We start from the raw sequence: 60,948 nt of genomic DNA, 5'->3' as shown, positions 1-60,948 counted from the left end.
ATGGGAGATATAATTTATGAGGAATTAAGTTTAGGAATCATATTAAATTGTTGAAGAATTATTCAAGGAATATAATTGTGTACAGGACGACGTACCGAGCTATTGCTCGATGACGGAACTCGAATGCGTGACTGTCGGAATAGTACTGTGAGTGGACTTTTGTTTTTAAATAAATGATGCATGCATTTATTTCTTGATTATGCTCTATTTATTTATCAATTTACTTTTTCGAGCATATGGTTATTTTCGAAAATGGATTTGGATTTACGATTATTTGAAGATTTTATGGCGTGCGGGGTCACGTCATTGGAATGCTTATTTCCCTCCTATTTATTTTATTAATGAGATTTTTAGAAAGATTTTCGAAATGGGATTTCGATGAAGTTAATGCTTATTTATTTATCGACTTCGGTTTTGGCATTGGGAATGCCTTGTTGATGATTTTGGAAATAGATTTTGTTCCGGTTTACGAGTAACATTATTTCTTCCTATTTACTTTAAATTTGAGATGATCCGGGCGTGTGGGACACGTCATTGGAAATTCATTTACGAGTGATGGGGAAGTTTTATATACTTATGGATTTACTTGGTTTTCGGGTTTCTTTTGCCATACTTTGGGTGACTTATCATTGCTAGCATTGATTTTCCGCCTTTGTGGCGTGGTGATGGGATCACCGTAGCCCTCTGCCTTTGTGGCACAGGTTACTGTCTGTGTGACAGTAATTCTGTAGCCCGGTATCCTATCGCTACACTTAGTGGCGTAAGGGTATATTACGGGAGTTATGGGAGTATTTTAGCCTGGGAGGCTATCACCCAGGCCTGGGAGGCTCACTCGTATGGCTATCGCCTTCCCTTACTCACTTTACTACTTAAGCTAGCGGGGCTAGCTCGATTTTCGTTTAACCAGCGGGGCTGGTCTTATTTTCCTTGAGATCAGAGTTCCAACTCTTTCTTTTAAATCGTATGTGACTAGCGGGGCTAGTCGGTTTTCATGAGTGGAACTCCTATTGTTTTATTTTCGTTAATCCTTGCATGCATCGGGAATTTTTAAAGAAATAAATGTGGGAAAGTATAAAATCCTTTTTGTTTGAAATTGTTTATTTTTGTCCACTCACGCTAACGTTTTCATGTACTTTCCCCTGGGCCCTTTGGTTTCAAATGCCCAGTTTGCAGGCGAATTGGTTGAGGTCGGGCGTACACGGAGTTGAGGCATAGTCAACAGCATAGCTTCCGCATTTGTCTTTGAATTAGGTTTCCTCTTATACCTTTCTGTTAGAATTGCTCTGATTACCTATGGGATTTATGCTATCCGAGTTGAGATGTGTGTTTTGTGAATTGGAGACTGATGTTGATTTGGGGAGCAGGGTGGCTCCAGGAGCATAAGGATGAATTGATTGAGAAGTGTAAATGTTTTCTACAGGTTTGGGTAGCCCATTTTAGGGGAAGTTCCGCCAAATTTTTGGTAGAATTTCTTCTAAGGTGGGCCCCGCAGGGTCACTTCGGATTTCAGGGTGAAATCCGGGGCGGGTCCTGTCAGTTGGTATCAGAGCATTAGGTTGTCAGATTCTGTAGACTCGTTTCTATTCTGTTACCTTATATGCTAGGTGTTGCCCAGTACCTCCCGAGTGATGGCCCGACTGCAGCGGTTCCCCATCATGTACTCTTCGGTGCTGTGGTATTCATCAAGTGTGTAAGGTACATGTCTAGTGGGTATTTCCTTCAAGTACTATGCCTCGTGTACGCCGACCTCATAAGAACTTCACGGTGTATCGGATTGTCTACATGTCTTATACTTGTCTGGTTGTGGTAGGGTAAGAGCACTCTACCTGGTTGTGTTGTGCTATGAAATGTGATTCGAGGAAATGTTGCGAGTAACTTTTCCTCGATGTCAACAGGTTATTGGAACATGGTTTAGGGTACGAGACCGGAGTGTGATAGTGTGTTTCATTTCTGGAAATGAGCAACTACAGTTTTGATCTATCTTTAGAGACTGTAATTGATTCAAAATCATGATTGATTGTAGAGCAGTATATAAAATATTATGGGAAGTTGATGGGAGGTCCCTTGAGAATCTTAGTGCAAGAAACCGATTGTAGGGAATCTGGACTGGAATTTCTTCAATTAGACCATTTATGTGGGAATTATAAACATATTACCTTTTGGTAGACAACGGAGGAAAATTGAATAAATATTCTGAGTTGTATAGCTAGATGCCATGTTTTCTAGTGACTGTGGTCACTGATGATGGTAAATAAGGAGTGGGGGTGATAACAGTAGATAGGAGATTATAAGTGGAACGAGTCATTTTGGGTTGTTGACCTGACTGAAATAATTGATAGCTTTGTTTGGAATAAAAGAAGGTGAATTCTAGATACTTTGATTTATAATTGGTCAAATGTATGGGAAAACGGATAAAGAGCGGGTTTTTGAAGTTAAAGAATTGACCAGTATGTTTAATTATATTGAATGAAGCATATTGAGGTTTGCCTTTTAAATGAAATAATTCAGCATATTGGATGATTAATTTGAGAAATTGGATTGTCATGCTGTAAGATCACTTTTAGATTCAAGTGTTGTCTTAATTGATACAACGGTTGGACGAGCGTCCTTCGTTTCTCTCCAGCAACTTGTTCGAGAAAGACTTGGTGAATGATGGTTAGTTGTGTTGGAAAAACTGTTTGTTGTTTGTGTTGAGTACTAGTATTAAATGTTTTGATTTGGGGAAAAATTGAATGAGTTCTTACTACACTGGTGTTAGTATATGTGGAAATAGGTAAGTCTGTTGAATTGTGATTCTTACCTTGATTAACATTTCTGTCCTGTGGTGACCCTTAATCGAGAATTTAGGAAGGGGATTTGTGTAATTGACATATGGTCACCAAAGCACGAGTATTAGCATAATTGGGTGGATGGAAAATTTGAGGTTGGCATAAAAGTGTTTGCATATATCAAGATCGAACTATGAGCATAAATTGAGGGGGACTAAATCTTAAGTGCCAAAACATTCCTCGAGATTATGTTCCACCTTGAGCTAAGCAGTTTTATATTAGAAATATCAACTGAATTTGAAGACCTCTGTTTTTTTTACTCACGAGAGCCTAAGTTTTTAAATTTAGTGGGATTGCGTTTCGTCTAGTGTTCTCTTGAAAAGGGTTTTTCCTTGTAGAATTATGAAATTTCTGAATATTGATTGGACCATTGGAAGGTCAAAGCAAAGTTTGATTATTAGAAAGGTGAATTTGCAGACTTCTAGCTTTCTATTCGAATGTAATGGGAATATAAAAAGTTTATGCAAAAAGGGGAAAAAGTGGTTCGTTCCTGTTCCATAAGGTTTTATCCTTTCTGATCTTTTGGATTTGAAAAATTGGCAGTTTGAGAAATTATAGGTCCGCAGTAGTTGCATAACAATTGATTGAATTTGATAACCTGCGGTCTACATCTAATTTGAAAAAGGAATAATCTATGCGGAAGATTTTCAATCTTATTGTTTCTTATGAGATTATTTTAAAGGAACTAAGATGAGGCTTGAGATATTTTGATGTAATAATTGTTCGCGTAGTATGGTCATTCAGAATATTGTTGAAGCTAAAGTTTTTTTTTTGAATAAGTACTGTTTTGAGAGTGGATCTCTAGCTACTTTATCCTCAGCCAGTGAAGACAATGACGCTTTGGAATATCGACTTTGAGCCATGCAAGGAGAGTTGGCTATACTTAAGTACTGGCAAGTTTGACGTTGATTCTCTAAATATTATGCTAGGAAAATGCAAAGGAGAAAGAATTGACTACTGTGTTGGTAGTCTTGTACGGAAATTTAAACATGATCGGGTGTGTGGTACCCAAAGAGTAACGCCTTGTGGCAGCCAAAGAAGCTATTTGAATAGGAACTTATCAGTTTAATCGAGGTTATCCTATGTTACTTTTGGCAACCGTGGGATATTTACGTAAACGACATTTGACCAGAAATCTAGGCACAAACAGACAAAAAGAAAGTGTGGTTTTGTGGTGGCTAAGGAAATTGGTTGTTTTAGACTTGTGGGGTTTCTACGAATATCTTATGGTGTTTTATTAGCGGTTGGACTTTCCCACAAACCCCTATACGAATTGAGAACATATTAAATGTGGGTCAATGTATTTTCACGACGTTGTTAGTGAACGGGTTAGATCTTCCCTGTTCGAGTTATATGAGAATTCTATGAATGCTACTGTTCCAACCGAATGGTTTGTGATGTCGATACCTTACGTCATTTGGGCTATTAGCGGACACGAATTTCTTGACGCTGAAATTCATTTACTTGTGAGATTATGTTGCTACGTTATTAGGCAAGACAAGTGCTTCGACTTGAGTGTTGTTAATTTGGGGTTATAAGCATGTTTTATTCTTGTTTGTGTTGTTGGGTTTGCCGGAGATTCTATTGGTTGTTAAAGTAGTTGATTTGAGGTTGTAAAAGAAAACTTAACTAAAGGAAGAGTCGACAAGTTTTGAGATTCCCGCAGCATCGAATGGGGTCTTCCTTCGATAAGTCTTTTGGGATTATGAAAGAAATTGCTCTTGCTTGTGCTTTATGTTGTTGCATCAATATCTCATTCTCCTTGACGCATTAGTCAATTTTCCATTATGCAGTACTCAAAGTATGATTCATTCCAGTCACCGACATCGATCTAACCATGAGTCTTGATTCTCAAAATTCTACCATGTGTTTCTGCACACATATTCGAACCATTTACAGGTTTCTTTGAACATAAGTTTTTTTTCAATCCCGAATAGAGGTAAACCTTTCTTGTGGGATGGTTAAGTTCAGCGGAGTTGCTTTGGAATCGATTGAATTATTGCGACCGACAAGGTTTCAGCTTGCGAATTGTTCATTTCAAGTATTGAAATTCTTTTCTAGTTGATTAATTCTTGAACCGGATTTGGAGTATTAACTAGTGTTGGAAACATTGTAGTCCATTAAAGAATCTGGTATATACAGAGTTGGGAACTTTCAACAATGTTGTATCTGTAATGATGTGGTTGTGAGGTTTTGTCATACAATTGGGTGGAAATATTCTATGTAGGGCTAGTGGAGATCAATAGAGTTTTTGTTGATTGCCGATTTGAAGTTACGAAAAGGAAAGCTTAATTTAAGGGAAGAGTGATAAGTTTCGAGATTGTGGTATTTTTGGCATTAAATGATGTGCCTTTTCTGTTCTAACTGGCATGAAATTTCGAGGGCGAAATTTTTATAAGGAGGGGAGAATGTAACATCCCGTATCTTCACTTACCCGTTTATTAGTCATTTGGACGGTAAACGACAACTACTTTCACTTTTTACCCTAATTCGGTATTTTAGTGGCCCTAAAAGTTGACTTTTGATCGGGCCAAAATTTGAGAAAACTTCCTTCATGAAAGTTGTAGAGGACGTTAAATCGAGCGCGTGCATATGTGGTGCGCTAAAATCGGAGTCCGTATACGAAAGTTATAAGGGAAAGATTAAAGTTACTGTTTACGGTAACTTTCTATAAATAGCTGAGTTACTGTGGTAGATTTCCATTTCCGGAAATCTACCGAATTTTCTCTCTCCTCTTCCTCAATTTTCCTTCCGCTTCTGCCGTTTTCTTCCACCGGCGAATTCTTCCGTTTCCGGCCACCCCATGATGGAATCCGGGCATTGGAAAGCTCGCCTCCTCCTTCTTGTCATGCCTGGGGTGGTGTTTTGCGGTGGCTCGGCCGGAGGAGCTCGGATTTGAGCCAAGAAGTCCACTGTAGCCAAACTGAGGTTTCGTCGATTTCCGGCGATTCCGGCCCTTTCCGGCCACCAACCCATTGTCGAAGGCGCGGTTTTTGCCAAGGATTGTTTTGCCCCTAGCCTTGAGCCACGATTTGCAGTGTAGAAGGAGAATCAAGGAGAACCTGATTCTAGGGTTTTTGGGTTTTCTGGGCTTGTGTTCAACGGCTAAATTGGAGCTCTTCGAGGTAAAATTGGGATGTGTTGTAGTTGAGAAAAATGATCAGTGTGTTGAGTAGGTGCTGTAGTCAAAATTTGGTGACCATTGGAGGTGGTGGCCACCGGCGCGTGAGCCCCACGCGCCGCCATTGTGGGTGGCGCGTGGAGGCGTGTAGGGCAGTGCTTTGATTCCGGTTTTTAGCCCATTAAATCCTATAAATTGTGTGGAGCTTGTATGTGACGTTTGGTAATTTTTGGAGAAGCTTGGAATTAATTATGATTTTTTGAAGTTTAGGGTTTCGATTATCGAATTACGAGAATCTGACCGTCGGATATCTCCCGGTTCTGCCTTGGAACCTTTAAATTAACGAATTAGTAGCCTCTGTATAATTTGGGCTGAATCCGAGGAGAATGGGAGATATAATTTATGAGGAATTAAGTTTAGGAATCATATTAAATTGTTGAAGAATTATTCAAGGAATATAATTGTGTACAGGACGACGTACCGAGCTATTACTCGATGACGGAACTCGAATGCGTGACCGTCGGAATAGTACTGTGAGTGGACTTTTGTTTTTAAATAAATGATGCATGCATTTATTTCTTGATTATGCTCTATTTATTTATCAATTTACTTTTTCGAGCATATGGTTATTTTCGAAAATGGATTTGGATTTACGATTATTTGAAGATTTTATGGCGTGCGGGGTCACGTCATTGGAATGCTTATTTCCCTCCTATTTATTTTATTAATGAGATTTTTAGAAAGATTTTCGAAATGGGATTTCGATGAAGTTAATGCTTATTTATTTATCGACTTCGGTTTTGGCATTGGGAATGCCTTGTTGATGATTTTGGAAATAGATTTTGTTCCCGTTTACGAGTAACATTATTTCTTCCTATTTACTTTAAATTTGAGATGATCCGGGCGTGTGGGACACGTCGTTGGAAATTCATTTACGAGTGATGGGGAAGTTTTATATACTTATGGATTTACTTGGTTTTCGGGTTTCTTTTGCCATACTTTGGGTGACTTATCATTGCTAGCATTGATTTTCCGCCTTTGTGGCGTGGTGATGGGATCACCGTAGCCCTCTGCCTTTGTGGCGCAGGTTACTGTCTGTGTGACAGTAATTCTGTAGCCCGGTATCCTATCGCTACACTTAGTGGCGTAAGGGTATATTACGGGAGTTATGGGAGTATTTTAGCCTGGGAGGCTATCACCCAGGCCTGGGAGGCTCACTCGTATGGCTATCGCCTTCCCCTTCTCACTTTACTACTTAAGCTAGCGGGGCTAGCTCGATTTTCGTTTAACCAGCGGGGCTGGTCTTATTTTCCTTGAGATCAGAGTTCCAACTCTTTCTTTTAAATCGTATGTGACTAGCGGGGCTAGTCGGTTTTCATGAGTGGAACTCCTATTGTTTTATTTTCGTTAATCCTTGCATGCATCGGGAATTTTTAAAGAAATAAATGTGGGAAAGTATAAAATCCTTTTTGTTTGAAATTGTTTATTTTTGTCCACTCACGCTAACGTTTTCATGTACTTTCCCCTGGGCCCTTCGGTTTCAAATGCCCAGTTTGCAGGCGAATTGGTTGAGGTCGGGCGTACACGGAGTTGAGGCATAGTCAACAGCATGGCTTCCGCATTTGTCTTTGAATTAGGTTTCCTCTTATACCTTTCTGTTAGAATTGCTCTGATTACCTATGGGATTTATGCTATCCTAGTTGAGATGTGTGTTTTGTGAATTGGAGACTGATGTTGATTTGGGGAGCAGGGTGGCTCCAGGAGCATAAGGATGAATTGATTGAGAAGTGTAAATGTTTTCTACAGGTTTGGGTAGCCCATTTTAGGGGAAGTTCCGCCAAATTTTTGGTAGAATTTCTTCTAAGGTGGGCCCTGCAGGGTCACTTCAGATTTCAGGGTGAAATCCGGGGCGGGTCCTGTCATTGATAGTCTACAGTAGGTGCTTGCAGAGGTGAAGAAGCTGCTTGAGGACAGTGACCAGCAGCTGTCAAATGCGGAGGTGCAGTTGGTTGATGCTTGGGGTAAACTAGACGTCACCGTTGCTCGAGATGTGGAGCATAACACTAAGGTGCTAGAGCTAGAGGTGGAGATTGCTTGCTTGGGTGAACAGTTGTCGGCCAAGGTTAAGCGGCTCGACATAGTTCAGCGTGAAGCCACCTCCAGAGCTGAAGAGGTTATGCGGCTGCAACATTAGGCCAAGGGGCTAGAGACGAAGAAGCAGAAGGTTGGCGCCAGGGCTGTGGAGGCCTTTAAGCAATCCTAAGAATACAAGGATGCGCTTACGACATCTGGAAAAGTTGGTGCCGCAGCTAACTTCCTTAAGTTGGATGAAAGGGCGTTATCAACTGGGACAAAGCAGCCCAACTACAGGCGCCTCCTAGTCAGCCCCAAATCTCTCAAGGCAGGCCCGACGCTAATCAGCTCGAAGGTGTGTAGTCCGGCAGCGGTGAGACTGGCCAGTGTAAGGGTGACTGTTCTCAGCAAATGCCGATGTCGACAGCCTCAAACATGTCCCGTGCTCAATACATGCACTACTAAAAACAATTGCTTTTGTGATGCCTATTTTGCGATGGTAAATTGAGTTTTTGCGACGGAAAAAACTTTTGGCGACGGAAAATTGTGACTTTTGTGATGGAAATGTTGGCGTTGCAATAGGTGGCGTCACAAGATCCATTTGCGACAGTAAAATGTCGTCGCAAAAGGTAATTGCAACGGTTTTCTCTTGTCGTCGCATCAATTATTGTTTTGCGACATCGATTTGCCACGCAAGTTTCCGTCGCAAAGTTTCCATCAGGGTAACCCATATAGAGGTATTTGCTACAACTATGATGCCGTCGCAATGTGTATATTTTCAAAATAACCGCCAAATCTTGCCGCCAAAATTGTTGGTACGGTTAGTTTGCCATCACAAATATATTTATAAATTTTTATTAAAATATTTTGATAAATAGATAAAACTATATAATTTTATACCAATTGCAACGCTGAAATGGCCGTCGCAAACCCTTATTTTGTTTTTTTTTTATTTGTATTGCCAATTTCCACAAAATTAAACAAATAAATAATAATAATATTCAAGCAATTAAATATCTGCATCTTTTAAATCAAATAGGAAATCAACATTAATTCATAAAAAATATAATTAAACATATCCATTGAGTCATCGTACCATATTCAAATACAAACACTAAAATGAAAATAAATATGTTGTCATTTCCAGGTATTGAATATTATAACCACACTTGAAATAAAACAACAATCACAAGTGCACCATTTTACTCTCATTTTGTGAGCTTTGCACTTGCTTTCATTTGCTTTGCTCTTTTTGCCATGAGAACCTGTAATATAAACATAGAAAAACCAATGTTAGCTTAATGTCCAGTAAGCTAGATAGACAACAAAATGTACATATTCTTTCGTGATGGTGTCTATACAAACAAAACAAAAAAGATTTAAGTCATTGATGGACCTCAATCAATAGTAACAGTTATTGTAATGCACAAGGGTGTGGTTGTGTGTGCTACAGCCACTCCCCAATATATATCTGAATAACAGAAAGATGGGAAAAGCTGACAAACATCATGACCAAAAACATAGCAGATTACTCATAGAAGCAACTAATGATTACGACATATAAGTTCATTTACAAGAAGCTGAGGAAAACAAAAACAAAAAAAACGTTCAAGATGCCTGAACACATAATTGAAACAACATGGCCAGAAGCATAGCAGATTACTCATAGAAGCAACTAATGATTAGGTCCAAGTTAGACAAATTGCATCTCAAGTAAAGCAATTAACTTACCATGTTGAGCATTGGTAATGGTGTTAGACTATTAACAACCAGGCCAAAGACCTGGTAGGGATATCAACTTAAGACCAGATTGACTTACATGACCAATCATGTTTTCCTGCATTCTTGTTAGTTTTGCCAGTACTTGTGACTCAGACGCCCTTAAGTTGAGTTCACATCTTGTAATTCATGTGCAAACCTCCGTCAACAACTTTTTGAAGCTATATTCAGTGTATCCTCTGTTAGGTATGATCTTCAATTCAGAACAGAGTGCCAGAACTTCAAAAGGACCCAAGTACTTGAAAATATTGGGGTCTCGATCATAATCCTGATGGCATCAAAGTTGAATCAGAAGATGAAACATTATAGCCACAACAATCCATAACTTCAACACTTTATTGCCCTATATTGATTGAGATAAGGACAACTCTCATATATCTGCACTGCATATGATTTCATTATAGAAATATAATGATATCATCAGCACTCCTTGTACCTTAAGCTTACAACAAAAAGAATAATGTGCTTAAGCCAACTATGAACATTAGGTTCATTATCTCCTCACCTTTTCTGTTACTATAACAACTGGCTTGGAACTAAACCTGTCCTCCAGTACTCGTAGCCTCCTTTTGATCATCTCAATATCCTATGTTCACAACAACAAGAGAAATGAGAAGCTTGACATGCCACATTTAGCATCTAAAGCAAATTTTGACCAAGCATTTCTTTTACCGGCAGATTCAAATTATACTATGTTGATGACGTTGGAGCGCAATAACAAAGGACATTTACATTTTACATGTTTTTTGCAGTAAGCATACAACATATACGGAATAAAAGGTCTCTGTGCAATGATTTGATTTAACACAGTACAGACTGCACATGACAAGAATCTCATGTCAAAGAACAAGCAAAAATTAACTCTACCTTCGCCAGAAATTTGTGGTGGTCACTGAATTCAAGCCGATAAACAAAAAATGCTCCAATCTGCAGATAATCATTACCATTTGGACATGAGATACTCAGCAGAAAAGCACATATATAAAGCTTCATGGAAAACTCCAAAAAGTACATTTAAAACTTAATCAAACAACTAAACTAATGAACACAAAACAGATTAACTAACTCCGACCAGAAACCAAAACAGAAATGAAAACCTAACCTAAACTACTCCGATTTCAATGAAATTTCATAGACACTAAGCTAACACACTAAACTGGATACTTGTAAATTCTTAGGGATTTTAGAGATCATTTTCTATGCTAATTAATTAAAAGAAAACAGAGGACAGGAAACTGCAAAAACAGAAACTAAAGAAATAAACAAGAAAAACTCTAATTGCACTATAACACTGGACCCTATCATATTCTATTGAGACGCAGGACCAGGGGTCACAATTAGATAGAGAGCAAAGTCTGATACTTCATTATCTTATCATATGAAGAATAATGACTAAAAAATGCACTGCATATAAAGAGGAAGGTGAAATTGAGTAGTGAAATGCATAACAATGTCCAGCAATTTGTTCTAAAAGCAACCAGGGCCTTTGGTCACAGGAAGTGAGTCACGGGTAAGTGCAGACTGCAAAGACCAAATGCAAAAAATTAGACTAAAATCCAAATAGCTCCATTCAATCATATAATCTTGCGAAAATGTGATTGTTAAATCACCCGACCAATTTTCAGTGGATCACCGTCGAGGAGACGAGCATCTGCTGGAATAATATCCCCAAGCTTAATGCTGATTATATCACCAGAAATAAGAACGGAAGCATCCTCCTCAATCCACCTCCCAAGATACACGCACAAAATCAGCAAACCCAAGCCACCCAAGAACTGGGATTTATCAGAATTACGGATTTCATTAGCTTTAACAATTTCAATTTGGGTTTTATCAATTTGGAGATGAATTGGGTTTTACTATAATACCTCTTTCGGTAGAGTGACTGGAGTGAATAACCCAGCAATTTAGAACACTGACCAAGGTCCAAACCGCGAGCCGCCGAAGAACTGAAAAAGTGAAGATTAGAATTCAGAAATCAGAAACTTCAAAAAAAAAAAATGGAAAATCCGAATATAAAGGAGAAGAAGAAGAGGAGAAGAAGACAGAAAGGGAGAGAGAGATACTTGGAGGCTGGAGCTTGGAGACGGAGAGGAGGAGGAGAAGTGAAGAAACGACGCTATTGTAATTTGCAAAGGTTCCAGTTCGAGCTGCACGCAAAGCATACACAATCAAAAACCAAGATCGACAACCCAACCAGCTACCTCCTAAAGCTATTGTAATTTGCAATCAAAAAGAAAACCTTAAGGTTTAGTTTTTGTCATATCGTAATCAACAGACTAGATCTTCTTCCCAATCGCATCCCATACATACCCAAAATCAGACAAGAGCAAATTACACAGAAAGCTGAAAGTTACCTGTAAGCTGACCGCGAGAAGAAGATTCGGTTATTGAATTCTTCAGAACGGCGGGAACGGTGAGCTTCTGGGCTGAGAAATTTCCAGTTTGGGGGAGAGAAAGCGGGGTGATGTTTGGGACTTTGGGAAAAAGAGGGAAAAAATTTTGGGCCACTGCAAAGAGTACGGTTGTCTAATTCGATCGGATTTGAAAATATGGTGAAATTAGCTGAATATTTTACCACACTCATAATTTATTGTAATAATCTCATCCAACGGTCAGTTTCTCCATTTTCTGTGAATTGATAGAGTTGCCATTTGGAGTGTATGATATATAAATATAGGTTTATAAAAGTAACTAAGTTTGACCTAGTTAATCGAGTTCGAAACGAGAACCAAATTGGCTAGATTTTTTACAATCATCATAAAACATTACAATCTCTCCATCGAGCGGTAGGTTTTTCCAAATTCACTTTTCACTTCATGGTTGCTTTAGAATGAACATCAACAATTTAAATGCAATGTATAAGTCATACAATTTTAGGAGGCAAATTGGTATAGGGCAACATCTTTGTAATTAAAATTGAAACTTTTATCTTATGTCCACACACATCTATCGATGGAATATTTACAACCGTGATGTGAAAAAATAAGCACGTTTCACGATCATCACGTCATCGGTCAACCAAGAAGACATGCAAGTGACTACGGTTGACCAATTCGATCATATTCGAAAATATGGTAAAATTGGCTAAATTTTTTACCACATTCATAATTTATTGTAATAATCTCAACCAACGGTCGATTTTCTCATTTTCTGTGAATTGATAGAGGTTGCCCTTTGGAGTGTATGATATATAAATATAGGTTTATAAAAGTAACTAAGTTTGACCTAGTTGATCAAGTTCGAAATTGGCTGGATTTTTTACAACCACTATAAAGCATTACAATCTCTCCATCGAGCGGTTGGTTTCTCCAAATTCATTTTCCACTTCATGGTTGCTTTAGAATGAACATCAACAATTTAAATGTAATGTATAAGTCATACAACTTTAGGAGGCAAATTGGTAATTTGGTATAGGCCAATGTCTTTGTAATTAAAATTGAAACTTTTATCTTATGTCCACACACACCCATACCAGTATTACAAAAGAGTAATACAGTGACATTTATGTGTTGCCACAGCTTCTCTCCGTCATATGGTTTTTTTTTTTTTTTTGTAAAGTACATATACATATAAGTTTTGCGATGGCAAGAGGTAAAAGTGTCGCAATTGAGCACAAAATTACTACGGCAGAGATTTTCCGTCGCAAATTATAAGGCTTAATCGCGACGGAATATTTTCCGTAGCAATAGGGTGTCAATTGCGATTGCAACTGTTGTCGAAGTAAAAAGGCGAAGTAATTGCAATTTTTTTAGTAGTGATGGCGGCTCACACGCGGGAGGATGGTACTATCATTACGTCGAGCCCCATTGCTCCTGGGTCCGACCCATTGCTCCTGGGTCCGACCAGACTAGCCTCTCGGTAGCTCAGACTGCGCAAACTAACGGTAATGGCGCCGCTGCCCATGCAGCAAGCCGCGAAGACCTTTCTTGTTTTTGTTTTGTGGTTGTTGTTGCCGTTGAGGCGTTTGTACTTGTAATCGGACAACCTCATGGTTGGGGAGTCCCAACCTAAGTTTAAAATGAAATTATGCTTTTGTTTTGCATATGTGAATTTTTCTAAGAGTTGGGTTGCTGCTGGCAAACACTTGTTACTTTTCTTAATTTTGTTGGTATACCGCTAGAGCTCTTGCTTGATTCTTTTGTCTCTCAATGAAACAATAAGGGAATTAAAATTGTTCTAAGTGCACGAAGTAGCGGGTGTGGTCCGTTGAACTTTGCTGGCGTTGCTAGTTGATTGTTTGTGCTGTGGAGAACAATGGTTTGAATAATTCCTCATTTCATTGATAGCTGACAAGTCAACGTTTACAAAGGAGTGAGAGTACCCGCTGGGTAGCTTATCTTAGCTAAATATTGTACAAAAATTTAGCTAAGTCAAGATACTCGTGGGTTATCGGCAGAATGACCTATAATAATACCGGAGGTGTTTGGAATTCTAAGGGTGGGTGGATGTGACACCATCCTTGTCCTTTAAGTAGAAAGTTTCAGGGCTGACGACTTCCACTATTTGATATGGTCCTTCCCAGGTGGGACAGAGGGCTGTTGGAGGTGGAATGGCCTCCTTCATGACCCAGTCTCCAAGTTGGAGGTTTCTAGCCTTGACTTTGGCGTTGTAGAAACACGATACCCACTGTTTGTTTTGCAAGTTGTGCAAGTGAGCTTTGTGGCGCTTTTCTTCGAGGAGATCCAAGGCTGATGCCTTCGCCGTTAGTTTTAGCGTCGTAGCCCTCAACTCTAGCTGTTGGTTGTGTGACCTCGATGGGAAGGACTGCTTCTGTGCCGAACATCATGCAGAACGATATCTCTCCGTTAGCAGATGTTGGGGTTGTTCTAATAGTCCAAAGGACCTCTGGGTGCTTTTTGGCCCATAAGCCCTTGGCGTCATCGAGCTTCTTCTTGAGCAATTTCTTGATGATCTTGTTTGCCGCTTCAACCTGTCCTCAGTTTGGGGGTGCGCCACAGATACGTAGCGCATCTTAGTGCATGCCTAGATTAGCTGTAAAGGTAATGATTTCCTCATTGTTGAACTGTGCCCCGTTGTATGTGATGATGGTGTGGGGTACACCATAGCAGCAGTAAATATTTTTTCAGAGGAAATGGGTTACCTTGGTCATTGTGATTGCTGTTAGCGGTTCAGCCTCTATCCACTTGCTGTTGTAGTTGATGGTGACGATGATGTACTTGAATTGCCCCTTAGTGGTTGGTAATTTGCCAATAAGGTCAAGGCCCCAAGTGGAGTGAATCCATGGGCCGATGATGATCGAAAGGGGCTCTACTGGCGCGAGGTCAGCGCATTGTTGACATTTGTAGCAGGACTTGGAGACTTCTTTGGTGTCATCACCGAGCGTGGGCCAAAAGTACCCTTGCTGCATGGTTCGATTTGCCAAAGATCTGGTGCCTGAATGATTTCCACACTTCCCTGCGTGTATCATTGCCAGTACCACTTTTCCTTCTTCTGGTGTTAAGCATTTAAGATTTGGGTGAGTAAAGCCCTGGCGGTAAAGTTTACCGTTTTGGATGTTGTAGCGGGTTGCCCTTCACTTGAGTTGCCGTGCCTCAACCTTGTCGGTTGGTAGTGTTCCATTGTGCTTGTACTCGATTATCTCATCCATCCAGCTAGGATTGATTTCGATGTTGAATATTTCCACCAGGGTCTTGGTGATGCTTGGCCTGTCAAGGCATGCCACCCTTATGTCCGTCGGACTTTGATGAGGTTGAGCGGTTGCTAGCCTTGCTAGAGAGTCTGCCTTGGTGTTCCTCTCTTTAGGGATTTGTGTGATGGAGTGAAACTTGAATTTTCTAAGTAGGGTTTTTACGTACCCTAAGTTAGCCATTAAATGCTTGGCCTGAAAGCTGTCGTTAACTTGGTTGACAACAAGTTGAGAGTCGTTGAATATGTTGATATTATCAGCGCCTGAGTTTATGTTGAGGAGTAGGCCTGCGATGAGCCCTTCATATTCCGCCATGTTGTTCGAAGCTTTGAAGTTGAATTTTAGTACGTACTCGACGTTCAGTCCCCCTGGCCCTGTCAGGATGATTCCCGAGCCATAGGCTTTGGCGCAGGTTGAGCTGTCGACATGGAGGTTTCACTTTGACCGTTGGTCGGTGGTAGGCCGTTCGGTTACTGTTATGGCAGTATTGTCCGCCAATGTCCCCGAAGTGGGTTCGTTGTCGCTCAGTGAGTTTAGCGATGAAGTCGTCTATTGCTTGGCCCTATACATAGCAGTTCGTGGTCTATACTCGATGTCAAACTCGCTGAGTTCAATCACCTACTTGTTTAGGCGTCTAGAGTGCTCGGGGCATTGCATGACTTGCCTCAGCGGTTGATTTGTCAAGACGTGGATGGTGTGAGCTTGAAAGTATTGTCGAAAGCGTCTGGCGGTGACAATGAGTACTAGGGCCAACTATTCAAGGGGGGTGTATCTTGTTTGGGCGCTGATCATGCCCTTGCGCGCATAGAACACCGAGAGCTTTGCATGTCCTTCTCTTATTATTATGGCATAGCTCACCAATAATGTGGAAACCTCTAGGTATATATTGAGTATTTCGTCTTGTACAAGTATGGAGAGAAGTGGGATTGTCGTTAGGTATTCCTTCAGGCTCAGGAACGCTGCCTCACAATCTGTCATCCAATCAACTACTTTATGGTGGGTCCTCTTCATAGCTTTGAAGAATGGGAGACATCTGTAGGTGAGCTTTGAGATGAAGCGAGATAGTGCGGTTAACTTGCCATGGAGGCTCTGAACCTGTATCTTCCACTCAGGGGACTTCATGTTGAGGATGACTTGCACTTTGTTGGGGTTAGCCTTTATGCCCCGCTCGCTAACGATGTAGCCCAGGAATATGTTGGTGGTGACACCAAAGAAACACTTCTCGGGGTTGAGGCGCGTACCATAAGCCAAGAGAATGGCGGATATGATGCGGAGGTTTGCCACCTGTCCGCTGGCTTTGATGCTTTTGACGAGCATTGTGCTCTGTGAACATGGCGTTCATCAACTGATGGTACGTTGCTCTGGCGTTCCTCAGGCCAAAAGGCATGACATTTGATTACACTCATTTTTATGCGCGTAATTACGTCTTAAACACTAGAATTAAGCTAATCTCCAAACTAATTATTACGTAATTAATCCATTTTTATTTATTGTATAGGAAATAAGCGGAATCACGGAAACAAGATAAAACAATGAAAAATTTAGAGTAATATGGAGCTTTCGACAAATTGACGAACCGGTCAAATGGTCATTCATCGAACAAATTAGACAAGAAAGCATATTTAATTAAACTAACAAAGTTTAGTTTAATTAAAGAATGGTGGCCGGGCTTAATTAAGCTATCAATTATTCAATTGAATAGTCCATCATTTCTTTTTATCGTTTCTTTATCTCCACATACGTACAACAGCTTAATTATGGCCTTATGGGTGATGGTTCAATTAACCAAAGGTGCAGCCACTCCATTCCTGACACGTGGCAGACCTGCTCTCTTCTCATTACACAGATGCCATGATGCCCATCTCTGAGCCCTTCGATTGCAGCTAGATATATATATATATATATCTGCTTTCTTTCTCTTGGAGACAACAACCAGCAGCACCGCACTACCAAAAACAGGGCAGCCCTTTGGGCTGCTCTCACTCTCCTCTCATCTTCCTCCATTTTCCATATTTTTGTTAGCATTATTTTAGAGAATTGAAGGATTACTCACCTAAAGCTTCAAGAATTCATCAAAGGCTTCTCCTTAATTTACAAGATTCAAGACTTGGGTAATTGTGGGAGTTGTAATTCACTAGTCATGCTAGCTTTTAAGCTATTTGTGACTATCACTACTAGAATTATGCTCATAGACATCACGACAATTACATCGGTGAGAAATACACGCGATGTAAAACAATGTCATTAGCATCGATTCCTCAAAAACCGATTTCTATGCATATAACTAACATCGCTTTTTACTATTGACCGATGTCTATATTTTGAATCAAAAATTTTCAAAAACGCGGAAAGACTATGTTAAAAAATTTCAAGAACGGGGGAACAAAATTTTCATTCCCCACACTTATTATTTTTCCACTACTTTCACACAATTGAAAACTGGCGACCCATTTTCTCTCTTGCTATTCCCCGAACCCTAGCCCTCTCCCACTCTCTTTCCACAGCCACCACCGCTACCCTCTCCTCCGCTCACTCCCACTACTATCTCTCTCTCTCGTTAACCACCTCCACCTCTTGCCGGCGTCATCACCTCCACGAGCAAGCTCTCTCTCTCTCACTGGGATCTCGGAAGACTGAAAGAAGGAAAAGAACCCTTTCCTCAATCTCACTCTCGAATGGGGGAAATCAATTGCTTCTGTGAACCAAGACAACATCCCAGGGGCAACCGGCTACCACTCCTTGTCCTAAGACGACTAGGGTTTGGGAAATCCTAATCAAGCAAAACTTCTGAAACGTTTCTGGCAGGAAAGATTTTTCTGGAGAGATCGATCATCTCTGAAGCAGAATTTCGCTGCCTTTAATTTGTTTGGAAACGATGGGCAGAGGAAAGTACAAGAACAAGCCCACTGGTCAGCGCCAGTTCTCCAGTCGCGAAGATCTTCGTAAGCCCCCGTTTCTCTCCTCCTTTGTTTCATTCCAAAGAAAACAGCTTGATTCGTGTTTATTTCGTTCTCAGAACATGAATAATGATTTTAGTTCTCAGAACATGATAATGATTTCAGTTCTAGTAATGGTGTATTACTATTCGGATTTGGGTTGGAACTTGAGGAATGATTATTGATTATGAAAGACCAGAATTTAACAAGTCATTGCAAGGTCAACCTTTTCTTGTCTTAAGATTTTAGCTATGTTTGATGTCAATTGCAAGTTCAAGCAGCTGCCAACTCATATTTATTTTTAAGTATTGGCTGAATAATCTAGGAAAGAATTATAGTTTTATTTTTACTTTCTCAATATGATCCCATGTAATGGAAACTTAAACACTAGTCGACATTCCGGAATTTCATTGTTGGTTTTCATTGTTTTGGGGATATTTACTCGGCTCTAGATGAGATTTCAATAAATTGTACCAATGAGTGTTGCTTCTTAATATGAACTCCCTATAAGTTTTGATTGATTTGGGGATGTTCTATTGTTCTTGAGATGGATAGGAGTGAAGGTTAGGCATGACACTGCCTTTGTGTCTTACTAAATGGTCTAATTATGTTTCTTTGCCAAAACAAATTAATGACTTCCTTTTCATATGTATAAAAGATAGAGGGAAGGGAAATAAATATGAAACTAGATGCCCTTATATTTATATTACAATTTCCAGTTTATTTTCGAAAATCATGATATCAACTGATTTGAACTTGGGAATTGTTGTGACATGTTTTCGTGCTCTTGCCGACATGCTCTATCTGCTTCATATTTTCATCAAGTTGAGGACAACTTATATATCACCAAAAACTAGAGTTTTTGGGAGGGGTGAACTTGTTATGGATCCCAAAAAGATTGCTAGAAGGTATCTGAGATCAGATTTCTTCGTAGATCTTATAGCTACACTGCCTCTCCCTCAGGTATGCCATGCATCATCATCATCATAAACATACTTTTGCTCAATTAGTAGAGTGATTCATCTACAATGTACTATTCATTGGCATTTTGATTTGTGAATTTGGCTTACTGAACATGATTAGATAAGTTTAGTCAAATTAAGTCATACAAGTGTATGCTAGCCCTTTCTGTTTAACAAGAAACTGTAGGATATTTTTAGTGCTATTTGGACTTTACTGCACTATTGACTAGTATTTTTTCTGCATTTTTTTTTTCAGTTTCACAATTGTAGAAATGTCACTACTTTTATTCTGTTTGGCAGATTGTCATATGGTTCATCATACCTGCATTTAAAAGCTCCAGTTCTGGCCATACCCATAATGCCCCTGTACTGATTATTGTTCTGCTCCAATATGTTCCTAGATTGTATCTCATTTTCCCACTAAGTTCTCAGATCATCAAAGCCAATGGTGTGGTCACAAAGACAGCTTGGGCTGGGGCTGCATATAATCTCATACTCTACAGTCTACATGTTAGCTAGTCATGTATGTAGTTTCCTTTATTTAACATTAATTCAATTTTACCACCCTGCAAGAGTCAACAACATTGATTCTGTTCCTGTTCTTGTAGGTCTTAGGTGCTTCATGGTACCTATTATCAATCGAACGGTATGCATCTTGCTGGAAGTCTCAATGCAGAAAAGAAGTTGACCCCATCAAGTGCTTTCTCAGCTACTTGGATTATGGTTCTTTGAACAATGATGGACGCCTGCAGTGGATAAACAATACTCATGCATGTGTTTAGTAACTGCAACCCGGAGAACTCCATTGGTTTCAATTATGGCATATTTGAGAATGCACTGACCAACAATGTAGTCTCCTCCTCGTTTCTAGAGAAGTACATGTATTGTCTTTGGTGGGGATTACAGAACTTGAGGTATGACCGTATGACCAAGACTATGCTTCACTGTAACGGGCATATGTATTTGCAATTTGATCAATATTAATGAATGTCTTGTTCTGTTTATGTTTTTCTCATACAATCTGTTTCAATCTATCTTAGCTCCTATGGTCAGACTTTGACTACAAGCACATATATCAGTGAAACTTCTTTTGCTATACTCATTGCTATTTTGGGTCTGGTTCTGTTTGCACACTTAATTGGAAATATGCAGCTATGTTACCTTGTTTATGATCAAAACATCATATTGTGTTTTCTGACAGAGAAAAAAAAAATGCTGTAACTTCTTCCACTTCAGTAACAAGGTTTCTTCTTTTCTTCATTCTGATATTTTAGACACATTCTATGTTGTTAACTCATACTCTGTTTCAATTTTATATTTCCAAATAGCTTGAGTTTGACAAACTGAACTGATGCATGATCTTTGATAGTTTGTCTTTCGGTTCTCACTTTTCTTCAAAACTATATATGAGTTTGGATGTACTTATCAAATTGGACTATCACTTGTATAAATTATTTTAGAAACTACAGTTTCCAGACCCAGTGACCTATTTCTGTAAAACTGTAATTTTCTGTTAATAATTTGAAGTTATTTTATTCTGAGAATTTGTAGTGGACTTGTTAAAGAGTATTTGAGACTTGGAATCTCCTAAAAAAGATTTGTCTATAATTAGTTATGATTTTTCAAAGTTACAGGTCTGTTGCAGGAATTTCTGAAAACAGTATCATTGTCATGTTCTTTCTGTTTCTTTTAGTATCTTTTTATGTACAATCTTGCTTCGAGAAACCAGCACTTTAGAAGTAGGCATTCCCACCTTTCATATGAAACCAGCCTGCCTCCATTTGGAGTTCGTATGAATTATGAAAGATTTATATCACGACAAATTTGGCTTTGTGCATGAGCATTTCTGCTGCACAGTTTTACTTTACAAATCAGATCTCAAATAACCATTTCTAGTGTTCAATGTGTGCTATAATCTAGTATTTGTATTGTATGATAAAGCAATTAGTTTGTTTTTATTTGGGGGGCTACAAGGTGATATCCTTGTTGCAACCTTGGACCTTAAAAATGATGGGTTCCTTGAAAAGGAAACCACTTGGGAATTTTAAAAATGTATATAGCTGCTTGTTCTATCATTTTTTGGAGTGCTTTTACATTCTTCTTGTCTAATAATGTACATAAATATGATATTTATTGGTTCAGATCCGCCTTCTTTTGGCTATCAGTTAAGACATAGGAGAGGAAAATCAGAAACTACTCGTGCTCAGTACATAAACACAAAGGATGTGAGGTTTGTCTCTGTTTTTCTACCTAGCCTCCTGCAATGCTAGGCCTAGAAGTAGCACCAGTGTGGTTCTTAATGGAATTTCCTGGGGCACATTATTTCATGTAGGCTGACAATAAGCACTTGGAATGTTGCTGGAAGAGTTCCGGATGAAAACCTTGATATTGATGATTGAATTTCTTCAGAAGAGCCATCAAACATCTACATTTTCGGGTCAGTACTTTCTATCTTCCTTTTCATAATCAACCTAGGCACATACTTTCAGTACTTTCTATCCCAGAAAGGTATAGTTAAGTTAACCAACAGATTGTGTTATGGATGCTAGGATAGGAGTGTCTGGTAAGGTCAATGTCTTTTTGTCTTTCCCTTTTCCTTTCCTTTCTTTCCTTATGTTTTTCTTGTTATAGCTAGTTGTTCATTTCATTTTATTTGTAGGTGAAAACAGAAGAACAAATGGGATATAAGTATGGCGAGGCTTGCTTTCGTTTATATTTCTAGTATTATGTACCATTTAGACTTAAATTTTTGTTTTATTTCGACATGTTATGCATAGAAATACTTGGGATGTTGTTATGTACTTTGAGCATCAATATTAATCAAAATTTATTTACTTATGATATGTATTCTCATTAGATTTCCTAGCAATAGCTACAAGTCAATTTATAACTATAAAAATGAAGTCATATAAGAACTAATACATCAATTCTAAAAGAAAAAATTGATGTCCCATTAGCCAGTGGATAACAAAATATTAAGTAAGAAACGATGTATCACAACCTAATGAACATCGACTTATTAAGTAAGAAACGATGTAACACAACGCAATGGACATCGATTTATTAAACGAAAAATGATGTCTAGTATAAGTATAAACATCAGTGTCAACCTCAAAAACTGATGTTTTATATAAGCTTGGACATCACTTCATAAAAGGAAACGATGTTTAACATAATAATGAACATCGGTTAAGTAATACAAAAGAATGTAGATTCAATCTTAAATAGTGTGATATATGGCAAGTACCCATAAAGCTTATAAACAGCAGGCAAATTTCAAAAATACCGATGTGTAAGAATATGTTACACATCGTTTCTAGAATGAGTAACGATGTTAAAATGAATACTAGTGCTATTGGACCTATATTTCGTTAAGCATTAAATGCATAAATATGAAGGTTTAACAATATCTAAAAACACCAATTTGTGATCATAATAGCAGTTTAACATCGATTATAGAATCTAATCCGATGTTTATTGTAGTATGGGACATCGGTTAAAAACCGATGTCTTTTTTGGCGATCTTTTACATCACCCACTAACACATGTGTACAAATTTTTTTTTACATCGGTTTCTGGCCGATGTATATGAGAAAAATTCTAGTAGTGTATTCTTGTTTCCTCCTACACTTAATTCTCTACCCTTTCCTATTTGAATTTTGTAATTTTGATGTCTATGATTATGGGTTGTGAGTAATTTTCTTGTTGGGGGTTAGGGTTGTGTGTCCTAGCCCAAATTTTGTGTAAAAGATGTTTAATTTAATGTAGTGATGCAATTTTCATATGATGAACGCTTATATCAATTATTGTTGGGTTGAAATGCATGTCTAGGAGCCTAGTCAACTGTAGGGTGTGTATTTTGAGCATGTCTAGGACGGAGTTAGAGGCTTGACTACCTCTAATTTCTAAGCTAGAAACTCTCAATTTCGTATTCGAGGGGTTATAAGCATGGTGATTTACACCCGTTTTGTGATTGCGCGGGCGGGTCACTTAGTAGTCTAATTCCTCGATGTCTAGGCCTCTTGATGTGAATTTAGTGACCCTTGAACCGGCTCTAATTCATGCCAAGTAAGTTCCTACGACCCTTGAACTGGAGTAGGAATACAATGAAAGGGAATTTCGGTCCTTGAGCCTTGAACCGCCTTGGATACGACTACCGCCAAAGTAGGAAATTTGCATCTACATTAAATTAGCTTCCGACACATGAGATTTGGTGAAGGAGCCTCCCTAGCACCCGACATTCTCATTTTTTATTGTTTACATTTTTTTTTTTTTGTTACTTTAATTTCATTTACTTTTTGTTAAGTTAAAATGAACTCCAAAATATTGAACTCTTCCACTCATTTGTGCGTATCCACCACTAGGCTCTTAGTTTTGATTAGGCTTTGGTGAGAATTAAAGCCGAGCATTGCTAAGGCTTGGTGCCTTATAGTAGAATTTTTGTTTATTTTGTTCTTCTTTTGCATGCTAAATGACTTTAGTTCCGACTACCCAAGGATTGTGGGTTGGCCACTAATCCCCGTGGTACTATAATTTTGGGCTTAATACTTCCCTATTTTGACATGATTCGTACGCTTGTGAGACTATATGCATAAAGTCAATGGCGCCGCTGCCGGGGATTAGGATTTAATAGCCTTTATCTCTTGGTAAATCGGTTCCAGGTCATTTTGGCATATTTTTGTTTCTTTGTTATTATAAAAAAAAAAATTGTTGTTATTTTAATTTAGTTATTTATGTTTTGTGAGCTTATTTTTTTATTTTCTTTGTAAATTTTGGTTACTAATCTCACTTGTGGAAACTCATAGGCATCTATTTTTCTCACATTGAGCTATGGATCGATGGAGCTATGAATGGGAAGATCCGAGGGGATATGAGCAAGAAAGTTTCTATGGTGGAGGTCATCAAGAGTGGAATTCTCATGTGGTGGGTTCTATGTCCTCTTGCAGTGAAACTTGTGCTTTGTGTAATTCTCCCTGGCATTCACCTTTTGAGTGCTCTTTGAGATTTGAGTGCCCAAATTTTATGCAAGAGTGTGAGTACAAGATGGGTGCGTATCAAGAGACATTTATACCCGATGCATATTCACAAGATGGAGCTTATGAACCTTGGAAGGAATTTGTTGAAGGACTACTAGCTCAATTGCAAGCCTCCCAAGCTCTATTATAAGCCTCTCAAGCTAGGATTTCACAAGAGACTATGGTGCCCAAAGCATATCCTTATGAGCAAGCATATGAGTCTAGGAAGCCTTCTCTTGAAGAATTGCTCGCTCAATTGCAAGCTTCCCAAGCTTTATTACAAACTTCTCAAGAAATGCTTATACATTCCAATGAGCAACTTGAGGCTAGTCTTGCACAAGAGCCACCCTTCACCATATATGAGCATGAATCTTTCTTTGACCAAGTGGAGCCTATTTCAAGAGAAGAAGTACATATCAAGCATCTTGAGCAAGAGTCGTTTACGCAAATGGAAGATGATTATAGTGATGTTGATGTACAAGAAAGTGAAGTTGGTTATGAAAGTTTCAATGTAAGTGGGGTGAGAGACTACACTTCGGCGGAATGGGTGCAATATTGGAAATCTAAGCTTCCTAATGGAAGGGAAATATTTGAAGATGATTCTGAATAGGAGGATGACTTGTATAGAGAGAAGCATGCGGAATTTGAAGTCATACACCATAATCCCTTGTTTATCGAGGAGGATGCGGAGTTTGAAGTCATACACGATAATCCCTTATTCATTGAGATAGATATTCCCAAGGAGGAAGAGAGTCCTTCAATGCCTTGTAATGATGAAGAAATTGAAGAGTCAAGGACTTTCTCTCCTCCCACATCCATGGAGATCCATCATGAGCTTCCCAAGGTGGAGAGTAGGACATTCAGCACTTGTGTTCTTTATGGGAAGGCTAAGATGAAGATACTTTTACCACTCAATCCACCATTAAGTGGCCAATGTTTCTACAATGAGGTGATGGATTGGAAAGGAAATGGAGCACTTGCACTCACCCTTTCCCATCACTCTCAAGAGCTTCTACCATCTACTATTCCTATGAGCATCATTTTTACACCACTTGAGAAGGAGAAGGCAAGGAGATTGATTCATAGAAGAAAAATTGAGAAGAATGGGAAGATTAAGAAGCTACACTTTTGGCCACCAATTGGAGTATTCTTATGTAGCTCTTGGTCTTGTATCTATGACACATTGAGTAGTCCCTTAGCCCCAAATAATAGGGTGGTCATATTTGAAAAGCATCCACCTTCACAAGATCAAGTTCTATATGGACCAACAATGAAGTCCTTAAACAAAGCGCTCGCTAGGGAGGTGATTACACGCATTTTTATACGTATAATTATATCTAAAATACTAGAATTAAGCTAATCCTCGAGTCAATTATTATGTAATTAATTTATTTTTATTTATTATGTAGGAAATAAGCGGAGTTGAGGAAACGAGAGAAAATAGTACAAAAAGGGAGCAAATCGGAGTTTTCGACAAGGAGACGAATTTGTCAGCATATAAACCATGATCAATGTCGACAAAAAATAGGATGTTGGGAGCTCGATCAAAAATGAAAATGTTTAGAGAGAGAGAGCTTTGAAGAAAATGGAAGAAAGAAGAATATATATATATATATATATATATATTGAGACATGTAGCTGATGCGGCACGTGAGTCATGCCATCAATTAATCAAACCGTTGATTAATCATCATGGTTCCTATTCCATTGCCCTCCAGACCACATGCTTACTCACTCTCTGTTATCTCCCTTCACAGTTCACACATGTGCAGGCATATATATATTTGAAAGCCACGACCTAATTCATTCTTCTTACCCTTCAGCTAGCAGCGCCGCACAATAAATTTTGGGGAGGGCTGCTACCCTTTCCCTCCTTCCCGTCCATCTTTCTTATTTTGTTTAGTTTTCTTTTGGATATTTATAGAGCTACTCACCCAAAGCTTCAAGGATCCATCACGGGCTCAATTTCTACAAGATTCAAGATTTGGGTATTTTGTGGGATTGTAATTCAAGGCTAGTCATGCTAGCTTCATAGCTATTTGTGACTATCCTTGTTTTCTCCTACACTTCTCTACTCTTTGCTATTTGAATTTTGTAATTTTGATGTTCATGAATATGGGTTGTGAGTAGTTACTTTTGGGGGCTAGGGTTTCTAACTCTAGCTCAATTCTGATGTAATTGACATATTTTTCAAGTGATAAATAATGTATTTTCATATGGGTGCACTCTAATTACTATGTCAATTGATTCTTGATGCATAAATTTTAGGGAATTGACCACTCTCTTTGTTATGTTTTGAGATTTGTGTTGTGTGATACAATTGGTGGTTCTTTTGTTCACTAGCTTCATGTAATTAGTGTGGTGTGTCAAGTAGTTGCTTAATCGAGAATTAATGATTGCCTAATTAAGTTTCTATTTTCTTGTGCCCTTCGCCTTTAATCCTAGACGTTGTGGCCCTAACAAGGCATAATGATCTGGGTTAAAGAGTTCATTTTTGCCTTAACCGGAAGAATGGATACCAAATAAGAGAAATTGACTTAGTGGCCTTAACCGGCATTAGGTTGAGAACTACGTAATCATTACATTTTAGGTTGTAACTATTGCTTGTTTAAATCCCTAATTTCTAGAGCTCTACGCCTTTAGCTCATGTTTTGGTAGCCCAGGTAAGGTATTAATTCATGAGTTAGAGAGTTCATATTTGTCTTAACCAAAAATGTGAATACCCTCAAGGAAATTCGGCTTAGTGGCCTTGACCGGCATTAAGTACGGGATTTGGTTCTCATGAAGATATGTTTGTTTGCTTGAAATATGTTCGTTGCATTGAAATTGCTAGAGAGTGATCCCTAGTACCCAAATCTATCTCTCTTTTATTTATTTATTTATTTTTTCTTTGTTCTTAATTGTTGTTGTTAATTTAGTTTTTGACTTAGTCTTTTTAGAAAATACAATCACAATGTTTGATGACAATTTCTACCTCATTGTAAATAGTCATCACTAGGCTCTTAGTTTTGATTAGGCTTTGGTGATAACCAAAGCCGAACATTGCTAGGGCTTGGTGCCTTAGATTATCATTTTTATTTATTTTCTTTTTCGTTTGCTTTTGTTTGCTTAGTGACTTTAGTTCCGACCACCCAAGGATTGTGGGTTAGCCACTAATCCCCGTGGTACGATAACTTTGGGTATAATATTTCCCTATCTTGACAACAATATGTACGCTTGCGTAAATGTGTTTCAAGTCAATGGCGCCGTTGCCGGGGATTAGGGTTTAATAGCCTTAGTCCCTTGGTGAATCGGTTCTTTAGGTCACTTCAGCATATTTTTTGTTTCTTTATTAAAAAAAAAAAAATTAGTTGTTTATTTTGTTTGTTTACTCTTTAATTTTATAATTTCTAATTTTTTTTGGTTACTAATCTTACTTTTGGGAACTCATATATAGGTGCATATATCTTATCATATTGAGTTATGGATCAATGGAGCTATGGATGGAAAGACCCAAGGGGATATGAGCAAGAAAGTTTCTATGGTGGAGGTCATCAAGAGTGGAATTCTCATGCGGTGGGTTCTATGTCCTCTTGCAATGAAACTTGTGCTTTGTGTAATTCTCCGTGACATTCACGTTTTGAGTGCTCTATGAGATTTGAATGCCCAAATTTATGCAAGAGCGTGAGTACATGTATCAAGAGACAATTGTACCCGATACATATCCACAAGATGAAGCTTATGAGCCTAGGAAGGAATTCGTTGAAGGACTACTAGCTCAATTGCAAGCCTCCCGAGATCTTTTACAAGCCTCTCAAGCTAGAATTTCACAAGAGGTCATGGTTCCCGAAGCATATCCTAGCCTCATGAGCAAGCGTATGAGTCTAGGAAGCCATATCTTGAAGAATTGCTAGCTCAATTGCAAGCATCCCAAGCTCGATTGCAAGCTTCTCAAGAAATACTTATACATACCAATGAGCAACTTGAGACTAGTCTTGAACAAGAGCCACCCTTCACCATTTATGAGCATGAATATTTCTTTGACCAAGTGGAGCCTATTTCAAGAGAAGAGGTACATGTCAAACATCTTGAGCAAGAGTCATTTATGCAAATTGAAGATAATTATAGTGATGTTGATGTATAAGAAAGTGAGCTTGATTATGAAAGTTTCAATGCAAGTGGGGTGAGAGACTATACTTCGGAGGAATGGGTGCAATATTGGAAATCTAAGCTTCCAAATGGAGGGGATATACTTGAAGATGATTCCGAAGAAGAGGATGGCTTGTCTAGTGAGGAGGATGCGGAGTTTAAAGTCATACACCATAATCCTTTATTCATTGAGGCCGATATTCCCATGGAGGAAGAGAGTCTTTCACTAGCTTGTGATGATGAAGAAATTGAAGAGCCAAGGACTTTCTCTCTTCCCACATCCATGAAGATCCATCATGAGCTTCCCAAGGTGGATTGTAGAATATTGATCACTTACGTTATTCATGAGAGGATTGGGATCAAGGTACTTTTACCTCCCAATCCATCATTAACTGGTCAATGTTTCTACAATGAGGTGATGGATTGGAAAGGAAATGGAGCACTTGCACTCACACTTTCCCATCACTCTCAAGAGCTTCTACCACCTATTGTTCCTATGAGCATCATTTCTACACCACTTGAGAAGGAGAAGGCAAGGAGATTGATTCATATAAGAAAAATCGAGAAGAAGGGGAAGATTAAGAAGCTACACTTTTGGCCACCAATTGGAGTATTGTTATGTAGCTCTTGGTCTTGCCTTTATGACATGTCAAGGAGTCCCTTGGCCCTAAACAATAGGGTGGTTGTACTTGAGAAGTATCCACCTTGACAAGATCATGTTCTATATGGACCGGCAATGAAGTCCTTAAACAAAGCGCTCGCTAGGGAGGCAACCCTAGCACATCATCGGTATTATTTCTTCTTTAGTAGTTTCTTTTTGTAGTGAATAAAGTTTTTTTGGTCATTTTGGAGAGGAATGGAGGTGTCCGGAGTTGGAAATGTGAAGGAGAATTAATTTGGTAGTGAGCAGTTTCTATCAAGAATATTCAGTTGACTTTGGGCAGTTATAGCTTCCAATCCATATGGTAATTTGAGCTGAATTTTTTTGAAACTATTCTCCTATATGTCTACTCATGGTTACCTAAATTTTAGTCCCCTTGAGCCTCTGGAACTCCAGTTATTCAATGGTCAATGCATGGAGGTCAGAACCGAGACAGCTACCATAGAGTGATTTTGGGAAGCTATACCCTCTACATATGAAGTTATTTGGAGCTAAAATTTTTTAAAGGTGTGTCTTCATATGTCCTCTGTATGCTGGTACAATAGTTTTTCATTTGAACCTTTCTAGCTTTGGATATGGTGTTCCAAGTAACAGGGGCAGAACATAACAGTGAGTTTGGAGGCCAACGATTTTTGACTCAGAATTTATATTTCAGTGAAATTTTATCATCAAGTAGCCATATGAGTCTAGTTTCATATCCCGTTGGTTTGACCCTCGTTGTACCTCTGGAGCTTCAGATATTGCAGTATTGGTGACTGAGGGTCAGCAGCAAACTTCATTACAAGTTGGCAGTTTTGACCAGCTATAGTTTTCATCTCAATTGGAGATAGGTGGATCACTTTATATGGATAGAAAACTCTCTGAGTCTACTTTCCAATTCTAGGGGTCTCACTTACATATCACTTTCTGATTTGAGATATGGGTATTTGAAGACAGAAAGGTCATTGCTGGAAGTTTTCTGCACTCACTAGTTTTTGTTCACTCGGGGTGATTGGACTTCTTTGCACTTCATTTCATCCTTGGAGGGTTATATCTGGGAAGTCATGAGGTGTGTTGGATGTGGTCAAGGCCATGTGCTTAATGGAGGACTCTTTTCCTTATTCTTTGAAGTGGTTGTTGTGTGACGCATTATTCAAGGACATTTATGTTCTAAATGGAGTCGATCCTTACATGAGCACCTAGAGCTATTATGGAGCATACGTTAAGGAAGTCAAGGCTTTGTGCCTTGAGGTTGATGTCTCATATTCGGCTTCTCCGAAGGTCGTGAGCAATGAGTGTCTACAAAGGGGGTTTTCGCATCTCTTCTCTGCATTTTGATTTTTATTTTCGTAGTTAATTTTTGTGCTTTTGCCCAGACTTCACTCTCATGCCTAACTCCTACATGGATTTAGCTTTCGAGCTCACTTTACAACATTGAGGACAATGTTGGTTTTAAGTGTGGGGGTGAGGGCTCGGGTGCCCTAAAAAAAAAAAGAAAAAAAAAGTTAGATAGCTTATTGTAATTAGAATTGAGTGGTTAATGCCTTTTCCAACCCCAATGACGAGACATGGATTTAACTTGTTATGATTGTGGATTGATTGAGCATGATCTAGGACTTTGAATTTGTTTTGTGATTAAGTGTATATGTGATCTATGCTTGACTATATGTGTGCACATAGCCTATGTTAGGTTCGTTCGTCATAGTTAGAGAAGCATATAGATTATTCGATTAACTTGCATGCCTTATTTGTGAGCTTTTGAGCCTAATATCCATAGTGTATGCATTGTTCATTCACTTTTTCTTCATGTGTGTACAATTTCATGACATTGCGTATCTAGAACTTCCTTGAGACCTCTCGAGGCTACTTTTAGCTTACGACGAAATAGAATGGATTGAGGCATTTTAGGTTAATATACCAACATGGCCAAAGAAGCATGTGCCCAAAAATATTTACTACTAAATTGCCACTTTGAGCCTATGTATATATTTAGCCTTTTTGTTCATTACCACCACAAATCCCTACCTAGCCTAAACACTTTTATCCTACCCTTCCATGGTAGTTGGTGAAGCAATTCGAGAGAATGACTTTATGTTTAAGTGCTTCAAAAGAAAAGAAAAGTCAAAAGTGTGAGGTTACAAAAGAATAAGTGTGAGGGTGAGTGATTTTTGTATAGAAAAGAAAGTTTCGAAAAAGTTCAAAAAAAAAAAATGTTGAAAAAAAAAAATAGCTAGTATTATTTTTGTTTATAGTATAGTGTAGTGTGTGTTGTATATCGGGATTATAGTGAGTGACTTAGCATTCGAAAGAAAAAGTCTTAAATCTCTTCAAGAGAGAGTTGCTTCACCGATTTCTATAGACTTTGTATTTCCTTATCCTTCATTTCTAGTAGCCACTTACCCTTAGCCCCATTACAACCATATAAAAGACCTCTTGATCTTGAATGTTGTGAGCTACCTAGCGGAGATGAGATCGAAGAGCAAGCATATGGCGGCGCATGTTGTGAAATTACTTTTGAGTGAGACACATATAGCCCCTAAACACTTGAGCGGTAATATTTAGTGAACATTTGTGAGTTTAGTGGGTTATATCGGGTCTTCTATATGCCTATTTGATTACGGTGGATTGATTTTGACACATGGTCAACACATGCATATACTTGAGCATCTTAATTGCCTTACAAATTCAAAAAATCTTATGTTGTGCTTACATCTACTCCATGGTCATATATATAATTAGTTCTCCGAGGGTTATGGTTGGATAGACTAATACTACACTTCTTTTATGTTTATGAGTTAGTAGATTCTAGGATTAGATTTCATTTACTTTGCTTGAGGACAAGCAAAGTTCAAGTGTGGGGGTGTGATTACAGGCATTTTTATACGTATAATTATATCTAAAATACTAGAATTAAGCTAATCCTCGAGTCAATTATTATGTAATTAATTTATTTTTATTTATTGTGTAGGAAATAAGCGGAGTTGCGGAAACGAGAGAAAATAGTACAAAAAGGGAGCAAATCGGAGTTTTTGACAAGGAGACGAATTTGTTAGCATATAAACCATGATCAATGTCGACAAAAAATAGGATATTGGGAGCTCGATCAAAAATGAAAATGTTTAGAGAGAGAGAGCTTTGAAGAAAATGGAAGAAAGAAGAATATATATATATATATATATATATATATATATATATATATTGAAATGTAGCTGATGCGGCACGTGAGTCATGCCATCAATTAATCAAACCATTGGTTAATCATCATGGTTCCTATTCTATTGCCCTCCAGACCACGTGCTCACTCACTCTCTGTTATCTCCCTTCACAGTTCACACATGTGCAGGCATATATATATTTGAAAGCCACGACCTAATTCATTCTTCTTACCCTTCAGCTAGCACCGCCGCACAGTAAATTTTGGGGAGGGCTGCTGCCCTTTCCCTCCTTCTCTTCCATCTTTCTTATTTTGTTTAGTTTTCTTTTGGATATTTAGAGAGCTACTCACCCAAAGCTTCAAGGATCCATCAAGGGCTCAATTTCTACAAGATTCAAGATTTGGGTATTTTGTGGGATTGTAATTCAAGGCTAGTCATGCTAGCTTCATAGCTATTTGTGACTATCCTTGTTTTCTCCTACACTTCTCTACTCTTTGCTATTTGAATTTTGTAATTTTGATATTCATGAATATGGGTTGTGAGTAGTTACTTTAGGGGGCTAGGGTTTCTAACTCTAGCTCAATTTTGATGTAATTGACATATTTTTCAAGTGATAAATAATGTATTTTCATATGGGTGCACTCTAATTACTATGTCAATTGATTCTCGATGCATAAATTTAAGGGAATTGACCACTCTCTTTGTTATGTTTTGAGATTTGTGTTGTGTGATACAATTGGTGGTTCTTTTGTTCACTAGCTTCATGTAATTAGTGTGGTGTGTCAAGTAGTTGTTTAATCGAGAATTAATGATTGCCTAATTAAGTTTCTATTTTCTTGTGCCCTTCGCCTTTAATCCTAGACGTTGTGGCCCTAACAAGGCATAATGATTAGGGTTAAAGAGTTCATTTTTGCCTTAACCGGAAGAATGGATACCAAATAAGAGAAATTGACTTAGTGGCCTTAACTGGCATTAGGTTGAGAACTACGTAATCATTACATTTTAGGTTGTAACTATTGCACATTTAAATCCCTAATTTCTAGAGCTCTACGCCTTTAGCTCATGTTTTGGTAGCCCAGGTAAGGTATTAATTCATGAGTTAGAGAGTTCATATTTGTCTTAACCAAAAATGTGAATACCCTCAAGGAAATTCGGCTTAGTGGCCTTGACCGGCATTAAGTACGGGATTTGGTTCTCATGAAGATATGTTTGTTTGCTTGAAATGTGTTCGTTGCATTGAAATTGCTAGAGAGTGATCCCTAGTACCCAAATCTATCTCTCTTTTATTTATTTATTTATTTATTTTTTCTTTGTTCTTAATTGTTGTTGTTAATTTAGTTTTTGACTTAGTCATTTTAGAAAATTACAATCACAATGTTTGATGACAATTTCTACCTCATTGTAAATAGTCTTCACTAGGCTCTTAGTTTTGATTAGCACCAAAGCCGAACATTGCTAGGGCTTGGTGCCTTAGATTATCATTTTTATTTATTTTCTTTTTCTCTTGCTTTTGTTTACTTAGTGACTTTAGTTCCGACCACTCAAGGATTGTGGGTTAGCCACTAATCCCCGTGGTACGATAACGTTGAGCATAATATTTCCCTATCTTGACAACAATATACACGCTTGCGTAAATGTGTTTCAAGTCAGGAGGCAACCCTAGCACATCATCGGTAGTATCTCTTCCTTTAGTAGTTTCTTTTTCTAGTAGTGAATAAAGCTTTCTAGTTATTTTTGGGTGGATGGGAGGTGCCCGGAATTTGGAAATGTGAAGGAGAACGGATTTGGCAATGAGCAGTCTCTGTCCAAAAATTTCAGTTGAATTTGGTGACTACATCTTCCATTTTCATGCTATTTTGAGCTGAAACTTTTTGGATATTATTTTCTCCTGTGTGTCTACTATATTGTACCAAATTTCAGCCTCTTTGAGTGTCACGCCTCTGATTTTTAAACAAATAAAAATCGATATATAATCCCATAATTATACATGTGTGAACGTTCAGTCATCAATAACAAATACCTGGAAACTTTTTCCCTTTAAACTACACACATATTGATGCCCTGAACCTACTATATCAATATTGACCCGCTCCACAGAGTCATATATTACATAAGCTTACGAATTAAATTGTCAACAACAAGATAAAATGTAAATGCTCCTCAGAGTTTAACTACAACGGAAAATTTTATCAACGGTAAAGTCATAAAAATGGCTTCCTACCGTAAAGCTGCAAAGGCGCTACCTTAGCTTCAGCCCCGATTATCCTAACCTGCAGGATTAACCCCTACACCGTTTGAATAGTGTACCGGGTTGTCACATAACAAACCCAGTAAGTTTTTGCAAGCCCGTATGAGTAACTCAAAACAATTAACACAACTCACACCAGAAATAAGGAAAACAACTCACGCTTTGATTCCTTAAAACACGAAATAAAGGAGAATAATTCACACTTTAATTTCCTTTCAAATCGAAACATAGAAAACAACTCACACCTTGAATTCTATCAAATGTACCATAATCGTACCATAGAAAACAACCCACACTTGAATTCTATCAATATAACATAGAAAGCAACTCACACCTTGATTTCTATCAGTAAAACATAGAAAATAACTCACACCTTGAATTCTATCAGTAAAACATAGAAAATAACTCACACCTTGAATTCTATCAGTATAACATAGAAAGCAACTGACACCTTGATTTCTATCAAATGTACTATAATCGTACCATAGAAAGCAACTCACACCTTGATTTCTATCAGTAAAACATAGAAAACAACTCACACCTGGAATTCTATCAATTGTACCATAATCGTACCATAGAAAGCAACTCACACCTTGATTTCTATCAAATCGTTAATAAGGAAAACAACTTGCACCTTGTCCCCTTAAAAACCGTTAATAAGGAAGCAAGTCATACCTTGTTCCCTAAAAACACGTAATGTCATGAATTATTAATAACCAATTCCCGTTACCCCATGAATTACCTATATGGCAGACAGACTAGAGCTCTAACAGAAAACGTAACCACTCGTCCGGCCAAAGACGTGATTACCTGATATTCTTCCCAAGGTCATAGACCTTCGATCCTCGGGCCGCACAGTCCCTTGGAACAAAACATTAAAGGAGTCACAGTGGACCCAAAACACAAATCGCAATGCTTTTGAAAACAATTGAAATCAACATTTCCATAATCATTGTTTTCCGAAAAGCCATAACACAAAACAATAAAAAGCATCATTCATGCCTATTGTTTTCATAATCCACAAACCACCAAAACATATATATTTCACGTAAATATATATCTATATGTAGTCATCCGCTCAGGAATGCCTACTAATACCAATTATAGTTTGCAGTTAATAAATAACTCTAAAAACAATAAGGGTATTCCCGTTCGTGAATGAACTTCGTGAGATTACTCACCTCGGAACTCCCGCTGCGTCTTTAATACAGAACAAGACAGCCAATCCACAAAATAACCGTCCAAATACTTCGCCAAGTACCTAAGGAAGTACAGCTCCGATTCAGTCAACGAATCACAAGGTACATTCGAAACCCTAAATCGAACCAAATTTCCCAAGGTGACGCCAAATGAGGCGAAACCACATCCGAGACCACCCAATGTCTCCGGAATACTTATACGATCGATATGCCAAAACTACAAGTTGATCGGATAGTCGGATCCTTACGGATCAAAACATCGAAAGGTCTGAAACCGTAAAAACCCTAACATGCTCATACGATCTCCAAAAATTACAAACAACATATCAAAATGCTCGTATCGACGAGTAGATCAAACTCAGGAACAGAAACTATCCCTGAGGTGGCCGGAAACCACCGGAAAACACCACCACAGTGGGGGAGCCGCCGCCGGCCCAAAGTCGGAATTTGACAAAACTCCCAACACCAAAGTTCTTCATCTCAACTCCAATTTCAACTTTCATAACTACACCAAAGTCCCAATATGAACCAATCGATCGAATTTTACCTTAGAAGCCGACGGATCCGGTGAACCCTAGTTTTGAATTAGCTCCAATTCGATCTCCACAGATGAAATCGATGCAAGCCACCTTGGGGGAAATGATCTACATCCCTTGAAGTGCAGAATCCCTTTTGGAACCACCGCCAAAGGTGGCCGGAGTTGGGAGAACGAAGATCTGCGAATAGAGGCGATTCCGACCTCTTTTCGGGTTTTTCTCGACGTTGTAGCACGAACTACAGCTCGACCCACCTTCGATTGCTTCCACAGACGTGTAGAGGGCAGCAAGGTGAACACAACCCACCTTGGATCGAGTCTTATGGTGGTCGGAGGAGGAAGAACGAAGCCGGCGAAGTGGAGGTGCAACGCGGCTCAGGAGAGAAGAGAAACAGAGCTGGGTTTCCCAAAATGGAAACCTGGCCTTTTCTGCAATTTCCGGAAAAATCCTCTATATATACCAAAATGAAAACTTTTTCCGATGGCCATAACTTCTTCATACGAACTCTGATATCCGCGTTCCACATGTCCACGAACTTGTATCAACGCGCTCTACGACTTTCGTGAAGAAAGTTTTTAGCAAATCCTAACGTATAAAAAGTCAACCTTTGCAAACCCCCTAAAACCATATTCCTTAAATAATTATTCGTCCGAAACACTTCCGCTCCGTCCACGAGTCACAAAACCGTCCAATAACCATAAATTAGATTCCGGAAAATCCTTGGAAAATAACTACAAATTTCCGGGGCATCACATTGAGTCCCTGAAACTCTAGTTATTTATTGGTCAATGCATAAAGGTCGGAACAAAGACAGCTACTGTACAGTGACTTTGGGGAGCTACACCCTCTACATATCAAATTATTTGGAGCTTAAATTTTTCAGAGATGTATCTTCACTTGTCTTCTATATGCTGGTAGTTTTTAAATTGAACCCTCCTAGCTTCAGATTTTATGTTCTAAGTGATAGAGGTCAGAAACCGGGCACAACAGAAACTGCATAACACAACAGTGAGTTTGGGAGCCAACGATATTTGACTCAAAATTGATACTTTAGTGAAATTTTATCTTCAGGTAGCCTTATGAGTCTAGTTTCATATTCAGTTGGTCTCATCCTCTTTGCACCTCGGGAGCTTCAGATATTGCAGTTTTGGTGACTGAGGGTCAGAAGAAAACTTCATGACAGATTGCAAGTTTGACCAGCTTTATATTTCATCTCAATTGGAGATAGGTGGCCTACTTTATATGGATAGGAAGCTCTCTAAGTCTATTTTCTATTTCAATGGTCTCACTTACTTATCTGTTTCTGAATATGAGATATGGGCATTTGAAGACAGAAGGGTCATTACTGGAAGTTTTCTGCACTCACTGGTTTTGTTCACTTGGGTTGGTTGGACGACTTTGCACTTCATGTCATCCTTGAAGGGTAATGTATGGGCAGCCATGGGATGTGTTCCAGACCATGAGCTTAATGGAGAACCCTTATTCTTATTCTTTGATGGGCTGTTTGTGACGCATTGCTCTTTGGACACTATATATTTCTCAATGGAGTCGATCTTTCATGAGCATCTAGAGCTATTATGGAGCATACATAAAAGGAAGTCAAGGCCTTGTGGCTTGAGGTTAGTGTCTCATATTGGTCTTCTCCGAAGGTCGTGAGCAATGGAGGTTCTACAAAGGGGGTTTTTCGTAAATTTTCTCCGCATTTAGATTTTCATTTTCCTAGTTAATTCTTGCATGTGTCTTCTCCTGGACTTCACTCTCATTCCTAAATCCAACATGAATTTAGATTTCGAGCTCACTTGACAACATTGAGGACAATGTTGGTTTTAAGTGTGAGGGTGAAGGCTCGGGTGCCCTATTTTCTTTAAAAAAAAAAAGAAAAAAAAAAGACCTTTTTAGATTAGCTTGTTTTAATTATATTTGAGTGGTTAATGTCTTTTTCCAATCCAAATGATGAGCCATGGTATTAGCTTGTTATGATTGTGGATAGAATGAGCATGATCTAGGACTTTGAATTTATTTTGTGAATAAGTGTATATGTAATCTATGCTTGACTATATGTGTGCACATAGCCTATGGTTAAGTTGGTTCATCATAGTTAGAGAAGCATATAGATGATTTGATTAACTTGCATGCCTTATTTGTGAGCTTTTGAGCCTATATCTATAGTGTATGCATTGTTCATTCACTTTTTCTTTCATGTGTGTACAATTTCATGACATTACGTATCTAAAACTTGCTTGAGACCTCTTGAGGCTACTTGTTAGCTCACAACAGGATGGAAATGATTGAGACATTAGGATTAATTACCACCATGGCCAAAGAAGTATGTGCACCACTTTGAGCCTATTTATATATGTTTAGCCTTTTTGTTCATTAGCACCACAAATTCTTACCTAGCCTAAACACTTTTATCCTACCCTTCCATGGTAGTTGACGAAGCGATTCGAGAGAATGACTTTATGTTTGAGTGCTTCAAAAGAAAGAAAAAGTCAAAGGTGTGAGGCCGGTTACAAAAGAATAAGTGTGGGGGTGTGTTTAGAAAAGAGAGTTCGGGAAAAAAAAGAGAGAAAAAAATAGAAAAAGAAAAAGGTGATTGAAAAAAAAAAATAGCTAGTATTATTTTTGTTTATAGTATAGTATAGTGTGGGTTGTACATTGGGTTTAGAGTAAGTGAGTTAGTATTCGAAAACAAAAGTCAAATATCTCTATAAGTGAGAGTTGCTTCACGGCTTCCATGGACTTTGTCTTTCCCTATCCTTCATTTTTATTAGCCACTTGCCCTTAGCCCCATTACAACCAAATAAAAGACCCCTTGATCTTCAATGTTGTGAGCTACCTAGAGGAGATGAGATCGAAAAGCAAGCATATGGCGGCATGTGTTATGAAATTGCTTTTGAGTGAAATATATGTAACCCCTAAACACTTGAGCGGTAATATTTAGTGAACCTTTATGAGTTTAGTGGGTTATATCAAGTCTTCTATATGCCTATTTGATTATGGTGGATTGATTTGACACATGGTCAACACATGCATATACTTGAGCATTTCTCACATGTGCATCTTAATTGCATTACAAATTCAAAAATCTTATGTTGTGCTTACATCTACTTCATGGTCATGTACATAATTATTTCTCCGAAGGTTATGGTTGGAAAGACTAATACCGCATTTTCTTTAGATTGAGCATATATGTTTGAGTTAATAGTCTTTTTCGATATTATTTTTCATTTGATTTTCTTGGGAACAGCAAAGTTTAAGTGTGGGGGTGTGATTATGTGCATAATTGCGTCTTAAGCACTAGAATTAAGCTAATCTCCAAACCAATTATTACGTAATTAATCAATTTCTATTTATTTTGTAGAAAATAAGAGGAATCACGGAAACGAGATTAAAACAATGAAAAATTTAGAGTAATATGGAGCTCTCGACAAATTGACGAACCGGTCAAATGAACAAATGAGACAAGAAAGCATATATAATTAAACTAACATATTTTTGTTTAATTAAAGAATGGTGGCTAGGCTTAATTAAACTATCAATTATTCAATTGAATAGTCCATCGTTTCCTTTTGCCGTTTCTTTATCTCCATGTGCAGTAGCTTTTTTTTTTCTTTTTCTTTTTTATAAAAGAGGATCAAAGGATTTCACTCCTACTCCCATGGTGACTCAAACCCATGACCTCGATCCTCGATCTTAGGTAGTGGGTGCTCTAACTACTGAGCTAACACCACTTCGTCTTAGGTAGTGGGTGCTCTAACCACGTGCAGTAGCTTAATTATGGCCTTATGGGTGATGGTTCAATTAACCAAAGGGTGTAGCCACTCCATTCCTGACACGTGGCAAACCTGCTCTCTTCTCATTACACAAATGCCGTGGTGCCCATCTCTGAGCCATTCGATTGCAGTCGGATACACACACACACACACACACACACTTTCTTTCTCTTGGAGACAACAACCAGCAACACCGCACTACCAAAAACAGGGCAGCACTTTGGGCTGCTCTCACTCTCCTCTCATCTTCCTCCATTTTTCGTATTTTTGTTAGCTTTATTTTAGAGAATTGAAGATTTCTAACCTAAAGCTTCAAGGATTCATCAAAGGCTTCTCCTCTACTCTTTTCTATTTGAGTTTTGTAATTTTGATGTCTATGATTATGGGTTGCCAGTAATTTCCTTGTTGAGGGTTTGGGTTGTGTGCCTTAGCCCAAATTTTGTGTAAAAGATGTAATTTAATGTAGTGATGCAATTTTCATATGATGGATGCTTATATCAATTATTGTTGGATTGAAATGCATGTCTAGGAGCCTAGTCAACTCTAGGGTGTGTATTTTGAACATGTCTAGGACAGAGTTAGAGGCTTGACCACCTCTAATTTCTAAGCTAGAGACTCTCAATTTTGTATTTGAGGTTATAAACATGGTGATTTACACCCGTTGCGTGATTGCACGGGCATGTTGTTTAGTAGTCTAATTCCTCGATCTCTAGGCCTTTTGATGTGAATTAGTGACCCTTGAACTAGCTCTAATTCATACCAACTGAGTTCCTACAACCCTTAAACCAGAGTAGGAATACAATGAAAGGGAACTTCGGTCCTTGAGCCTTGAACCGCTTTGGATACGAGTACCGCCAAAGTAGGAAATTTGGATCTACATTAGATTAGCTTCCGATACATGAGATTTGGTGAAGGAGCCTCCCTAGCACCCGACATTCTCATTTTTTTATTGTTTACATTTCATTTTTATTTTTGTTGGTTTACATTTCATTACTTTAAGTTAAAATTAACTCCCAAACATTGAACTCTTCCATTCATTTGTGCATATCCACCACTAGGCTCTTATTTTGATTAGGCTTTGGTGAGAATTAAAGCGCATTGCTAAACTTTGGTGCCTTAGATTGGTCGTTTTATTTGTTTTATTTTCCTTTATTTGCTTAGTGACTTTAGTTCTGACTACCCCAAGGATTGTGGGTTAGCCACTAATCCCAGTGGTACTATAATTTTGTGCTTAATACTTCACTATCTTGACAATGATACGTACGCTTGCGTACATATGCATCAAGTCAACATTGTAGCAGTACAGGCCTTTGTTGGTTGTGAAGGTAGTGCATTCTTTGTCACCAGGGTGCATTTTTATTTGGTTGTAGCCGGAGAAAGCATCTATCATGCTGAGCAGCTCGTGTCTCGCCGTCACGTCGACCAGTTAGTCAATGCATGGTAGCGGGAAACTATCCTTGGGGCATACCTTATTGTGACCCTTGAAGTCTACGCACATTCGCTATTTCCCACTGGACTTCTTTACCATTACCAGGTTGGAGATCCATTGGGGATAGTTGGCGGTGGATGAATCCGATGTCTAATAGCTTGGTCAATTCCTCCCTTTTTGCACCATATCTTTCCTCATTAAAGGCTCATCTCTTTTGTTTGACTGGATAGAAGGATGGTTTTATGCTTAGCTTGTGCATAATAATGTCAGGGGAGATGCCTAACTTATCGACATAAGAACATGCAAACACAGTGGCGTTTTCTTATAGAATTTGTGTGAGTTCTGCCGCTGTTGCAGGGGAGAGTTGGGCACCGATGAGGACTGTCCGCTTAGGGTGCTCGTGAAAGATGCTGATGACCTGTATGGATGTCTCCGGGTTGACTAGTTCCTTTTTTGCATACTTTTTCTCATCATCCCTGGGGTCGTCAATTTTATCGGTTAGTGTGGGTGGTTTCCTACCATTAGGATTTCATGGCTGCGCCTTGATCGTGTCATTATTTTTGAATAACATTCTCGTGCTAGCTGTTGGCTTCCTCTTACACAGCTCGTGCAGTTAGAGGTAGGGAACTTCATGAGGAGCATGTACCTGGTGATGATGCATTTCAACTTGATGAGGGCAGGTTGGCCAATGATGGCATTGTAGGAGTTGAAGCAATCGACGACGATGAACTTAGTATGTACCTCTACTGTACAAGGGTTATTACCATTGGATATGTGCGTGTAGTCAGAAGCCAGCGGTTGTGTGAAGTCGCCGGAGAAACTAAGCAGCGGTTCATGGTCCTATAATAGCTTTCTGTTATGCTAGAGTTGGTTGTAGCAGCCGTTGAAGATGATATCGACTGCAGATCCACTGTGGACCAGTACTCTTCCCACTGACCATTTATCGAGTATTGTATCAATCAAGAATGGGTCATTGTGGGGGAGATGTACACCGCGTTCCTCCTCCTCAGAGAAAGTTATGGGTTCCCAACCAAATTTTGGTAGTTTAGCAGATCTCTCGTAGTGGATGTTACAGACTTCCTTAGGGTGGTTGGCGAGTGCATAGCGCTTTCTTGCCCTGTGGGACATATTGCTGATGGGAGCGCCGCCGTCAATGGTGTTGATCCGACGCACGGGTTAGATATTGGCGACCATCTGTGGGGGCTGATGGACCTTGAATTGTTCTAGCTTTCCATCCCGATAAAGTGTCTCAATTGTTGTTTTGAGGGCATTGCAATTGTTGGTGTTGTGACTGCTGTCCTTGTGGTATTTACACCATTTGCCTGTGTTCCTTGGTTTTACCATTCTCGGGTATTTTCTTGGGGGTGGCAGTGGGATTTGATTCTTGCACTGATCATATATCTCCTCATGTGAGGCAGTAAGGATTGTGAACACTGCATACCGCTAGGAGGACGCTGTTTGCTTGTTGCGGTTATCACCGTGGAAGGAACGATTGCTCTTGTTGTGGTATTGCTGATCTTTTTGCCATTTATCTTGGTAATTGCCCTACTGCCATTCTCTTTTTTTGTCATTTAAGGGTGTGGCGGGGAATTTGCTAGCGATTTCTTGTTGAGAGGAGGAAAGCTGAGTTGTCTTGGGGGAGGGGTTTGCGGTAGGGCTAGCAAATTAGGCCGAAGCAACCGAACCAGTCCGAACCGTTTTGGGCCGAAAACTCGACCGACCGACTTTCGGCTAGGCTAAGCCATACTGATGGCTTGTATTCGGCTCGGCTACTGTACGAGTTTCTCCATACCGTTGGTATACCATACCGACCGTATGTATGTGTATTACCGAATAAATACCAAAATATAGCGAGAGGCAAGGTTCGAACCCCTAACCTCTTGCAAGAAAGCTCCACTCCCAACCACTGGAGCACGAGCTGCCAATGTTTTAAAAAGCACGCGTCAGGCGCAAAGGAAATTGCCTCTGTTTTCCAGATGAGGCGTAGAGGCGGCAAAGGCGGAGATGGAGGCGTTGAAGGCGGCAAAAGCACGCCTTAAGGCGTTCTGAGCGTACGCCTGGCAAATATATTTTTTTTTTTAACACCCCAAAACGACATCGTTTTGATGTTGAGTGAATCAAAACCCATTTGGGTCGTGTATTATACCAGAGCCAATCCCCAAAACACCCAAACAACCTCCTCCCTAACTCTTCACTCTACTCTTGAGCCAATCCCAATCCCTTATTCGAAAAGTTGATAAAATCATGAAGAGCCCATAAGTTTCTTCAAGAAATTGGTTCTAAATGAGGCTATTTGCAGAATTGGAGCAAAAAATAAGTTCAATTTGAAGAGACTTGGAGAATTGTAGACTTGTAGTTCGATTTGAATTTTGAAGAAAAGGAGTTTAAGGTATGATCTTGCTTTTCTCTCAACTTTCCTTGCTTTCTTTGGATGGTTTTGTGTTTCTTTATTATGTGCAATTGGAATTGGAATTTGGATACCTTGTTTCTTTGGTTTTGTGCTTTTATAGTTTTTGTGGAATTGTGTTTATGGCAATCATCGAGGGAAAGCAGAACGAAGGAGTGGTGTTTCACCTATATGCATCTTCAAAAATTGATTGGTTATACTAAAAAGATAAACCGCAAATGTCACAGAACCAGAAATTAAGATGACTCCGATAGGAAAAAGACCTTGCTTAAACAACTGTCAATTTACCAGGAATTGGGAAGCCATATAACACAGTTATGCAATACTATTAGGGAATTTTGGTTGCATGTTCGTGATCTTTTTGCAATGCATCATTAACTAAGTATTCCAGACTTGCTTAACTTGCTTGTTGATAAAACTGAAATTTAAGCTTGGAATGTCGAATCATTGACTTGAAGTTACTTGTTGAGCTTGATTCTTTGTGATGATAGAGAGATAATAAGTGTCCCTGTTGCTTTGGTGTTCTGTTGCTTTGGTTTTAGTCTTATCTACTAGAGATAATAGAGAGAAATAAGTTAATTTATCAATCACCATCAAATTTATACATAAGGCTTACGCCTTACGCCTCAAGGCGAGCGCCTTGCTGAGGCTCTCCCGGCTACGCCTCAGCCTTTTAAAACATTGCGAGCTGCCCTTACTAATATATATACAAATATTATATTTATTACATCTTCAACTCTAACATACCAAATAATTCCGTAAGGGGTGATTCAAACCACTGACCTATTGTAATGACTAATGAGATTATGCTCTCAAACCACTCGATCACGAGCTTCTCTCAGAGCAGAGTGTACAAACACTATATTTATTACATCTCCAACATAAAGAGGCCCACGATAATTCCTTCCACTCTCCTCTTCGTCTTTTCTCCTTCCTCTCTGTTATGTTCTTTCTCTCTCTTCTTCCAGAAAATTCTCTTCCTCTTTTTAGCTTATCTTGGGCTTTCTCTTCTTCTTCTTTCTGGGCTTAATAGCTACTTTTATTCTTTGGTGTTGTGCTACTGAGATCTCAACCTGTGAAGATTTTCTTGCTATATTCTTCCTGCAACTAGTAACGTATATATGAATCTGTACCTTCTTCAACCCAGATCGCAGATCCCATTTATGCAAGCCAAGCCAAATTGAAGAAGATGAACATGCATGTCCAAATAGTCCAGTGGTCCACCAATTCAAATAATAAGAACAAGACGGAAAATGACCTGCATCTTCATCTCTATACCGAAATTTCAATCGAATCAAACCGTCATTTTGGTATGCCAACTCGTCGGTAACTGACGGCAGTGGTATGGTAACGGTATGAATTTTAGAAAACTGACTAGCTTCGGTCGGTAGCCAGTAATCGGAAAGTTGACTCGATTTTGTACCGAATCCACCCCTAGATTGCGGGGGTGGCAATGTTTCACCATATATGATGTACTCGGCCTGTGCATGGAGGACTGCCTTGCTTATGATGTGGTCATATGTCGTATTTGGGCAATTGTAATTGAGGTGATAGAGGAATGGTCCCTTTAAGAGCCCCTGCTTGAAGGCTGCCAATGCCATCGTCTTGTGAAGGTCACGTCACTGAGATGTTGCAGCCCTCCACCTTGTGACGAATGTTTTTAATGTTTCCTCTGTACTCTTTTTGATGCTGAATAGCTACCTTGTGTTGTGGTATCCTGCTGCTAGGAGGATGAGCCATGACAAGAAGTGTTTGATAACGCTGTAAAGGAATCGATGGATCTAGGTGGGCACTAGAAGAACCAGCTCATTGCACTATCTAGTGTTTCGCTGAATAGGTGGCACAAGTGACATCATCAAACCCCTTGTTGTTGGTTACTTTCTTGAATGTGTCAATGTGTACAAATAGGTCCGTTAAGCCGCTGTACTAAGTGATTTTTGGCCTTTTTGCATACTCTGGTCTTATGGTTTGCAACATTCTGACGGTAAACAGTCCTGGTCTTGATGCGAAGAGTGGGTTTTGGATTGGCGCTAGGGCGCCTGTCTCTGCTTGGAGCAGTCTTTCCTCCAGCTGTTGCATTCTTTGCAATATCATGGTAGCAGTGTCGCCAGCGAGCCCTGCTTATAGATTCCACTGTGCCAAACTTTGTTTGGGAGCCGGTGAGTTTCCCTCAGTTCTGGCCCGGCCTGCGCCAAGGTTTGTGTGCGGATGAGATTCTGCTTCCTCCTCCAGCACTAATAGCGGCTGAGGAGGTGACCAAGTCTTACCAGCTCGAGTGGGTTCAATGGCACATGCATCTGTATGACTGGTGCTGGAATTGACCTTCCACCGCTGGAGCGACTATGCCTGGTGCTATGTGATTGTTCACTCTGCATTGGGTTGGCATTTGCTTCCAGCGCTTTTTTAGTTCGTCGAATCTTGACATCAGTATGGCCACTTGTTTCTGGGCTTCTGCTTTCTCCTTGCGTTTTTGTTCCCTCTCCCTATTTGCCTTGTGGAGGTCAGCTAATGCCAGCTCATACTAGCGGCGAGGTTCTGGCCTAGAGGTTGGCGACTGCTGCTCGGTTGGGTCTCTGCCGTCGACTAGGTACGTGGAATTAGGGGAGTGACTTGGGGTTCAACGCTGGGGTTGGCGAGTATTGAAGAGTGCACAGTTAACGTTAGTCGTGGGGTTAACGTTGGCCGCAGGGTTGGAGGTTGATGGACCGGTCCGCTTGCTCGTCGGTGATTCCCCGCTATCGTTAGTCATGGTGATTTTATGGTGAGATGACCTTCTATTCAAGGGTTCCCACAGATGGCGCCAATGTTAATGTCTGAGATTCTGCGGTAGCGGTATCTTGTTTAACTCTGGTCCAAGCCTGGGCTGCTACTGAGAAGGTTGTAGCGCTACCGTTCTCTGTCAAATGAAATACACAGAGCATTAGAGGGAGACTGCTGTTGGTGGTCTTCTCTTCTCCAATGCCTAAGCTAGTCAATTTATTTATGTTAACAGAATAACGTTAGGTAAGTAATAAATGCATAGTTAATGAAGAGAGAGAAGTAGACCTTTTATAGGTGAGGAAGAGACTGATCTCTTCCTTGCTTTTGATGTGGGACTGATATGCTTATATTCTCAACTTCTAATGCTTCAGCGAGGTGATCTTGGCTCGGTGTGTGGCGGCGCGTCAGTGGAGATCCTGGGCTGAGCCAGAGCTCAGGTGATAGCCTGTCTGGCTATGTTTCTGTAGGCCACACCCTTGATAGATGTTGGTACTGCTGGCTGTAGTATGAGTGTGGCTCATTATAGCTAATTATGGTTAGGCAAATGCTCATGTAAGTACAGGTTGTTTTATTCCATTAGTTTTTTCCGATACCTTGTCAAGATGCATATAGTTCTAAATACCTCATTGCTATGTGATTTATTGGTTACCTATTAAATTTAGGATGCGCTTAAAGTTTGTACAAAGGCACTATGGTTTTCTGCATAGAAAAAACTTGGGATATTCTATTAATTAAATTACTCTTAAATAATGGCAAATTTTTTTTTTTTTGAATAAAGTCTAAAACAACTTGTCATTGATATTCAAGTCAGAATGATCATTGCATATCATTCTGCTGCTACCTATAGACAGATAAGAAGTTGTAATGGTACCACAGTAATACATAGGGATAAACCTCTCATTAAATGTTCAGTGCTCGCTTAAGAAAAGTAGGTCTAGGGGATTGGCCTTACTTTGGAAGGATAATGTTAAAATAGAGTTGATTTCTTTGTCGACAAGTCATATTGATGTGCTTGTGGGTGAGGTTGATGATCCGAAAAGGTGGAGGTTTACGGGGCTTTACGGTCAACCAAAGTTAGAGAATCATCACATGACTTGGTTGCTTCTGAGACAGCTTAGCCTGCAAGGCAGTGGTCCATGGGTGGTGGGATGCGACTATAACGAGATTACTTCTTTAGCTGATAAAATTGGGGGGGGGGGGTGTTGAGAAGTTGGAGCCAGATGGCGGGCCTCCAGGATACTCTGAACTTTTGTGAATTGGAGGATATCCGGTTTATGGGAGCTCAGTTTACCCAGAAAGGCATGAGAAATGGCAAAGAGGTGAAAATTAGGTTGGATCAGTTTACGGGTAATCAGAATTGGAAGAGTATGTTTCCTGCATCTTCGGTGAAGCACTTGAACCCGTCGACGTTAGACCACGTCCCTATTATCCTGGAAGTTAGGGAGTTCAAACGCTGTAGGAAGAAGAAAAAGAAAAAGTGATTCAAAATTGAGGAATTTTGGTTGAGGGAGCAGACGTGTCAAGAGGTGGTTAAAAGTGGTTGGGAGGGTCCCACGGGGTCTGACCCCTTCTTGAAGTTGTGGAACAGAACTCAGAATACCAGGAGGCTGCTTGAAGAATGGAGTTTTGATTAGTTTGGGTCTTTGACTAAAGAAATTGAGTTGACCAGGGTTTAACTAGCCGTGTTTTTTGATAATTCCCCTTTGCACCATTGGATGGGACAAGGGTCCAGCTTGAAGCAAAGCTCCATGCTTTACTGCGTAGGGAGCATGATTATTGGAGATAGAGAGCAAAGGTTTTTTGGCTGAAGGATGGTGACCTTAACACCCGTTTTTTTTTTTTTTCACCAAAGGGTGTGTAATAGAAAAAGAAAGACTTCTATTATGGGGCTCTATGATAGTGACGGGGTATGGTGCACTGAGGATGAAGATTTGGAAAAGGTAGTTCTTGATTACTTCCAGACTCTCTTTTCTTCCTCCAACCCCTCAGGGTTCCAGAACATTCTAGAAGCCTTAGTACCTATTATCACGGATGAGCAGAATGTCATGTTGACCAGAAGTCTAGATGATGAGGAGATGTTTGCAGCGTTGAAGACTATGCACCCATCGAAGGCTCCGGGCCCAGATGGGTTCTCGCCAGGATTTTATTAAGTATTTTGGGATTTGGTTGGGTCTGATGTGGTTGAAGCTATAAAAGTTATTGTTGGGTCGGTGGAGAGGCTGAAGTCAGTGAATGGTACGTACGTCACTCTGGTACCCAAAGTATAAATCCCACAACATATGAACCAGCTGCGTCCTATTAGTCTATGCAATGTCATCTACAAAATTGGGTCTAAGGTGTTGGCTAATAGGCTGAAGCCTCTTCTTGATTCGGTTATCTCTCCATTCCAAAGTGCTTTTGTGCCTGGTAGGCTGATTTCATATAATTCGTTAGTTGCTTTTAAAGTCTCTCATTGCTTAAAAAGAAGAATAAGCGGCAAGAAGAAATATTGTTCTTTGAAGCTTGATACGAGTAAGGCTTATGACAGGGTAGAATGGGTTTTCTTGGAGGAGGTGATGAGGAGATTGGGTTTCTGTGAAGTCTGGATTAGTTGGGTGATGGATAGTATCAAAACAGTGTCTTATTCCTTCATTGTCAATGGAGAGCCGCGGGGACATGTTCTTCCTTCGAGAGGGTTAAGGCAAGGAGATGCTATTTCTCCTTACCTATTTCTATTGTGTGCAGAGGTATTGTCCAAACTTATTATACATGCTAAGAGTAATGATGCATTACATGGAGTGGAAATATGTAGGGGGGCTCCTAGTGTTAGTCATCTCTTCTTCGCCAACGATTCTTTTATATTTTGTAAGGCGGAAGTAGATGATGTTCAAACAGTAAAGTGTATTCTCAAGGACTACGAGCATGCCTCAGGTCAACAGGTGAATTACCAGAAGAGTTGTATCGCTTTTAGCAAAAATGTGGACTTGGCTTCTCAAGAGGAGTTGGCTGCTTTACTTGGGGTCACTAGAGTGGAAAAACATGACAAGTATCTTGGGTTGCCCACTGAGATCAGCTACTCAAAGGAGGAGGCTTTTTCTTTCTTGATCGACAGAGTCCACACTAGAACGCAAGGTTGGAGGGAGAAAATGTTATCTGTGGCCGGCAAGGAAGTACTCATTAAAGTAGTCATTTAGGCTATTCCTCCATATGTGATAAGTTGCTTTGAACTCCCTAAACATATGTGTGAGGAGATGCACCAGTTAATGGCACAATTTTGGTGGGGAAGCTCGGATGAGGTCCAAAAGATTCACTGGCTCTCTTGGAATAAATTGTGTCGACCTAAATTGGAGGGTGGAATGGGGTTTCGAGATATGCATTGTTTCAATCTTGTGCTATTAGCCAAGCAAGGGTGGAGGTTGGTACAAAAACCGAATACATTGATCGCACGGTTGTTGAAAGCTAAGTACTTCCCTAATTGCTTCTTCATGGAGGCGGAGTTAAAGAAGGGTGCTTCCTATACGTGGCGTAGCAGTGGGTGATGGCGCTAATATCTCTCTTTGGGAGGACCTGTGGGTTCCGGTTCCATATTCTTTTCGTCCATTCTCCACTGTGATGGAAGGGACTGAGTCCTGGCGGGTTGCGGATGTTATTGATTATGATGATAAAGAATGGCTCACTGATGTTTTGGGGGAATTATTTACTAGTGGGGAAGTTGACACGATTGCCTCTATTCCATTAAGTATATGAGGTGCTGAAGATAGATGGGTATGGCATTTCGATGCAAAGGGGATATACAACGTGAGGAGTGGCTATCATGTGTTTCATAATTCGTTGAATATGGAGCAGACTGCGTCCTCGTTTGCGTCGGAGCAGGGAGGACCCCTGAGGAAATATTGGAACAAAATCTGGCATGCTAACGTTCCACCCAAAATTAAGGTGCTAGTTTGGCATCTTGTGCATGGCATTGTACCAACCAGGTTTGTCCTTCTCTCACGACATGTACATATTCAGGACGTTGCATGTGTTTTTTGTAAGTCCACCAATGAGACTAGCCTGCATGTATTTAAAGAATGTGATGCTCTCCAATGCTTTTGGAGGTTGGGCCCACTGAGATTGAAAGCAAAGGAACATGCAGCTAGTGACTTGAAGAATTGGTTATTTGATGTGTTGGATGTGTTGAATAGTGATCAGATTGACTTTTTCTTCATGGCCCTTTGGTTTGTGTAGACTGAAAGGAATAAAATAGTGTGCAATGATGGTTGCTTCCAACCTATGCATATGATACAGTGGTGTACTAGAAGTCTGGAAGAGTTCCAGAAATATCATCAGAAAGTGGCTTGTAAAAAGAAGAGGCCATTGACAAAATGGCAGTGCCCCCCTCGGGGTACACTTAAAATTAATATTGATGGAGCTTTTCAAGTGGACAGTGGTGTTGGAGGTATTGGTGTAGTGGTCAGAGATGACTTGGGCACGGGTATTGCCGCTATTGCTAGGTCTTTTTTGCATTCTCACTCGGCGATTAATATGGAAGTTGAGGCGTGAAGATCGGGTCTTCTGCTTGGTATTCACCAAGGTTGGTCGGATGTAGTTATTGAGAGCGACTCAGCCCTTTTGATTGCTGCACTCAAGAGTGAAGAGGATAATTTCTCGGAGGTAAGTCTGGTTTTTGACGATTGTAAAGATTATTTATCTGCTTTTCAGTCTATTGAAATTCGACATATTTACCGTAAAGCAAATTGTGTTGCACATAGGTTTGCACACATTGCTAGCTCTTTGTTGACTGATGATGTTTGGTTAGATGAGACTCCTGCTATTATTCAGGATATTCTCTACGAGGATTATTGTAATATTTCTATTGTAGCACGGGGTTCAGGTTTTATGTCCTGCCCCCCCCCCCCCCCCAATTACAAAGTACTAATATTAATATAATAAATGGAACCGGGTGTGGGGCTGAGCCTCCCAGCTAGGCTGGGTTCCAAACCCTTTAAAAAAAAAAAAAAAGCGAGCTTATAAGCTATGATAAACTAAGACATATTATTAGGTTTAGAAAAAACAATAATGTTTTTTTTTTTTTTTTTTTTTTGAAAAAAAACCCTCTCCGCTAGGGTTTGAGAGAGCACCGGCCATGCTAAGCGCCTCTGTACCTGCCTCCATCTCCGATGGAGAAAAATTCCGGCCCTTCCCCTGGGGTCGCAGCTTTCGAGTACTTTTAAGTCCATCCTCCTTGTTTTCTACTTTAAGTCCATATCGAGGGCTTTCTCTCCTTCTTAATTTGGTTCGCATCAAGGTTTGAGGCTAGGCTTCGTTTGGATGCAAACTGAACTGGTGGTTGCTGGGTGTTGGAAGATTTGGGATCCAGGGCGTTTCACGGTTTCGACTGAGTTGGGATTGGATCGGGTTCGGTTGGAGTCCATCCTCCATGGATGGCGGCGAGGGCGCATTCAAATGGACCAGGCTATGGAGAAGAAGCAAGGTGGCTGGAGTTGTGGGGAAGCTGCAGGTCCGCTGGAGTCTTACTTCTTCGAGGGATATGTGGCTTCCCGAGGTGTTTGCTGTCGTCGCATCTCTCCATCTGGGTCTTCTGTTGGTATGGGAGTCAGGGACGTTTCATTGGTTCCGCGGTGCCGGACTGCCGGAGGCTTGGTGGCTGGTTGGTGCGGCGGCGGCAAGATCACAGGCTCTGCTAGGTTGGCTGCAAGGGCAAAACCCAATTACATTTGGGCTTCTCGATGTTTTCCAGTGTTGGGCTTGGGCCCAGTTGGGCTGACTAGGGCTGCAATATGTGGCTCGCTTTGTTCTGGATCTAGATTTGGGATCCTAGTGGATTTTCTATAAAGCTTTGGGATCCAGGACGATTTGCTTCTCAATACCTAATTTTTTATTGGGATCAATGCTCACGAGGAACTGCAGGGATTATTGGTCTGAGGTTGTCAGTGAGTCTACTGATGGATTCTGCGGAAAATTTTTATTGTCAGTTTCTTATTAGTTTACTCCCCCCTGAGCTTCACTCAATATGTGGAGTGATATTACGTTTAGTGGTGTCTCTTTCTGACGGCCCCACAGGGGCGGGTCACTGTGTAATATTGCTTTCTCTGTATTGAATAAAAATGGCTGACCTCCTTTTACTCAAAAAAAAAAAAAACTAAGACATAGCAAATAGGCCAATTAACTTACACTCCTTAACGCTCATTAAGATTTAATAAGCATAACTCCCCCTAGAAGAGTAGGGGATTATTAGAAAAAAATAACATAAAATAGAAAAAGAACCATTGTGATTATGTGAAAAGTTACTATTATAATAACCAATATTTGGACAGTAACCCATCTGTTGGTGTGAGAAGTATTATTTGACTATAGAACACAGTAAAATTGAGATAAAGCTTGAGGTTGTTGTGAAAATTTACCATATGCTAGAAAGGCCCACCATTTGGCTGAAAGCCATTATAGCGCTGGAAACCATTTTTCTGCCGCATAATCCCTGTATTTTGCTGAGGAACTCCTCCACTATAAGAGCAAGTTCATTTGTAGTCAAGAAATGTCAAGATCGAAAAGTCGAGGCGTCGACCAGTCAAGTAACTGTTCACTGCCACTAGACATGGGTTTCCACCAGTTTTTTTTCTTGACCAGTTAAGACTGTTCATGTATCACTGTTCATCGATTTTTAACTGTTCATTTTCATTTTTTATTGATTGTTTTAACTGTTCATTTTTACTATTTTACAATAAATATTTAAAAATTATTTAATTGTTTGTCGTTGGATCCGGAAATTAATTGAAACCAAGGGCTGGGATTTCATGACCGTTGGGAACAGAATTCAAAGCCCTCCAGCGGCTCTCTTCCACGTGCTCCTACTCCGGCCCATTCCATGTCGCTATGCGACAAGCGACTGAAGCAACGCGTGTGGGAGTTGCGACGCCACGTGTCAAGCATCTGTCCTTAACTTCCGTTGCTGGCGCGTCTCCTTCTCCCTTCATTTGCTGACGTCGCCCACGTTTCCGGCTGGGCTTTGCTGGCTGATTTCTTGCCTGGGTCATGGATTTAGTCATGGTCATGACTAAATTCTTGGCTTCGGTCAAGAAAGCTAAGTTTTTGGCTGGTCACAAACAAACCGCTGGAAACCAGATTTGCAAGTTCAGGTCACCACCTCAGCAAGATCTAGCTCCTGACCGGTCAAAAATAAATCAGTGGACTTGCTCTAAGGAACACTACCATTTGGATTAAGAGATCTAATATTGATTTGAGGTCCCTGATCACCTCCTCCACTCCATACGCGTCACCATCAACCACCTCACGCGAAACCACCCACCTACACAAAATGTAAATTCCACACTAGCCTAACATTCACACCTGCAAACGTGCTTCAATTTGCTCGTTCCCAAACCCATAACCCACTTAATCCATTAATTAGTACCTCTAATCTCCCTCCAACAAGAACAAAGACTTCATATTGCACCTTGAATAACTGAACTGGACAGATTGATTGATGTGACAAATTTCAATTCCAAGCCATAAACCAAAACCAAACCTCCCAACCAATCCATTCATCTAGTTAGCCATCTGGTCTTTGTTGTGAGAACCAGGAGCTATCAAAATTCAAAAATCCAGGTCCAGTTAACTTAGGTAACTTCGTCCACTTCAAAAATCTGGGAAAACACCCTAGAACACTATCTCTGTGATTAGATATCATATATCACCGCCCCTAATGTACAACTATCAAAAGATGGTTGGTGTTCAACAACAGTACTATCTTCTATCTGAATTGCTTTCCCTTTTGGCTGAAACAATCAAAAGCCAAATAATAATTATCTCGGACCAAGTATCTGAATACTAATTTGGGAATAACATGAAAGTATATCACGTGTATAAAAGAGGAGGATAAAGGTAGATCAATTAAATTCTGATATACTAGTTCCAACTTTCTCACTCTGCAATCAGAAACTGTTGATGACGGAGAAGCATATGTCCACGATCCAGCATAATTCATTTCTCTAGGCATGGTTTCCTGGGTGAATCTGCCATACTCAGATCCAGCTTCTTTAGCCTATTTTATGTAGAAACGATACGATTGGAGAAAACTTTAAACAATTTTGTGGTAATATGATAAGAAATAGACCTGATAAAATTTTGAAGAGCCAGGCATGCCATACTGCGTGGACTTGAGCTGCCGAAGTTGTTCCTGCCATCATCAAATTAAAGCATTAGGATTCAATTCTTTTTTCTTTTTTTTTGATAAAAGCGTTAGGATTCAATTCAATAAAGTGTAGTGTCGCAGAAAAGCAGTATCAAACTATCAACCAGTTGGCCATAAGGTCAGAGCATTAACATTTCACACACAAGTTATTCAGCATAGAAAGTTTAGGAAAATAATTTTCAACCTGCCAAAACATGCCCAAATGAGAGATTTAAGCATGGAATCAGCACTACTTCACTTACCAGGGGCAGGGAGTTGCAGTACTATTTCCATCTGTCCTCGTTCAAATCAAATTGAAGTAATCTGTTATATCAACTCCAGGATACCTCCACGACTTCTCCTCAAATGATTCAATATCCACGTCCAGTATGGTCCTGTAAGAAATAAAACAGGGCACGGTTTGGGTCAAACTTTAACAGTATTATTCAAAAATCATTTTATGCTCTACCAGGCGGACTTTTGGGTGCATTTACTAACCTATACCAAGGAAGTCAAAAACCATATCTATTTCGACTTTTCGAGTCACCACTGGATTAGGTGTATCACTTACACGACTAATCTGCGAGTGGTCTCCTCCAAACGACATAGACGACACCAAATCCACAGACTCATTGGTTTTTCATTGCTTGGACAAGTAGATCCTTGAGTCCATACATACTAGACAAACCACCAACCATCTCTCAGTTAGAAAAAGTATATAACAAGGCTAAGCAAAAGAAACACAACAAGCTAACTATTTTCACATGGAATAATAATAATGTAGAGACTATATCAAAATCAAAAATAGCAGAAACAATAGTGGATGCAACAAGGCATCGGAAATAAAAACCTATACGATAGGAAGGCATGCTAATTACAAAGCATTTCATGAGGCACCGGTAGACCCCAGGCTATGTAAAACGGTACCAATAGTATGGTCAACTATACTTACACACAAAAATATGCGTTGAACAGAGGGTAACCTTCTATCAAGGTAACCGATGGTAGTGTGACCGATCTTGCCCACTCCACGCAAATTAATACGTCCAGTAAAGATCTTCTACCTAAGTAGCAGAAATTCCAATTCCAGAGTGTAGCAGAAAAAGAAGTCCACAAAAAGTCTCCTGGATCCCAGATACGAATCCAAACAGAAAACAAGGCCCATCTTGAGTAGCCAAAACAGAAAGGAGCCCAGGCCCACAGTTGGGCACCCAAAATTTCTCTGAGAATTTCTCTGAGCACCCAGACCTGCTTTGCCTTAGACCCCAGGCACTGTGCCATCATTCCTCGCCAGAGACCTCCCTTCCTAGACCTGTCCGCTCGAATCAAAGCGTTGTCACCTGCCCCAGTGGTACTTGGATCCACCGACTGGAAACAAAGTCGGCTTGCATCATTCGCCTTGTAAGGATTGGAGCTCCTTTGAGACGGGGTTGAGGTCTTCATATCAGATGGAGCAGATGGTGTTGGCAAAGTCGGTGTTGGAATCCCATCACCTGTAGTTATGGTCAAGCAGTGGCCCATCGTGCCAAGCTTCACCGCCCTTGGACCAGATCTATCCAACAAGCCCAGCTTTAGACGTGCCTGGCATAGTCGGAGTCGGTTAACAGTCGGTACTGTTCCAACCGAGCAAGGCGGCACAACCCCATCTTCTCTCCACTAACACGATCAGATAGAGGTTGGGAGCAAAAAGTCTTCGCCGGGAAGCATGCTTGCCGCCGCTGATAAGTAGGCACAATAGAAACTGCGCGCAAAGGTAATGACACCGAGGACGGTGCCGGAAAGGTGCTCCATCGATGATGGAGGAAGGTACAGAAAGGCCAACAGCGGCGCTCTCCCAACCCTAGCAGAGCGCTAGGTATTTTCATTTCGGGGGGACTTCAAAAATGAGCTGTTTATACTCAAACCCTATAGTTGGAATACAGTATAGTTGATAGTGTAACATTGATTACATTTAAGGAAGAGTATAGTAGATACTGACAACTACTATTTACCTTCATCTGGCCATGTCTAGGGTCGGTTGTTCTTGTTATTGCTCCTATTTTTTATTGGTCATTTGTGTAATTTATTTTTATTCGTAAGATTTTTCTCCTTTTCATAATAAAATAAGAGTTAATTATTGTTTACTCTCTATACTTATAGGGTTTTATCGTTACCTTCGAATTTCACCTAAAAAGTCTCATAAACTCCTAATTTCCTCTCAATTGGTCCCTACCGTCAAGCTCTGTCCAAATTGTCTGTTAACTTGCTGACGAGGTATCCATTTTATGCCGAAATGTTTTTACCCTCGATTACTTTTTTTTATTTTTTATTTTTTTTTATCTTTCTCTCTTTTTCCATTTTTTTTCTTTTTCCTTTTGACCTCTTCTTCTTCCATAGACCCCCAAGACCCAATGCCCTTGAAAACCCACTTCGTCTCCTCCACCGATTCTCCCAAATTCACTCACCTAACCACCTCCCTGACTAGCTCCGCCATCATTGCCCTCGACGTCGAGTGGAAGCCCCTCCGCTCCCACCACCCCACTTACCCAACCGTCCCTTTCCTCTAACTTGCCTGCCAACTCGGCCACGAACTAGTCGACGAATCGGTCGTCGTCGTCTTCCTGCTCGACTGGACCCTCCTCCAGATCAACTCACACCTCCAATTCCTTCAACGGGTCCTTCTCCGATGATCGCGACCCGATCTTGGAAGCCCTAAAAGCCCAAGACTTTGAGAAGATCTTCAACGGCTCGGCCAGGTTCTCCATCAATTTCGAAGCTTTCAACTTGGATTCCATGTATGGTGGTGGTGAGCCAATTGATTCCTCTTCCAAGGTTGCCTATTTCGGCCCAGCGTTGTGGGGCTGAAGAGCTCTGCTACAAACGACATTTTCTCCTCGACAGTGATGTCGCCGCCGCTGCAGGTGAGTGATAGTATAGTGGGTTTGATGACCTTCTCGGTGGGTTTGGCAAGGCTAAGTCGGCGTCGTCGAAAAGCTCTAGCTCACAGACAGCTGATAAGGGTGTGTCGGCGGCTTTCGATGATTTGTTACCTGGGTTTGGAGCTAGTAGCAGCCCCCAATATGAAAGGTATTGTTGCTTTCTCTCATTGCTATATTCGTTGGTTGAATTGGATTCCTTTACATGATGAATTTTCGGTTTTAGGCAATACTAGTGTGGAGGTTGAATCGATGGTTAGTTATGTAAATGTTGCACTGTATATTGTGTCTCAATTTTCATGGGCTACGTGTTGATGAATATTATAGGAACATGAGTTTGAACATCTTTTTTTTTTGCCTGATACTGTTTTGCTGTGATAATCTTGTAATTCATTGCTAGAGATTTTCAATTCTTCCTCAATTTAATGTTGAAGCAGATTATGTATCTGGATTGAAACGACTGGGATGACGTCGCCACCACTCTCGCCGCCTAATTCCCCCTCGTCTCGCCATCCAAGACCAACGGGGAGAAGAAGATAGAGAGAAAGATGGGTTTGTTTTTGGAAGAAGATGATGGAGATGAACAGAGGAGAGAGAACCTGGAAGAAGAAGATGTAAAAAGAAAAAATAGAAGAAAAAAAATTAACTAAAAAAAGAGAGTAAGTGAGGGTATAATAGACTTTTTAGGGGGAAAACGACCGCCACGTCAGCAAGATAACAGATCATTTGACGGATGCTTGACGGTAGGGACCAATTGGGAGTTCAAGGACTTTTTAGGTGAAATTCGAAGGTTATGGACTGAAACGATGAAACCCTATAAGTATAGGGAATAAACAGTATTTAATCCATAAAATAACTACAAAATGGTAAGCATTTTCTCACTACTAGTTTTGAAAATTAACTAGCAAGCTAGAATCACCAGCGATTACTTTGGCATGAAGAATACGGATGTTCTTCTCCCTCTGATCATACAATTTTCCCACTTCTCAGCTTGGTCCCAAAAGAAAATGCATATATTTTCTCTTTGTTATCATGTTTGTCTAACTTTCAATGCAATATGAACAGATTTGGTTGATATTTTATAAAGACAATTTTCAGATGAGGACCTAATTTAAAGGATTGTCTGTATAGAATCAGAAACCAGCCGTACGCGATGCCAATAAGGGCATAAATGGAAACTCCTTAATTAGTAGAGATGGAGACAATTTCCTTGAAAAAGATAGGGCTTTGAACAGTTCTGTTCATACATGGTTCATCACCATACACTAGTACAGTACTACTAATTAACGCAGACATGCATCTACCACGTATGTACGTGATTGCATGAAATTATTCCGTGCAAATAATTAATTAACATAATTATTGGTATTCAATTCAATATTTCTTGAGGGCTTTGAGACGCATCTGAGATTCAGTGGGAACTTTGACGTCAGTTGCCAACCCAATTGCTTGAAGAGCAGTGATTACATACCAAGTCAAGTCGACTTGCCACCATTCCAGACCTTGTCTAGCTGAGTATTCAAATGCATGATGGTTGTTGTGCCACCCTTCTCCAAGTGCGATCCATCCCAACAACCTATTAACCAAAACAAAATAATTAGTAGTCGTTGATTATTAGTCTAAATGTAGGCAGTGGGATCGAATAAATCTATACCAATTGTTCTTTGACAGGTCGCCGGTGTTCCATACTTGTGTTCCCCAGATGTGACCGGCCGAGTTTACTAGCAAAGTGATGTGCAAAACACATACCATCCTCACTCCCTGTAATCATTCATTAATCATAATTATGAGTTGTATTCGATTTTCAACTGTTTCTATCCCCAATAGAATGGCTACGGATTCGAGCCATGTATACACATGGTGAAGTGAGGAATTGCAATTTAGTACGTACCATTCCCCAAATAAAGAAAGGTAGTCCACCTAGGGCATAGAGCAAAGCTCCAGAAACAATTATGTGTAAAACGTATGTACGATGAAGAAGTCTATAGAACCACTGCTTCTTCATATCCTCAACGTTCTTCAATCCTCCATTCTAACAAAACTCATAACATTAATTTCAATTCATATTAAAATGTAATCCTTAATTAATTCCTTCTTACTTTTCGATATCGAGAAGTGCTATCAAAGATCCAACCCATATGACTAAACCAGAAACCCTTCAAGGGGCTGTGAGGGTCTCTCTCTGTGTCTGTAAACTGGTGATGGTATCGGTGCACGCTCACCCATTCTATCGGACTTCCCTGCAAATAAACCATCGAAAATAAACAACAAACATCATTTTTTTCTTTTGTCTAGTAAAAGAACAAAAGAATACTCAAACATCAAAATCACGTATATGTAGTGTCACTTGGTAATCACATACCTGAAGTGATAGAGCCCCGAAATAGGCAAACAAGTACTCGAGCCATTTGGGAAGCCGTAAACTCTTGTGCGCAAGGTGTCTATGGAAACCCAGAGTGACTCCCAAACCAGTGAGAATAGAGAGTGCGGCGGCCACCCAAAAGGCAGCCCATGTGAAATGAAACGGAGCAAACAAACAGAGGCCGTGATGGGCCAGCAAAGTGGCCGCTACAGTTATGTCTGCCAAAGTCCATGATCTCCCCAAAAATTGTACAAAGGGAGTCGTCAAAATAATCACCACAAGGCCTCTCATTTCTGGCTATCAGTTGCTGATCACTTGCTGCACTACAGTCTAGGCCAGGTATATATTCGTAGTCGATGAACTTGATCTGTATGAGAAATAGGTGTTATATGTATATTGTGACATGAACAAGCACAGAATCAATTCATAGATAACACAATTCAATGAACACATATATATATGTCTTGAATAGAAAATAGTTTAATAGAACTAATATACATACCTGAATAAGTATCTATGAAGTCAGCAAAATGAACAATAGCCTTCTGCAGATCTCTAAGTATGAACTCTTTGTTTGTGGGCAAGGACTCTATTTCACGTAGAGAATGCAGGGACTATCTCTTCCTTTATACAGAGTGCTTGAACACTTAGACTCAGTGGCATAGCCAAAAATCTCATTTAGACGGGTCAAATTTTATAAAGAGCTAAAGTCATTTTACCACCCTTAACTTTATACCTAATATCATTTGTGCCCCTAAACTTCTAATATGAATGCTTGTGCCCTTCTACTCTCCAATGTGATTGATTATAGCCAATCCTTAACTAATCGATCAATTTCTTCATATAGTGTTGCCCACTCAAACTAGATTTTGGCCTTCAA

The 60,948-nt window shown here is 39.8% G+C and overlaps 2 protein-coding genes and 2 long non-coding RNA genes across 8 annotated transcripts; 2 read left to right on the top strand and 2 right to left on the bottom strand.

Moving 5' to 3' along the window:
- Positions 1–9,046: 9,046 nt before the first annotated feature.
- LOC112195729 lies at positions 9,047–12,300 on the bottom strand. Of its 5 annotated transcripts, XR_002934745.2 has the most exons (9): positions 12,159–12,300; positions 11,868–11,951; positions 11,670–11,750; positions 11,417–11,576; positions 11,280–11,322; positions 10,669–10,728; positions 10,307–10,387; positions 9,842–10,069; positions 9,047–9,287 (listed from the first exon to the last, which is right to left on the bottom strand). It is a non-coding gene; the product is annotated as an uncharacterized LOC112195729 (long non-coding RNA). The 5 variants fall into 5 exon arrangements; XR_005809296.1 differs by having other exon boundaries at positions 11,280–11,576; XR_002934744.2 differs by having other exon boundaries at positions 10,669–11,322; positions 11,412–11,576.
- Positions 12,301–18,266: 5,966 nt separating this feature from the next.
- Positions 18,267–19,868, top strand: LOC121052867 (probable cyclic nucleotide-gated ion channel 14). The gene is made up of 3 exons (XM_040518785.1): positions 18,267–18,393; positions 19,181–19,350; positions 19,650–19,868. The coding sequence occupies exons 1-3, from the start codon at positions 18,327–18,329 to the stop codon at positions 19,866–19,868; spliced, it is 456 nt and encodes a 151-aa protein (XP_040374719.1). The 5' UTR covers positions 18,267–18,326.
- Positions 19,869–21,414: 1,546 nt separating this feature from the next.
- Positions 21,415–22,150, top strand: LOC112201025. Its single transcript, XR_002936547.2, has 3 exons — positions 21,415–21,579; positions 21,682–21,786; positions 22,009–22,150. It is a non-coding gene; the product is annotated as an uncharacterized LOC112201025 (long non-coding RNA).
- Positions 22,151–59,048: 36,898 nt separating this feature from the next.
- Positions 59,049–60,383, bottom strand: LOC112199486 (palmitoyl-monogalactosyldiacylglycerol delta-7 desaturase, chloroplastic). Its single transcript, XM_024340501.2, has 5 exons — positions 60,069–60,383; positions 59,806–59,946; positions 59,598–59,738; positions 59,361–59,467; positions 59,049–59,282 (listed from the first exon to the last, which is right to left on the bottom strand). The coding sequence occupies exons 1-5, from the start codon at positions 60,357–60,359 to the stop codon at positions 59,081–59,083; spliced, it is 882 nt and encodes a 293-aa protein (XP_024196269.1). The 5' UTR covers positions 60,360–60,383; the 3' UTR covers positions 59,049–59,080.
- Positions 60,384–60,948: the final 565 nt, after the last annotated feature.

Source organism: Rosa chinensis, chromosome 4 (assembly GCF_002994745.2).
Source record: "Rosa chinensis cultivar Old Blush chromosome 4, RchiOBHm-V2, whole genome shotgun sequence".
Classification (NCBI taxonomy): Eukaryota; Viridiplantae; Streptophyta; class Magnoliopsida; order Rosales; family Rosaceae; genus Rosa; species Rosa chinensis.
This window is presented reverse-complemented; position numbering and strand designations above follow the sequence as displayed.

What these genes read in the sequence shown, in the direction of transcription:
- LOC121052867 (XM_040518785.1), top strand. Translation starts at nt 18,327, where the DNA reads ATGGGCAGAGGAAAGTACAAGAACAAGCCCACTGGTCAGCGCCAGTTC. An exon ending in CTCCAGTCGCGAAGATCTTC is followed by an intron (nt 18,394 to 19,180) that starts GTAAGCCCCCGT and finishes GTGCTCTTGCCG; the next exon opens with ACATGCTCTATCTGCTTCAT. An exon ending in CTACACTGCCTCTCCCTCAG is followed by an intron (nt 19,351 to 19,649) that starts GTATGCCATGCA and finishes TCTGTTTGGCAG; the next exon opens with ATTGTCATATGGTTCATCAT.
- LOC112199486 (XM_024340501.2), bottom strand. Translation starts at nt 60,359, where the DNA reads ATGAGAGGCCTTGTGGTGATTATTTTGACGACTCCCTTTGTACAATTT. An exon ending in GCACTTCTCGATATCGAAAA is followed by an intron (nt 59,739 to 59,805) that starts GTAAGAAGGAAT and finishes GAGTTTTGTTAG; the next exon opens with AATGGAGGATTGAAGAACGT. An exon ending in GACCTGTCAAAGAACAATTG is followed by an intron (nt 59,283 to 59,360) that starts GTATAGATTTAT and finishes TTTGGTTAATAG; the next exon opens with GTTGTTGGGATGGATCGCAC.